This window comes from Staurois parvus, unplaced genomic scaffold (assembly GCF_062004578.1).
Source record: "Staurois parvus isolate SC_StPar_1 unplaced genomic scaffold, SC_StPar_1.0 ptg000235l, whole genome shotgun sequence".
NCBI lineage: Eukaryota > Metazoa > Chordata > Amphibia > Anura > Ranidae > Staurois > Staurois parvus.
In genome coordinates this window covers 15,804-87,892 of record NW_028318031.1, presented here as the reverse complement: position 1 = coordinate 87,892, position 72,089 = coordinate 15,804, and positions in this window count along the sequence as shown.

The window sequence follows — 72,089 nt, the reverse complement described above, 5'->3', positions numbered from 1 at the left end:
TTTTTTGGGAAGGGGGGGGGGGTGTTATGTGCTTGGGTGCAACTTTCTTTTTTTACAATTAAAATAAACTACTTTTTTCAATCACAGTGTCCCCTAGGTGATGATTTTTGGTGACAGGTTCTTTTTATTGAGGCATCCAAGGTCTAAAAGACCCTGCATGTCTTCCCTCTGCTCCCCTGAATTTAATGCAGTGCATATCGCATTCAATTGTCAATCTCTCAACGAGGACCCCGGAAGTGACATCATAACATCACTTCTAGGTCATGACAAGAAGGGGAGGGGAGTGGACGTGTCCGCTTTCCTCCTTCCCCTCTAGCTGCCGGGAGGGGGGGGGTTGGTGAGACTGGCACTGTGTGGGAGCATTCGGGTGCCTGAATGCTTCCACCTGACAGGTGAGCCCTGTTGCTTGCCCCACGCAGCAGGGCTGAAGGTAGAAAAAACACCTGCCCGGAACTGCCTGTTGTCGGGCGATAGGAATTAAACATCCCTGCGTTCACATCTCCATGTTTTTCAACCGGTGCGGTTTTGGAAAGGGTCGCTAGAAATTCTGAAAGGCCCTTTGCACACTGGTATATACCCTTTCAAGCAGACTATGCAATAAATAGGGATATTTAGTTCACACATATTGCAATACATGCTTAAGCTGGCCAACTGCGTCAAAGTAATCCCTCTATGGCCAGTCCTACTCTGCTCTGCCTACGCTACTGTGGACACAATGCTAGCATAGGGGAAAAGACACAATGGGGAGAGGTACAAGGTTCAGGTCTGGCTACTGACCCACAATACAACAAACAAGATCTACCTGTGCTGAAATCCCAATAGCTAGTACATGCATTTATCCATCAGGTGCTAAAGGTGTGTAATTAATATGTGGTTACATCCCTTTTAGCACCTGATGGATAAATGCATGTACTAGCTATTGGGATTTAAGCACAGGTATATATATTTTTGGAAAGGGTCAGGGACTTTTTTTAACACAAAGTTGAGTTTTCAGTTCTATAGTCTTCAATGGAGACAATGCAGAAAAGCATGTAGTGCATTTTTTTTAATGCATTTTTTTGTTTTAATCTGCCTAGCAACTAGAAAACTTGAGACACGGTAATGTGGCAGTCCCCCCCTCCCCCCCTCTTTCCTGACCTGCCAGGCTGCATGCTCGGATAAGGATGTGGTATGGATTTTGGGGGTGACCACATGCAGTTTTATTTTTTTTTTTTCATTTTGGCATGGAGCTATCCCTTAAGATCCATGCCAGACCCAAAGGGCTTGGTGTGGATGGGACCCCACGCCGTTTTTTTTTTTTTTCTTTACATTTTGGTGTGGAGTTGCCTCTTAAGATACATACCAGACCCAAAGGGCTTGGTGTGGATGGGAGGGGGGGAACCCATGCCGTTTTTTATTTATTATGGTGCTGGTTTTTAAATGTAATTCTCCCTTTTTTTTTTTTCTCTTCACTATAGCTCAGAAATTCACCTGTCACCTCCCCCAGCTAAAAGAGGAAGTTTTCTTGGAATTTATTTCCCTAAAGGAAACAATGTTTACTTTGAGTTTATTAAAAGATACAAAAGTTTTCTGTAACTTTGGGGAAAGTGACTTCTAAGCTTGTGAATAGAGATGAGCGAATCGAAGTAGGCAAAGTGGAATTCGTTTCGAATATTAGGAAAATTTCGATTCGCGTCGAATCCGAAAATAAGCAGACTTCGGATGCGCGAATCGAAATTTTTCCTAAAATGGCGGCGACATGTGCGGCGACGGAGCGGGGATGTCTGGGAAGGCGCGCAGACAAGGCGCGCTGACCCATAATGCATTCATTCATGACATGTGATCGCATTAGCCAATCAGCAGCCAGCCAGCCAGCACAGTGTAATGGTCGAGCTATAAATGGTGGCCATTTTAGAATTCTCCATTTGCCTCCAGTCATTCAACAGAGGCAGACCTGGCTGTATTCAGGGAGAGAGTTAGGGACAGAGAAACGTTACTTAGGGACACAGAAACGTTAGTTAGGGCCACAGAATCGTTACTTAGGGCCATAGAAACGTTACATAGGGCCACAGAAACGTTACTTAGGGCCACAGAATCGTTAGTTAGGGCCACAGAAACGTTACTTAGGAACACAGAATTGTTACTCAGGGACAGACAGAATTGTTACTGAGGGATACAGAATTGTTACTGAGGGCCACAGAATCGTTACTTAGGGCCACAGAATCGTTACTTAGGGCCACAGAATCGTTACTTAGGGCCACAGAATCGTTACTTAGGGCCACAGAATCGTTACTTAGGGCCACAGAATCGTTACTTAGGGCCACAGAATCGTTACTTAGGGCCACAGAATCGTTACTTAGGGCCACAGAATCGTTACTTAGGGCCACAGAATCGTTACTTAGGGCCACAGAAACGTTACTTAGGGCCACAGAATTGTTACTTAGGGACAGACACAGAATTGTTACTGAGGGACACAGATTTGTTACTGAGGGCCACAGAATCGTTACTTAGGGCCACAGAATCGTTACTTAGGGCCACAGAATCGTTACTTAGGGCCACAGAATCGTTACTTAAAGCCACAGAATCGTTACTTAAAGCCACAGAATCGTTACTTAGGGCCACAGAATCGTTACTTAGGGCCACAGAATTGTTACTGAGGGACAGACACAGATTTGTTACTGAGGGACACAGATTTGTTACTGAGGGCCACAGAATCGTTACTGAGGGCCACAGAATCGTTACTGAGGGCCACAGAATCGTTACTGAGGGCCACAGAATCGTTACTGAGGGCCACAGAATCGTTACTGAGGGCCACAGAATTGTTACTGAGGGACACAGAATTGTTACTGAGGGACACAGAATTGTTACTGAGGGACACAGAATTGTTACTTAGGGCCACAGAAACGTTACTTAGGGCCACAGAAACGTTACTTAGGGCCACAGAATCGTTACTTAGGGCCACAGAATCGTTACTTAGGGCCACAGAATCGTTACTTAGGGCCACAGAAACGTTACTTAGGGCCACAGAAACGTTACTTAGGGCCACAGAAACGTTACTTAGGGCCACAGAAACGTTACTTAGGGCCACAGAAACGTTACTTAGGGCCACAGAAACTTTACTTAGGGCCACAGAATTGTTACTTAGGGACAGACACAGAATTGTTACTGAGGGATACAGAATTGTTACTGAGGGACACAGAAACGTTACTTAGGGCCACAGAAACGTTACTTAGGGCCACAGAAACTTTACTTAGGGCCACAGAATTGTTACTTAGGGACACAGAATTGTTACTGAGGGATACAGAATTGTTACTGAGGGATACAGAATTGTTACTGAGGGCCACAGAACCGTTACTGAGGGACACAGAAACGTTACTTAGGGACACAGAAACGTTACTTAGGGACACAGAAACGTTACTTAGGGACACAGAAACGTTACTTAGGGACACAGAAACGTTACTTAGGGACACAGAATTGTTACTGAGGGACACAGAATTGTTACTGAGGGACACAGAACTGTTACTGAGGGCCACAGAACTGTTACTGAGGGCCACAGAACTGTTACTGAGGGCCACAGAACTGTTACTGAGGGCCACAGAACTGTTACTGAGGGCCACAGAACTGTTACTGAGGGCCACAGAACTGTTACTTAGGGCCACAGAACTGTTACTTAGGGCCACAGAACTGTTACTTAGGGCCACAGAATCGTTACTTAGGGCTACAGAATCGTTACTTAGGGCCACAGAATCGTTACTTAGGGCCACAGAATCGTTACTTAGGGCCACAGAATCGTTACTTAGGGCCACAGAAACGTTACTTAGGGCCACAGAAACGTTACTTAGGGACACAGAAACGTTACTTAGGGACACAGAATTGTTACTCAGGGACAGACACAGAATTGTTACTGAGGGACACAGATTTGTTACTGAGGGCCACAGAACCGTTACTTAGGGCCACAGAATTGTTACTCAGGGACACAGAATTGTTACTCAGGGACAGACACAGAATTGTTACTCAGGGACAGACACAGAATTGTTACTCAGGGACAGACACAGAATTGTTACTCAGGGACAGACACAGAATTGTTACTCAGGGACAGACACAGAATTGTTACTCAGGGACAGACACAGAATTGTTACTCAGGGACAGACACAGAATTGTTACTCAGGGACAGACACAGAATTGTTACTCAGGGACAGACACAGAATTGTTACTCAGGGACAGACACAGAATTGTTACTCAGGGACAGACACAGAATTGTTACTTAGGGCCAGAGAAACGTTACTCAGGGACACAGAATTGTTACTCAGGGACAGACACAGAATTGTTACTGAGGGACAGACACAGAATTGTTACTGAGGGACAGACACAGAATTGTTACTGAGGGACAGACACAGAATTGTTACTGAGGGACAGACACAGAATTGTTACTGAGGGACAGACACAGAATTGTTACTGAGGGACAGACACAGAATTGTTACTGAGGGACAGACACAGAATTGTTACTGAGGGACAGACACAGAATTGTTACTGAGGGACAGACACAGAATTGTTACTGAGGGACAGACACAGAATTGTTACTGAGGGACAGACACAGAATTGTTACTGAGGGACAGACACAGAATTGTTACTGAGGGACAGACACAGAATTGTTACTGAGGGACAGACACAGAATTGTTACTGAGGGACAGACACAGAATTGTTACTGAGGGACAGACACAGAATTGTTACTGAGGGACAGACACAGAATTGTTACTGAGGGACAGACACAGAATTGTTACTCAGGGACAGACACAGAATTGTTACTCAGGGACAGACACATAATTGTTACTGAGGGCCACAGAACTGTTACTTAGGGCCAGAGAAACGTTACTCAGGGACAGACACAGAATTGTTACTGAGGGACAGACACAGAATTGTTACTCAGGGACAGACACAGAATTGTTACTCAGGGACAGACACAGAATTGTTACTCAGGGACAGACACAGAATTGTTACTCAGGGACAGACACAGAATTGTTACTCAGGGACAGACACATAATTGTTACTGAGGGCCACAGAACTGTTACTTAGGGCCAGAGAAACGTTACTCAGGGACAGACACAGAATTGTTACTCAGGGACAGACACAGAATTGTTACTCAGGGACAGACACAGAATTGTTACTCAGGGACAGACACAGAATTGTTACTCAGGGACAGACACAGAATTGTTACTCAGGGACAGACACAGAATTGTTACTCAGGGACAGACACAGAATTGTTACTCAGGGACACAGAATCGTTTAATTAAAGAGTATGTCAGACAACATGCAGAGGAGTGGCAGAGGAGGCAATGTTTTAGGAGCGAGCAGACGTGGCAGCAGAGGAAGGGGTCGAGGCAGCACTATTCGCAGCCAGAGGCCAGTGCTCCCGGTGTCATCCAGCGGTCGTGTCTCCACCGACAACCCTGCCGTCATCGATTGGTTGGCTCGGTCGTCTTCCTCTTCCCAGGTCACCTCTGACACCTACAGCCAACGGTCGGTGGGTACGTCAGACACATCCGTTAGTTGGCATGGCCCGGGAGCAAGCCCACTGAAATCACGTGTCCTCTACCTGCCCCTGTCCTTTGGTGTTCCCTCACCAAGCGAAGTATCGCATGCTGTGGGCTCAGCCCCACTGTACAGTGAGGAAGAGCTAACAGAGGGCGGTCAGGAACGGGGGGAGACATCCGCCTCTTCAGCAGCCAGGCGAAGAAGTAGTGGCGAGGAGAGTGGCTCGGTAGCCGGTCTAGAGACAGGTCTGTCTCCTGACCCACACGCAGCCGAGGGGGCTAGTAGTGAGGCGGAGACCCTAATTGATGATGATGAGGCTGATCGCACTTGGCAGCCTCGTCGTCATCAGGCTATTGCTTCCGCATCATCAGGAGAAGAGGGTGGCAGCTTGGCAGCGAGCAAAACAGTCGGTGGGTTGCCCAGGAGGCAGCAGGGTCGCAGCAGTGTCAGTGGAGGCAAACGGCCACGGAGTACAGCACCAGCTCCACTGCAGCCTACCACCACGGCCAGTAGTGGTGCCGGTGTGCACGGAGGAAGCAGCAGTCAGCCAGTGAGGAGTATCGGGGGCAAAGTTTCCTACTCGGCGGTGTGGCAATTTTTTGTCAAGCCGCCTGAGGAAGTAAACGTAGCCGTATGTCGACTATGTGGCCAGAAAGTCAAGCGTGGCCAGGGGGCCCATGTTGGGACTACAGCGTTGCGGCAGCATATGCAGCGTCGCCATTTGGCGGCCTGGGAAAACCGTGATAAAGATACGGCGGTTCTGCCCGCCCCAGCCCCCGCTCCATCACCCGCTCCGTTACTTGCTCCGTCACCCGACGTCAATCGCCCTCTATCAGCCAGTCAAGGCTCCAACACCTCTGCTGAGGGGAGTTGTCGCTCGTTGGCATCTTCCGCTCGTTCAGATGCTCCTTCTCCTGCTACTCCTCTTCACGGATTCCGTCAGCAGTCTTTCTTGGAATCCGTTTCCAAGAGACAACAGTTTGCGAGCACGCACCCGACGGTGCAAAAGCTGAACGTCCTCCTGTCCAAGTTGCTGGTGCTGCAGTCCCTCCCTTTCCAAGTGGTGGACTCAGCACCTTTCCGAGAAATGATGGCTTGTGCCGCGCCGCGGTGGAGAGTGCCAAGCCGTCATTTCTTCGCCAAAAAGGCAGTGCCAGCCCTGCATTCACATGTAGAAGAGATGGTGGGCCAGTCTTTGAGCATGTCGGTCTCTGCCAAAGTGCACGGCAGCGCCGACGTGTGGAGCTGTAACTACGGTCAGGGACAGTACATGTCATTTACGGCCCACTGGGTGAACGTGGTGCCGTCACAGCCGCACCAGCAACTTGGACAGGTCACGCCGCTTTTGCCTCCACGTTTGCACGTCCTTGGTCCACAAAAGATGTCCGCCTCTACCACCTCTTCTTCCTTCGTGTCCTCAGCCGCCACCCCCGTGCCAAGTCCCATTACCCGACCGGCATATCACATGTGCAGGGCGCAACGGTGTCACGCTGTGCTGCACCTGGTATGCCTTGGCGAACGTAGTCACACAGGGGAGGAACTTCTCAGTGTAATGAACAGAGAAATCGACAGATGGCTGTCTCCGCGCAAACTCAAAATCGGAACCATGTTGACCGACAACGGAAAGAACATGGTGTCTGCTCTGCGTCAAGGAAGGTTGTGCCATGCGCCATGCATGGCTCACGTGTTCAATCTGGTTGTCAAGCGGTTCCTAAAATCCACCATCCCACTGCAAGACATCCTTAAAATGTCACGTAAACTTTGCATGCATTTCAGCCATTCCTACACCGCAAAGCACACCCTCCTTGAGCTGCAGCGGCAGAACGGAATTCCACAGCATCGCCTGATCTGCGACGTTGCAACAAGGTGGAATTCAACCCTACACATGTTAGACCGCCTTTACGAACAGCGAAAGGCCATCACCGATTTCCTGATGTTAAAAGCGGATAAAGGTACTCCCCTGTGTAACTTCGATGTCAGCCATTGGCAGCTCATGCGTGACACCTGCCGCTTGCTCAGGCCCTTTGAGGAGGCCACGCTATTCGTGAGTCGGCAGGACTATGGGATGAACGACGTCATTCCTCTGTTGCACGTCCTGGAACAAATGCTGTTAACAATGGCTGGTCGGTGCGGTAGACGTGGCGCACAGATCTCAACGCCACATGACCCCTGTGGGGGCAGGACAGGAAGAAGAGGAGGCGGTAGAGGAGGACATTTGTGCTCAGGAATTATTGAGTGAAATGGGTGGTTTTTCCACTCAGCGGACAGGAGTGGAGGAGCAGGAGCATCTGGTAGAGGAGGAGGAGGAGACAGAGGACCCAGACGCACCGTGGCAGTATGCTGTGGAGATGGAGGCAGGGAGTCCCTCGCATTCCTTGGCACAAATGGCCCATAGCATGCTCGCTTGCTTGCGTAGCGACAGCCGAATAATAACCATCAGACAGAGGGATGACTTTTGGCTGTCCACCTTGTTGGACCCTCGCTACCGTTCAAAAATGGTGGCCTTTTTCACACCTGCTGAGAGGGAGGCCAAAATAACGTACTATAAAAACCACCTATGTAGTCAGTTGGTCTCTGCCTTTGTGCTCCAACGTCCATCCTCAGACACTGTGGGCCCTGTGCGCTCGCGTTCCGCTGCCATGGCAGCAGGGGAGGGGTGGGGTGGTAGGAGCAGTGGTAGCTCCACCAGCAGCGGCTGCCTCAGTCTGCAGTCGATGATGAGTAGCTTTCTTCACCGGCGCAGTGAGGAAACTACTAACCAGCCGCAGCAGCAGCAGCATCAGGTGGACCTGGAGCAGGACCTCAAACAACAGGCTTGGGCCTACTTGGACAGCACCCTGCCAACCGAGGTAGACAATCCCCTTGACTACTGGGCAACAAAACTTGACCTTTGGCCCCAACTAGCTGAATTTGCCCTTGAAAGGCTGTCATGCCCGGCCAGTAGCGTGGCATCGGAGCGCGTGTTTAGTGCGGCAGGAGGTATTGTAACTCCGCGGAGGACACGACTGTCCACCCAAAGTGTGGAGAGACTCACGTTTGTGAAAATGAATCAGGCGTGGATTAGTCTGGATTTCAAACCACCAGTTCCTGACACAACTGACTAAATCCGCCATGAATCATGCCCCAAACATGTGCCACTTTCAGGTCTACTCACACTGCTGGTGTGTTCCATTTTTTGTCATAGGCTGCTGGCAGATTACGGGCCTCCCATAGCTGCTGCCAGGACCATAATCTGCCATGGGCCCCTGTACCGCCTCCTCATGCTGCTGCCAGGTCCACAGTGTCTCATGCCATGTGCCACTTTCAGGTCTCCTCACACTGCTGGTGTGTTCCATTTTTTGTCATAGGGTGCTGGCAGATTACGGGCCTCCTATAGCTGCTGCCACGCCCCTAATCTGCCATGGGCCCCTATACCGCCTCCTCATGCTGCTGCCAAGTCCAGAGTCTCTCATGGGTCCCTGTACGGCCTCCCATTGCTGCTGTCTCCATCGCCACACTCTGCCATGTGCCACTTTCAGGTCTCCTCACACACTGCTGGTGTGTTCAATTTTTTGAAATAGGGTGCTGGCAGATTACGGGCCTCCCATAGCTGCTGCCAGGCCCCTAATCTGCCATGGGCCCCTATACCGCCTCCTCATGCTGTTGCCAGGTCCACAGTGTCTCATGCCATGTGCCACTTTCAGGTCTCCTCACACCGCTGGTGTGTTCCATTTTTTGTCATAGGGTGCTGGCAGATTACGGGCCTCCTATAGCTGCTGCCAGGCCCCTAATCTGCCATGGGCCCCTATACCGCCTCCTCATGCTGCTGCCAGGTCCAGAGTCTCTCATGGGTCCCTGTACGGCCTCCCATTGCTGCTGTCTCCATCGCCACACTCTGCCATGTGCCACTTTCAGGTCTCCTCACACACTGCTGGTGTGTTCAATTTTTTGAAATAGGGTGCTGGCAGATTACGGGCCTCCCATAGCTGCTGCCAGGCCCCTAATCTGCCATGGGCCCCTATACCGCCTCCTCATGCTGCTGCCAGGTCCACAGTGTCTCATGCCATGTGCCACTTTCAGGTCTCCTCACACCGCTGGTGTGTTCCATTTTTTGTCATAGGGTGCTGGCAGATTACGGGCCTCCTATAGCTGCTGCCAGGCCCCTAATCTGCCATGGGCCCCTATACCGCCTCCTCATGCTGCTGCCAGGTCCAGAGTCTCTCATGGGTCCCTGTACGGCCTCCCATTGCTGCTGTCTCCATCGCCACACTCTGCCATGTGCCACTTTCAGGTCTCCTCACACACTGCTGGTGTGTTCAATTTTTTGACATAGGGTGCTGGCAGATTACGGGCCTCCCATAGCTGCTGCCAGGCCCCTAATCTGCCATGGGCCCCTATACCACCTCCTCATGCTGCTGCCAGGTCCAGAGTCTCTCATGGGTCCCTGTACGGCCTCCCATTGCTGCTGTCTCCATCGCCACACTCTTCCATGTGCCACTTTCAGGTCTCCTCACACACTGCTGGTATGTTCAATTTTTTGACATAGGGTGCTGGCAGATTACGGGCCTCCCATAGCTGCTGCCAGGCCCCTAATCTGCCATGGGCCCCTGTACCGCCTCCTCATGCTGCTGCCAGGTCCACAGTGTTTCATGCCATGTGCCACTTTCAGGTCTCCTCACACTGCTGGTGTGTTCAATTTTTTGACATAGGGTGCTGGCAGATTACGGGCCTCCCATAGCTGCTGCCAGGCCCCTAATCTGCCATGGGCCCCTATACCGCCTCCTCATGCTGCTGCCAAGTCCAGAGTCTCTCATGGGTCCCTGTACGGCGTCCCATTGCTGCTGTCTCCATCACCACACTCTGCCATGTGCCACTTTCAGATCTCCTCACACTGCTGGTGTGTTACATTTTTTGACATAGGGTGCTGGCAGATTACGGGCCTCCCATAGCTGCTGCCAGGCCCCTAATCTGCCATGGGCCCCTATACCGCCTCCTCATGCTGCTGCCAAGTCCAGAGTCTCTCATGGGTCCCTGTACGGCGTCCCATTGCTGCTGTCTCCATCACCACACTCTGCCATGTGCCACTTTCAGATCTCCTCACACTGCTGGTGTGTTACATTTTTTGTCATAGGGTGCTGGCAGATTACGGGCCTCCCATTGCTGCTGCCAGGCCCGTAATCTGCCATGGGCCCCCGTACCGACTCCTCATGCTGTGACGTTGCAACAAGGTGGAATTCAACCCTACATATTTTAGACCGCCTTTACGAACAGCGAAAGGCCATCACAGATTTCCTGATGTTAAAAGCGGATAAAGGTACTCCCTGTGTAACTTAGATGTCAGCCATTGGCAGCTCATGCATGACACCTGCGCTTGCTCAGGCCCTTTGAGGAGGCCACGCTATTCGTGAGTCGGCAGGACTATGGGATGAACGACGTCATTCCTCTGTTGCACGTCCTGGAACAAATGCTGTTAACAATGGCTGGTCAGGGTGCGGTAGACGTGGCGCACAGATCTCAACGCCACATGACCCCTGTGGGGGCAGGACAGGAAGAAGAGGAGGAGGTAGAGGAGGACATTGGTGCTCAGGAATTATTGAGTGAAATGGGTGGTTTTTCCACTCAGCGGACAGGAGTGGAGGAGCAGGAGCATCTGGTTTAGGAGGAGGAAGAGGAGACAGAGGACCCAGACGCACTGTGGCAGTATGCTGTGGAGATGGAGGCAGGGAGTCCCTCGCATTCCTTGGCACAAATGGCCCATAGCATGCTCGCTTGCTTGCGTAGCGACAGCCGAATAATAACCATCAGACAGAGGGATGACTTTTGGCTGTCCACCTTGTTGGACCCTCGCTACCGTTCAAAAATGGTGGCCTTTTTCACACCTGCTGAGAGGGAGGCCAAAATAACGTACTATAAAAACCACCTATGTAGTCAGTTGGTCTCTGCCTTTGTGCTCCAACGTCCATCCTCAGACACTGTGGGCCCTGTGCGCTCGCGTTCCGCTGCCATGGCAGCAGGGGAGGGGTGGGGTGGTAGGAGCAGTGGCAGCTCCACCAGCAGCGGCTGCCTCAGTCTGCAGTCGATGATGAGTAGCTTCCTTCACCGGCGCAGTGAGGAAACTACTAACCAGCCGCAGCAGCAGCAGCATCAGGTGGACCTGGAGCAGGACCTCAAACAACAGGCTTGGGCCTACTTGGACAGCACCCTGCCAACCGAGGTAGACAATCCCCTTGACTACTGGGCAACGAAACTTGACCTTTGGCCCCAACTAGCTGAATTTGCCCTTGAAAGGCTGTCATGCCCGGCCAGTAGCGTGGCATCGGAGCGCGTGTTTAGTGCGGCAGGAGGTATTGTAACTCCGCGGAGGACACGACTGTCCACCCAAAGTGTGGAGAGACTCATGTTTGTGAAAATGAATCAGGCGTGGATTAGTCTGGATTTCAAACCACCAGTTCCTGACACAACTGACTAAATCCGCCATGAATCATGCCCCAAACATGTTATTATTTTTAACATAGGCCTCTGTATGGCCTTCAATTTAAGCTGCTTACGCTTCGCCACTCTGCCATGGGCCCCTGTACCGCCTCCTCTTGCTGCTGCCAGGTCCAGAGTGTGTCATGGGTCCCTGTACGGCCTCCCATTGCTGCTGTCTCCATCGCCACACTCTGCCATGTGCCACTTTCAGGTCTCCTCACACTGCTGGTGGGTTCCATTTTGTCATAGGGTGCTGGCAGATTACGGGCCTCCCATTGCTGCTGCCAGGCCCGTAATCTGCCATGGGCCCCCGTACCGACTCCTCATGCTGCTGCCAGGCCCGTAATCTGTCATGGGCCCCTGTACCGCCTCCTCATGCTGCTGCCAGGTCCAGAGTGTGTCATGGGTCCCTGTACGGCCTCCCATTGCTGCTGTCTCCATCGCCACACTCTGCCATGTGCCACTTTCAGGTCTCCTCACACTGCTGGTGGGTTGCATTTTGTCATAGGGTGCTGGCAGATTACGGGCCTCCCATTGCTGCTGCCAGGCCCGTAATCTGCCATGGGCCCCCGTACCGACTCCTCATGCTGCTGCCAGGCCCGTAATCTGTCATGGGCCCCTGTACCGCCTCCTCATGCTGCTGCCAGGTCCAGAGTGTCTCATGGGTCCCTGTACGGCCTCCCATTGCTGCTGTCTCCATCGCCACACTCTGCCATGTGCCACTTTCAGGTCTCCTCACACTGCTGGTGGGTTCCATTTTGTCATAGGGTGCTGGCAGATTACGGGCCTCCCATTGCTGCTGCCAGGCCCGTAATCTGCCATGGGCCCCTGTACCGCCTCCTCATGCCGCTGCCAGGTCCGTAATCTGTCATGGGCCCCTATACCGCCTCCTCATGCTGCTGCCAGGTCCAGAGTGTGTCATGGGTCCCTGTACGGCCTCCCATTGCTGCTGTCTCCATCGCCACACTCTGCCATGTGCCACTTTCAGGCCTTCTCACACTGCTGGTGGGTTCCATTTTGTCATAGGGTGCTGTATGGCCTCCCATTGCTGCTGCCAGGCCCGTAATCTGCCATGGGCCCCCGTACCGACTCCTCATGCTGCTGCCAGGCCCGTAATCTGTCATGGGCCGCTGTACCGCCTCCTCATGCTGCTGCCAGGTCCAGAGTGTGTCATGGGTCCCTGTACGGCCTCCCATTGCTGCTGTCTCCATCGCCACACTCTGCCATGTGCCACTTTCAGGTCTCCTCACACTGCTGGTGGGTTCCATTTTGTCATAGGGTGCTGTATGGCCTCCCATTGCTGCTGCCTCCACCACCACACTGTGGCTCCACACTCTGGTTTTGGCCCCGTGACTGCCCAAATGAGTGAAGTGTGCGGTGATTCTAAGATCGACGGCACTCATCTGCATGTCATACTGACTGACAGTATTATTTCTCTTCCCCAGCAGACTCCAAGGGCATTTAAATTAAAGGTACAGTGTTCTGCACTAATATAAAGGCTCTCTGAAGCCTAGAAACACCCTTTTTTATACGTTAAATTCGCAGCGAATATATTCGCCTCGAATCAATTTTATTCCTCGAATTCGCCGAATCAGCCGAATCGAATTTTTGAATACTTCGCTCATCTCTAAGTAAGAGCTGATAGGATGTAGCCTCCTGCTGAGCTGAATTATAGGGCCTTTTGCAGGGCTGACATTGCAGGTGAGGTGGTACAGAACTTAGAAGGAACAGCTATAGTCCCTGACTCTTTATGGTCTGCTGCAGGTTGTCAGTGGGGTGCAATAGGCCTTTTTAGGTTAGGCCAGAGTCTTCTGATGTGAGTACTGGTGACACCTGGGGAGGGAGTGTGCTATCTGGGAGTGAGGATGGCTAGGCAGCGCTGTAGGAGGGACATTGGGAAAGACTAGTATACTAATAAGGGCACCTTGATTATACTCGGTGATGGAAGCTGAATGCTGTGGACTTAGTATACATGGGAGAAGTGGTCTCAACTCTATGGTGCTCCCAAGGAGAGGAGGTGCAAAAGGAAAATGGCTTACAAAATTATGTGCTGGTATTTTGCACCTAAATGACAACTAGAAAATGTCTACTCCTGTGTATGGCATTCCGCGCCAAAGAGTTCTGTTAGTATGTCAATGTGATGTCAGATGTCACAGAAATCTTGCAAAGTTATAGCAGCAAGTGGAATAGTAGTCCTATCCAAGAAGAAGGGTAGGGGTTGGCACAGTTTGGTGCCAATATCTAGCTAATCATGAGCCACCCTACAGGCTACTGCTGCAGACTAGGACTGACTGACTGCCAATGAAGCCAAAGAGGAGGCCGTCCATAGCAATAGGGCTAGGAGGACTCCAATTGGCCCCTTGCTGCAACCAAAGATAAGTCCACCCACCACTATTGAGAGATGGAGTAGTTTGGCTAGGATCCAGGAGCAGGGTGCCTAGGTGTGCAGAGTGTACCAAGGGCCTGGATAAGCCAGAGCAGGCTGAGTTGCCAAAGAGCCCCACATAGAAGGGACAGCTGAGATATTTTGTACCGGTGGCTGGGAGGAGAGCATTAGGGATGTGGTACTGCAGTGGTGTATTTAGGTTTTGTGCTGCCCTAGTCAACACAGAAATCAGATGCCCCTCTTCCCCGGCATGGAAAGCCTGACTCCAATCAACACCAAAACTCCTCTCCCCTACCATGGAGAAAGCCTGACAGTGACCAACAACACCCCTGACCCATCATTGCCCCTACCCAAGACAGCCTTCCGCTAACACCCACCCCCTGGCTACAGAGAGAAAGACACTCACCTTTACGGCTCTGGACATCCCCGGGAACGACAGTTGGGCTCTGCATACACCATCAAGCTACCTGCAGCCTCTCTTGGATCCCACCTGGTCCCTATACTGCATATGTTCCTTCTTCCAGGGGGCAGTGCTGTCCCCTAAAAAATGCTGCCCTAGGCAAATGCCTTGTGGTAAATACGCCCCTGTCGTACTGTACAGAGGGAAGAGAATGAGTAGGGCTGCCTACCGGACACTTTGCTACTGTACCAAAGACTGTATTACTGTTCCAGTGACTGTGCTGCTGTTCCATAGACTGTGCAACTGTTCTGGAGTCCCTTTTGTCCTAAAATCCCTATAGTCCCAGAGTCACTATTGTGTGATGTGTATTGCAGAGTGTTGTACAAAAGTTTTGTATTTTTGTGAAAATCTTTAATAAAAATTGTTACTCATAAAAAAAAAGAAAAGTTGACACTTTATATTTGGAAAGCCTCATAGCTTCCACTTTTTGGGGATAAAAAGTACTGTATATTCATTAAAAAGTATATCTAGAGCAGGGGTGGGCAAACTTTTTGACTTGAGGGCCGCAATGGGTTCATATATTGGACCCGGGGGCCGGACCAAGAGTAGATGAATGATGTGTATGTGTCATCCATAGTAAGTATAGTAATATTCCCCCATAGTAAGCATAGTAATTAATCCCCCATATAGTAATTCATCCCCCATAGTAATTCATCCCCCATATAGTAATTCATCCCCCATATAGTAATTCATCCCCCACATAGTAATTAATCCCCCATATAGTAATTCATCCCCCATATAGTAATTCATCCCCCATATAGTAATTCATCCCCCATAGTAATTCATCCCCCATATAGTAATTCATCCCCCATAGTAATTCATCCCCCATAGTAATTCATCCCCCATATAGTAATTCATCCCCCATATAGTAATTCATCCCCCATATAGTAATTCATCCCCCATATAGTAATTCATCCCCCATAGTAATTCATCCCCCATAGTAATTCATCCCCCATAGTAATTCATCCCCCCTATAGTAATTCATTCCCCATATTAATTCATCCCCCATATTAAGTCCCCAAGTCCCCCCTGTGTCAATTCACTTACCTTTGCTCCGCGCGTTCCTCTTGTTCCTCTTGTTCCCGCGCCGTTCGGTGTAGCATGAAAATCTGTCTCCTATGAGGATCTGTCCCCCTCGACGTATCTGCGCATGTGCCAGTTTCAGGCATTAGCAGCCGATCGGCGATCTCCGGCACATGCGCAGATACGTCGAGGGGGGACAGATCCTCATAGGAAACAGGGCGGACTGTGAGAGGAGCCTAGCGGGAGCCTAGCTCCGCGGGCCGGATTAAAAGGTCCGCCGGGCCGTATACGGCCCGCGGGCCGTAGTTTGCCCATTGCTGATCTAGAGTTAGTTACAGTATCTCTGTATCATTATGCTCACTGATCACCAGTGACCACTGGATGGCAGCAGTCACCCTGGTTACAGCAACTGAATAGCAGTCCAAACTGAATATTGTTCCTAGTCATTCAATTGTCCAATGTCCGAATTTCACTGGACAGTAGTGGCTGTGCCAGTTGATTGACGGGGGGAGATTTCCACCCATCAGTTCATCTTGAAGATGAGGCTAAAGACAAAGAACCGAAATATCAGCGCAAACAAATTCCCCAAGTCATAATGCCAAAGAACAATGTAAAAATATATAATAAAGTTCAATGTGTGTAAGTCCACATAGCACTAGGGCAAGCTCAAGGCTGTAGCAGGCTCTAGGTGAAGACACAAAGGAAGAAGAAAAGCGCCTCTAAGTGCAGTATAAAGGACATTTATTCAGAAACAATGAAAAAACATTCACATGATAAAAGTGTAAGAAGCTCATCGGTATAGTGGAGTGTCAAGATGATGTCCAAGTCCTCGCTGAGTATGCCGTGGGCAGCGCTAGGGGAGACTGTAGATGGCGAAAGCTGGCCAGTGTGTGTGTGTGTCTCGGAAGATAGGTGTTTCAGAGCATGCACGAGGCCAATAGAGGGCAGGCGCGCTCCCTTCTCAAGCATAGGCTGATGCAGTAATGGGAAGGATATGTGTATATATAGGGAACTATAATGAGCACTACCAATTGACAGATGGACAATAGAGCTTATAAATGAAGACATCTTGGATAAAAAAAATATAATGAAAGTTAATGAGGGAGGAAAATAAATGAAAAATAATAAACAATAATAATGAATTAAAATAATGATCCCTTTTTTCCAGTGTCGCCCTCTTATCTTCTGATAAGACATATTGTGTGGAGTCATTCTGCACATGCTCAACCTGTTGTGTATTGCTAGAGCATTTTTTTTTTTCTTGGGAGAGTGCATGTGATCAGCACAGTTCCAATCAGCACTGTCCAGACAGAGGTCAGGGGTCTAGCATCCTCTTAGAGAAGAATGCAAACTCCTCCTACAAGCTATACTGCTGATGCGACAAGCTATTTAACAGTTTATATTTACTCAAATAATTGCACTTCCATGCTCTGCATACTGTGGGAGACCAGATAGAGTGAATGCAGGGTCCTGGGTTTAGTGACACTTTAGAGTGTTACTAAACCCACAACAGTAAAATCAGTCTGTATATGCAGTAAATCATGCTAGTTATACTCACTGTGGAACCTAAGGGGTAAATCATCTGCATTGTGTAAAAAGGCTGTTTGATCCTGACTTCTCGGCCCCTCCTCTTGTTCAAATGTCAACGCTGATAAGACAGACTTAACCCATTGTCCTTCTGCAAGTGCTCAGTTTAGTGTGTATTGCTAGAGTTTTTCTTTTCTTGGGAGAGTGCATGTGATCAGCACAGGGCCAATCAGCACTGTCCAGACAGAGGTCAGGGGTCCTGTATCCTAGAGCAGAATTAAAACTCATCCTACAAGCTCTAACATGTGCTCTGTTGGACAATGATAGAAGTCACCAGACTGCTCTAACTGCTGATGAGAAAAGGTATTTAGCAGTTTATATTTCCAAAAATAATTGCATTTCCATGTTGTGTGTACTGTGTGAGACCAGATATAGTGAATGCAGGGTCCTGGGTTTAGTAAAACTTTAAGCTTTAAAAATGTAATATAAAAGCTGATTGGTAGCCATGCAGAGCTGCTCCAGCTTTGACAAATGTGCAGCCTTGTATGCTATAATTTCAAGTGCTATCTTGTACACAACCTGAAACTTAGCACAAGATAATAGTTTTCAAATAAAGGTAATTTGACTAATATGGTTGGATATGTCATACCTTTGCCACTACATGTTTTTTCTAGATAACCATTTATTCAGAAATGGGTAATGGATAGGCTGAGATGTGGCAGATGTCATATCAGGCAATGTTTAGATGAAATCATATCTCAATTGTATTTATAGGACAAATCTTACCAGAATTGAGTAGCCATGAAATTTGCTGTCCAGTGATGTAGTTCCCTATTTGAGCCAGTAGATGGCGGTGGCACACATAAAGTAAATAAATATATGTTACTTTTTGCATTCCACATCGGTATCTTTACATTCATGAGAAAATATATATATATTATCATATTACTGATTACTATCATGGGTCAAATCTTGGTGCTTGCCATCTTGTTCCTGTGGCCGCCAGCATCCCATTCTATGAATAAGACTTTTGTATGGGTTGAACTGGTGGCCTTGTCTGGTAAAGAACCTTCTCCTGTCTTACATAAAGACAAGGTAGTGTTGAGACCTAAAGCTTCTTTCCTTAAGGCTCAGAGTATACTGGAACATTTTTCTGCTGGCAGCAGAAAAACGCTAAACGCAGCACAAATACGTGCTTAACCATGTTTAGTGCTTGGACATTTATTCATTTCTTTGGCCAGAGTGCTTGCCATTGAAATGAATAAACGCCCCCTTGCTAAACATAGTTAGTTCTTAGGTGCATTTACTCGCGTTTTTGCCACGTTTAGCGGTTTTTGGCCAAAACGGTCCTCTCCTGAACCCCGATTTAGAAAAGAGACTTTTACTTCACCCTAAACTCTGCTTCTGTAAAACTCTGATAAAAGCCTGTGTGTGGACACATAGGCTTTTATTGAGTTGAGTTCAGGGACTTTGGCAAAAAATGCCAAAAGCTCTTGAACTCAAGTTTATGAGCAGCAGTGTGCATGAGGTCTAAGGTGGATTCAGCATTTTCCCTCGACCAGGACATTATACTTCCATCTCTCTGTCTGTCTCTCTGTGTTATACCAGGCTGGTCAGTGTTTTTTTTAGTGTCCAAAGTGTCCAAATCCCCCCTGTAGGCAGCTATATAACCCAGATATCTCTGGATCCTGTGTTTCTCAATAAATTCTATGAAAAAGATTTTACAGTGAGTACCAAAAAATCTTTATATTGTTATTACCACCAGTGGCCAAGTGAATAAGAGAGTCCTAAAACTTGCCAGTTTGTGTGAGCATAGGCACATTCCTCACTGCACAGCATTCTCAGTGAGAAATACAGTATGCCTTTGACAAGTCAGCTTTGGTTACTTAAAATGTTTGTAAAAGCTCTTTTTTCCCTTTAAAGTGTTACAAAACCCACAACCAGGGGCGGACTGACCATTTGGAAACTCGGGCACTGCCCGAGGGCCTGGGGTCAGTAGGGGGCCCCATGAGATGCCCCTGGTACCTTTTTCATAGGCTTTTTTGAGGCAAGGGCACAGGGGCCCCATGATACCCTATTGCCCGGGGGCCCCATAAGTTGTCAGTCTGCCCCTGCCCACAACAGTAAAATCAGTCTGTATATGCAGTAAAGCATGCTTGTTATACTCACTGTGGAACCTAAGGGGTTAATCCTCTGCATTGTGTAAAAAGGCTGTTTGGTCCTGTTTTCTCTGCTCCTCCTCTTGTTCAGATGTCCACCTGTTAAGACAGACTCAACCCGTAGCCACATGCACATGCTCAGTTTAGTGTGTATTGCTAGTGAGGTTTTTTTTTTTCTCTTGGGAGAATGCATGTGATCAGCACATGGCCAATCAGCACTGTCCAGACAGAGGTCAGGGGTTTTGCATCTTCCTATAGCAGAATGAAAACTCCTACAAGCTCTAACCAGTGCTCAACTGGACACTGATAGAAGTCACAAGACTGCTCTGACTGCTGATGAGAAAAGGTATTTAGCAGTTTATATTTACTAAAATAATTGCACTTCCATGTTGTGTGTACTGTGGGAGACCAGATATAGTGAATGCAGTTTCCTGGGTTTAGTAACACTTTAAATAATAAACAGAGCTGCTCTGATCCTCCTCTTATGGGGTCCCCTGCTGGAGCTCCTGGCTCCTCCTCTTCTCAGTGTGCAACCATAGTAAGCCACTTGCTATAGGGTGCACCTGCTGGCTCTCTCCTGAGCCACGCCATGTGTGTCTATAGACACACACACAGTGTGGCATGGCCCTGCCCCTACTCTCTGCTCACAGGAATGATTGGCAGCAGCAGGAGCCAATGGTTCCCACTGCTGCCTGTCTGTCCTGTGAGAAGAGAGAGAGAGACCAGTGATGGTGCAGATGGACACAGCGCAATGCGTGATGGGGCGATACTTCTAGAAGGACATTTTTCACATTAATACAGGGAAAGCATTAAGGTAAAAATGTTCTTCCTTTGTAGCCACTTTAATTCTTGCATAATTAGAGTTGGATGAAGAAGAATTAAGAATAATAAAGAAACCAGGAACAACCTTTACCCTGCATCAGATGCTAAAGAACATTGTTCTATCATTGCTCCTGTGCGTGATAAGAAACCTCTGGTGTCAGTGGGATCCACGCAATGACAATTCAGAAGATACAAAGATAAGTAATTGTAAACCTAATTCTTTCAAAGGACAAGTGTTTCAATCTCTGTGTCACGCAGTAGAAATTACAGAGTGAGCGAATTTTAGCCAAACATTAGGCGTATGCCCTGCAATTATCTGCTGCATGCAGAAGACTGAGATTATTGTCAGGGATGCTCCAGTGAACAAGGATAAGCTGCCTATTAACACAGAAGTGCAATGTAGATGAAAGGCAGGGACAAATCTCTTCTGTGCTGTAATGATCACCTAGACCTCTTCTTATTGCCCAAGGACTACGTGCACTTTTAATTCTCCTTTCAACAGACTTAGAGACAGCAGAATTCCCCCTCATCAAAAAGGGCTCAAAGTTCAAGTTGTGCTTTATGTTTTATGTTGTGTAAGCAGATTGTATGGCCATTTCCATGATTTTCAGCACACTACATGAAACTTCAATAAAATTAATTCAACTGAATTTTAGAGTGGAACCAACATTCTTATTTGCACCAGAATGCATGTGCATGTGTAATGCTCCCATTCAGGGGCGGACTGACCATTTGGAAACTTGGGCACTGCCCGAGGTCAGTAGGGGGCCCCATGAGATGCCCCTGGTACCTTTTCCATAGGCTTTTTTGAGTTTGGGCAAGGACACAGGGACCCCATGATCCCCTATTGCCTGGGGACCCCATGAGTTGTCAGTCCGCCCCTGCTCCCATTGTATACATTCCTGGAAAAGGGAAAGTGTAAGCAGGTGCTGTAGCAAAGTACATACTGTATCTCCACCAAGGGCCATTTAACTAAAGTCCATCGGATACTGACCTAGTGATGCTCTTTGTATCTTGATGCTAGGTGTATAATGTACAGACACATTGTAATTTCTGTACCCTAGTTAGCAGGGTTTTGTAAGAGTGTTTTACCCAATGGACTGAAATTTTACATGATCTTATGCTGGAATTCAAAGTGGAGTTCCACTCACCCTGACAAAAAATAAAAGTCACCAGCTACGAAAACTGTAGCTGCTGACTTTTAAAACACAGCCACTTACCTGTCCCTCAGTCCCGCTGTGTGTCCCCCCGCAGCCCGTTTCACCGACTGTCCTGTATTCCAGGAGTCCGGAATTTTCAGTGTGGGCACCAGGCTGTGACAGCTTGCGGCTACACAGCCGGGTACCCACTGCGTATGCGCAAGTAGCGCTGCGCTTCATGAATGGTCCTGTAGTCTTCTGGGACCTGTTACGTGTCCCAAAAGACTACAGGGAGGAAGGACACCTTCCGCTTCTGGTCTCCTAGGTGATCGGACTGGAAGTGGGAGCAGGTACCTGTCAAATTTGGGTACCCGCTCCCCCTCGCCCCTCAAAGGTGCCAATCCTTAATGGGGAGCAGGGGAGCAGTCCTTAAAGCAGAACTTCCCCTTTTGGGTGGAGCTCCGGTTTAAATGAGATTGTTATGTTGTATTGTAAGACTATTGACCGACACTTTTGATGCCTATTGAAAATGATAAAAAATTCACATGTTATATACTTTCAATAAAAATATATTGAAACAGAAATAAAGTCTAAGCACTTCTTCAGCGATGACATGAGGATGGAAAGGTGTGTGCCACATTAATAAACCAATACGCTTATTTGAGAGAATGGGCACCAAATTAAAGTGGAACTTTACTTCTCCTGCTCTCCCTTCCTCCCAATTTACAAAAAAAAATATTTAAAAAGTGAAAACTATTTTTTTTCTTAAATCCTGACAAGACTGAAGTCATACTTATTGGCACCCCCCCATCAATTGTGTAAGGCCAGTTCTGGTAGGCTTTCTATCACTGGCGCTGTACTTGAGCTTCAGTCTAAATGTAGAAATCTATGTGTGATACTTGATGCTAGTTTAACCTTTGATCCACATGTACAAAATGTTATCAGAACATCTTTTTTCCACTTGAGAAACATTGCTCGGCTGTGTCCTATCCTATCATACATTGTGGCTGAAAACTGATCCATATATTTGTGTTCTCCTGACTTGACTACTGCCATGCACTACTCGCTGATGTACCTAAATCCATTGTTAGTCAACTACAATGTGTACAAAATTCCTCAGCCAGAATCCTGACTAGGTCTAGTACCAGTGACCATGTTACCCCTATCATGGAGTCCTTGCACTGGCTGCCCATCAGGTTTCGTAGGCTTTAATGTCCTCTTGCTCACCTAGAAGGCTCTTCATGGCTTGGCACCCCCTTATCTCTCTGAACGTTTATCAACTTAATCCCCTTCTTGTAAGCTCCACTCCTCAAATTCTGATCTACTGTTTGTCCCCCCTACTCATCTATACTTGATGGGAGACAGAGCCTCCTTCTCCCACCTCAAATTCTGGTCTTCTGGGTGTCCCCCCTACTTACCTATACTCGATGGAAGACAGAGCCTCCTTCTCCCACCTCAAATTCTGGTCCTCTGTGTGTTCCTCCTACTCACCTATACTCGATGGAAGACAGAGCCTCCTTCTCCCTCTATGCGCCAAAAGTCTGGAATTCACTTCCAAGGAACATCAGAGAGTCATCTTCTCTAAACTCATTCAAATCAAATCTAAAAACTTTTTTCTTTAGACAAGCTTTCATTCAACTGTTCCTTTTTATTCTTTATTTTTTCCTGTGTATTTCCTGTGTTTTATTTTTAAAGCACTTTGAGAAGCTACCTTTAAAAGCACTATATAAAATAATGTTTATTATTATTACCCCCCAAACTGGCACCAGGGATGTGCGACGTAGCTTTCCAGAAGCCGTTTGAGAGATGTCCTGATGTGCAGACACGCCGCGTGGGTCTGCCAGAGTACTGCTAGAGATCCTGCAGTGCATCTTCACATGCGCATGGGGGTTCAGCGTATGCACAGACATGCATTAGTTCAGGTTTTCTGCCAGGTCCTATAGACGTGGCAGAGACTCGCAACGTGTTTGCGCATGCACCAGTAAAGATGGTGGCTTTTTTAAGAGGCGTTTGACAGGTGGTGAGGAGGCAATGTGTTTCAACCCCCTAAGTATCAAACCATTCCACGCAAGTGCAGGGTGGATGCAGCCCAGCCCCATTCACTTGAATGGGTTGCATATGATAGGCGGTAGTGCCTGCCGAACACAACAGGGGGTATCATTCTTAAACTGTCACGTTTGTAATTTTCCTTTTGAAAAAAAAACAAAGGATATAAATGTTCAATAAAGAAAAGCAATCTAAATTTCAAAATTAAAAATGAAAATTATGCAAGTGTAAACATTAGTACAGACTAAAATATATAAATATATATAATTTGGTTGGACAATTGTTGTTTTGAGATAACTGTTTAGGTTTTTTTCTTTTACCTGCTATTCTTCTCTCACAAATGGCCATATTTTTCGGAAGCATTTATATCTCAGACGTTTGTGATTAGCATTGAAAACTTGCAGTACATATACTAAATATATGCAATACTGATTACCAACCATATACTGTATTTTTGTCCACAAATAAAACATAAGGGTCTATGTGTAAAATGTTAATTGTGCTGATGTGATAAACATCTGCACATTTAGAAATAAAATTAAAGTATTTTCTCTAAAATATGTAATTACTATGTCGTCAATGCCACCTAATAGTCATAAAAGCAGCACAGTGGCTTAATGGTTAGCACTTCTACCTGGCAGTACTAGGGTTGCTGGTTCAAATCACAACCAAGGCACAAGCTGCCTGGAGTTTGCATGTCCTCCCTGTGCCTGCATGGGTTTCCTCCCTGTACTCCAGTTTCCTCCCACACTCCAAAGACATGCTGGTAGGTTAATTGGCTTTTGTCTAAATTGTCCCTAGTATGTGAATGTGAGTTAGGGACCTTAGATTGTTCACTCCATGAGGGTTAGGGACTGATGTGAATGTACAATATATGTATGTAAAGCACTGCGTAAATTGATGACGCGATATAAAAACCTAAATTAAATAATGCATTTTTCTCCATAAATTCCTGAATTAAAAAATGCTTTATGGCCACTAGGTGGTTCTGATGATATAAGGACAACATACATTATTTGTATGTATTTATTTAATTCAGGTACTTATATAGCGCTGTCAATTTATGCAGCTCTTTACATATATATTGTACATTCACATCAGTCCCTAACCCTCAAGGGGCGTACAATCTAAAATCCCTAACTCACATTCATACATCTACATACTAGAGCCAATTAAGACAAGAGCCAACTATCCTACCAGCATGTCTTTAGAATGGGGAAGGAAACAGGAGTTCCCGGAGGAAACTCACTCAGGCACAAAAAGAAAATGCAAACTCCAGGCAAGTAGTGTCAGTAAAGTAAATATGTTTCTTTTTATTCCAAATGCCTGCACCATTTTATATATATAGTATATTTACACATTTGTATAATTTTTTATAACATATCTATGTTTGTCCGAAGCAGGGGCGGACTGACAACTCATGGGGCCCCCGGGCAATAGGGGATCATGGGGCCTCTGTGTCCTTGCCCAAACTCAAAAAAGCCTATGAAAAAGGTACCAGGGGCATCTCATGGGGCCCCCTACTGACCCTGGGTCCACGGGCAGGGCCCGAGTTTCCAATTGGTCAGTCCACCCCTGCCACCTACCCTCACACTTTGCTTTTACTTTTGCTGATTGACTGATTGAATAAAGGAGCTTGATCACAATATGCTATTGCTTCCATCTGGTAATGCTGACAGTGAACTACATGTATTGAAAGGGTAATGTGGCAAGGTGATAATATTGTCACTGATATCTGTAACATGTTTCTTCCCCCCATCATGCCTGAGGATCTGTGATTATACAGCTTTTAGGAGTTTAGGATTTGGCTGTGTGTGGGTGGGGTTTAATACCCAATGTGGGGGCAAAGTGGAACTACCCTTGCTAATTGCCTAAACCTAGGCAGAGAGCTACGGTCATGTGAAATCAACATTAACATTTGTTTCCCAAACTTATAAGCCAGCACATTTGGGGATGGGTGGCAGATTCTTTGTGTTGCCCAGGACAGCATAAGTTCTAAATTCACTCCTAAAGTCAACCATTATCTGGTCTTTGATACACCATGCATTGCATACCTTTTGAGAGACACAGTGGTCACCAGTGGGAGAGGACAGGGTGGACAGTGGTATAGTGGTGTTTAGTGGGTAGAACAGGAGGGCAGTGGGGTGGACAAGTGAACAATGGGGCACAGGGGGCAGTGGGGTGAACAATGGGGCACAGGGGGCAGTGGGGTGGACAAGTGAACAGTGGAGGCAAAGGGGAGCAGTGGTGCTCAGTGAGGGGGACAGGGGAGCAGTGGTGCTCAGTGAGGAGGATAGGGGGACATGTGGTTGAACAGGGAGGCAACGGTGCAGATTGTGGTTGGGGAACAGTGGTTTTCACTGGTGAGGATGGAGAGGGGTCAGTAGTGCTGATTGATGAGGATTGGGGGTGGCAGTGGTTCTCGGTGGGAAGAATGGGAGAGAGGGGAAGCAGTGGGGTGGGTACAGGGGGGCAATGGAGGGGGGGTGCACAGCAGTGGTGTTCAGTTGGGTGGACATTGGGTGCACAGGGGTGCAGTAGGGTGGACAGAGGACTCAATACCTGGCTCATGCTGTCCTGCAGTGGCATCACTAGGGGGGTACAGGGGTGCAAGCTGCACCAGTTGATACCATCACAGGGGGTGACACCAAAATGAAAAGAAGAGCTGTCAGTGGCTGTCATTCATCCGAGTGGAGTGTCCCCCGACCTCTCCTCGGGTACCGGGACTCCTCATCCTTCCTGAAGCCCCAGGAACAGCCGAATCATGCGGGGGGTGAGCTGTCGGGTCCCGGCGGGGGGGAGGGGTTGGGTGTCTGATCCCTGGGATCACAGGTTGGCTCTGAGGAAGAGGTTGTGTCCTCGAAATGTGTTAGCCAGTTGGTCATCCAGGGTTCCATCGTATGGACTCGGATGTTGTTTGGATCATACATCTTGTTCAGTTTGACATGCCTGTGTTATTATTTTAAACGATAATGCACTAGGTCAGTGCGCCCTTTTTCTGTTTCTCCATTTGTACCCCGGGATCACAGCGCCTGCTGTAGGCCAATTCACATCCAGCCTGTTCCCCATACACCAAAGTGGAGCCCGCCCCCGCCCCCTGATTGGACAGCTCCTACTCTGCATGTCAGTCCATGAATGGTAATGACCCCACCCAGTGTGATGGATTTGGTAAAATGCCTATTCTGTTTTCTGTTTAAAATATACATTTTATACATATTTACTTTTATACTTTTTTATATTTCTAAATATATGTGTTGTGAGTATATATATATATATATATTGTCTGCTGGGCTTTGCAGTCCTCCTTAACTTGTTTTGCTCAGAGCGATGCTCTCAACCCCTCCCTTCGCACTGAGATGATTTCACTTAGACTTTGGGAATGTGAAGGGGAGTGAACAGAGATAACGGGATGAGAAGCAAGCATCAAGTTTCTACATTTCTCCTATATTTCAACCAAGCAAAATGTGCCTTTCAGAATGTGACTGTATATACGTAATAGTGACGTATACTCTATTGTTCTCTATGTATAAAAGGTTAAGCACCGCCCTGCAATAAACAGAGATGAGATGATGTGAAAGTGGTTGTACTGGACAGTTGTCCGTGTAATTATTTTCCGGCGTGCAAGCAATCCATACCTCAAAATTAGGAACAGCAGCAGAAATCCTACCCTGAGCCCGATTGTGGTTCTCCCAACCTTTTTAGCTGGCTGCCCAACGCGGGGCCCCAGGTTGTGACCGATGGAAGGCCGCGTGAGGGACTGAGCGGCTGGCTGGGACAGACCAAAAGGGATTTGCGCACCCCTGAGAGTACGGTAGGTACTTTTTATACTTACCACTGTACGATTTGTTTCTGTCCAGCCTTGGCGCCAGTTTTGTTGGCTTCCAGAGGTCATCAAGAGCGGCAGGTAATTTTTATTTCTCGCCTGGGGCTGTTTAACGAACCTGCCATTGGATCTCTGCTGACTGTGTATTTGTTCAATGTCTGTCGTTCTGTGCGACTGTGATAACTCAGTAGACTGAAAGATAAGTTGCAATGAGTGTCCTGACCAGGTGAGCTGTTGGCCCCTGGAAGACGGAACCTTGCAATATGTTGCAATGAGATTTCTGACCAGGTGAGCTGTTGGCCCCTGGAAGACAGAACCTTGCAACAAGCGTCTACGGACGGTGACTCGGGGTTGACGGTGTGAGACCCCTGAGGGTTTAGCTCAGCTGCTGAGGCTTCACGGAGCGAGGGGCGGCAGGTGTAATGTCCTGTTCTGAGTGTATTTGTGGATCACTGTTTGTTCTGAGATAAGACAGGAAGCAGCGGAATAGGGATATTAATTTAATAGTTGCCCTCGCTGCCTCTGAAACCGTTAGCTGAGACTACGGTGAAAGAACAGAACAGAGTTAGAAGTTGGGTGACCCAGAGAGAGGGGGGAAGATGGGTCAGAAGACATTCAAGCCACAGAAAGGATTATTAGTATGTGATATTGTAAAAAGGAGAGAAGGAAGTGAAGCAGTTAAAAAGTTATCTATAGTAGCAAAAGTTTGTAAGCTGAAAGTCAGGACTGGCATAAATTATTGCAGGATCAGAGAGGAATGTTATGTGATGAAGGTTTGCTGAACGTGACAGAAGTTTGGAACAGAACTGGAAAAGTGTTGCATAAAGAAGGATAGTTGGAAGAAATTCAAGAAAATGGCAACTGTATAATGTATTTGTATCACAAAATTGTAAATGGAAGTGTGTGCTAAAACCACCGCCCTATGTTGGAATGTGGGGTGGAAGAGGGGAGGGACAGCCCTGCCCTTCATCTAACGCCCACTTAATGCCCACCACCCCAGCCCTGCCCAGTGCACTTCCTGATGGCAGCCATCTTGCTGCTCCTGCTTTGTCCCTTCCTGCCCTGCCCAGTACACTTCCTGCTAGCAGCCATCTTGCTATACCTGTGTTGTCACTTCCTGCCCTACCCAGTACACTTCCTGCTAGCAGCCATCTTGCTACATCTGTATGGTCATTTCCTGTCCTGCCCAGTACACTTCCTGCTAGCAGCCATCTTGGTACACCCGGAAGGCCTAAATAAGGCATATACCCAGTTCTCCCTGTTCTAAACCAGGATGCTTCCTACCACACTCCCGTTTTCCCCAATATGGAAGTGTCACCTTCACAAGCCGGATACATGAATGACAATGTATTCGAGTCGGATGATCAACAACCGCAAGCAGGAAGGATGCCAATAGGTATGACTCCCAAACCCACGCACAGTGGAGTACAAACTAAACAGGAACAGTACACAAGACAACACCGACATTCAATATTACCGGAAGGGGCACCAGTAATGTATGTCGCTTTTACCCCATCACAAGCAGCGGCCTTAGTGACGAGTCTGCCTGACCCAGAGAAACAGCCAATACCCTTTTATCGCAGGGTAGTGCAGATACAAGAAACTTACTCAGCTGCTTGGAAAGACCTGCTCAGTCTACGCCAAATTAAAGCAGGACATGTTTTCTGGCCAGTTATGCAGACGGCCTTCAATGATGCCTGCCTGACAAGTGTTATTTCCTATTCTTCAGGCGTGGAGTTTTGTGCCCAGCTCCATGACTGGGCAAAGGAGAAATTGGCGGATCAGACTACCACGATTCAAGACATCACCCAAGTTAAAGGGGAGTCTGTGGAGAAGTATTATGCCAGACTCATACAGGCCTTTGATGATCTGGGCTTCTCTCAATATGAAAAGGCACACACACACATGCTCTCAACTGCTTTTGTCTCATGGCTCAAAGAGGATATTAGGAAAGGTCTGATGGTGGCCTGCCCTGAATACTGCTCTATGAAGATGTCTGACTTACTGTTGGCGGCCAGAGGCATAGAAAAAAAAAAAAAAAAAAAAAAAAACCAGCGCCCCTCATGGTGGTCAATGATGAAGATCCCACCTACACTCGTCCACCACCATTGCCAAATATCAGGGAAAGGATCACCTGTTATAACTGTGGGAAACGGGGACACTTTAGAAGAGAATGCAGAGCCCCAAGATATCCCAGACAAGACAGGGACCCCCGAGAAGGGCAGCGTGAATATCAACCACCACGCCCCAACTCTCGTTAGGAAATGGGCAAACCCGTGTCACTCCTTATGGCAGTATTTTCAAACAAGACTGGGGGACTGTGTAGCTGTAATCCAGGATATTCCTCAACTTAAAGCAGCTAAACAACTGCATGCCTTTCTTGGACTCATATCCTACTGCAGGACATGAATCCCTGATGCTCTCAAGTCTGTGCCATTTACTTTGTCAAGCGAGGCCCTGGACAATTTTATTCTGCTGAAGCTCCTGCCTTGGGACTTCCAGATTATGAGAAACCTTTCAAACTGTGTCAGAAAAGCAAGGCCACGCCACGGAGGTCCTAGCTCAAGAACATGGAGGGCAAACCAGACCCATTGGGTACTATTCTTGCCATTTGGACCCCGTAGCTAGGGGTGGTCCTTCATGTCTAAAGAGCCATCTTCGCTGCTCAAGCACTGTTGGACAAAACTTCAGATCTCGTTTTAGCACACCTCCTGCTTCTTCTAGCACCGTATGACATTGCTGCCATCTTGAATCAAGTACAACCCCGACACCAGTCCACGGCCAGACATCTACGGTTGCAAATCTTCCTCCTCATTCCTGACAATGTGACCCTCCAAAGGTGTCTCACCCTCAACCCAGCCACCCTTCTTCCATTTTTCTAGGGGGGAGAAGAAGGCGAAGAAGGAGACCCCTGCACTACTCTACATGACTGCCTTGAAATGATGCGCATGGAAACCACACATCTCCCTACAGTGAGTGAAATTCCTCTGGAAAACCCTGATTACACACTTTTTGTGGATGGCTCCATATATGCAGATGAAAGAGGAAAGTACCACACAGGTTATGCTGTGACCTCGGAATTTGAAATTCTACAAGCAGGAGCATTATCACCAACTTTCTCTGCCCAGGAAGCAGAGCTTCAAGCCCTCACTACAGCGTGTAAGATGGCAGAAGGTAAAAGAGCTAATATTTACACAGACTCAAGGTACGCCTTTGGAGTAGCTTATGACTTCGGTATCATCTGGAAAGCCAGAGACTGGAACACTGGTAAAACACGGCCCAGCCATCAAGGATTTAATGGATGCACTGCTCCTGCCTGACCAAGTGGCTGTCTTGAAGGTTAAAGCACATGGTAAACTGAATTCTCAAGAGGCCAGAGGGAACCACTTGGCGGATATAGCTGCCAAAGAAGCAACGAAAAACGTCTGAGGTGGCTGAAGAGGAGAGTGAGACCTCAGTACAGATACTTTTGGCAGTGCATGTGCCATCTGACAAGCAATACCTGATTTTTATGTAAATGGCCGCTTATACAGAAGAAAGGCTGGAATGGATTGATAAAGGAGCAGACTACGATGGAGAATTGTATTCGATGAAAGGAAAAACTTGTTTACCAAAACATATGTATCCAGCAATTGTCCAATGGACGCATGGACATGCACATCTCTCTAAGAACTTAATGAACTCACTGATCAGCAAGTATTACTGGGCTCCGCGGATAACCATTTTAACCAGAAATTACTGCGCCTCGTGTGTAGTATGTGCAAAATGCAACCCGGGGAGGACGGAAAAGACACCGCAGAAACATCTGGCAAAACGTCTGTATCCATTCCAGAGGATACAGATTGATCATATACAGATGCCAAAAAGTGGCCGATATGAATATGCTCTAGTGGTGGTGGACATGTTCTCTGGTTGGCCGGAAGCCTATGCTGTTACAAACATGACAGCCAAGACCACGGCTAAGAAACTACTGAGTGAGGTAGTCTGTAGATTTAGGATCCCAGAGGTGATAGAGAGTGATCAGGGTCCAGCCTTCACAGCAACCCTTATAAAAGAGATTTGGACAGCACTGGGGGTTGAGTTGGCCTTACACACCCCCTATCACCCTCAAAGCAGTGGGAAGGTAGAAAGGATGAATGGGACTCTAAAAAACAGGATGCTAAAAATGGCCCAAGAGACTGGTATGAGTTGGCCAGACAGTTTGCCCATTGCTCTGTTTAGTGTCAGACACACACCCCGGGGGAAACATGCCCTGTCCCCTTAAGAAATTTTGTTTAGCTCAGCCCCCCAGACTTGGCTGTTACTTTCCGCAACAGTTGCAATTACAATCTGATGTGTTAACTGATTATGTGACTGTATTATCATGTGAATTAACCCATATCTATGTCCAAGTGTTTTCTCCATTCCAGATTCTGAGTCAGATACAGGAACTCACAGCCTATTACCCGGAGATTGGGTATTAATAAAGACATTTATGAGGAAACATTCCCTTGAGCCAAGATATAATGGTCCATTCCAAGTTCTGCTGACCACAGCCACTTCTGTCAAGGTGGCCGGGAAGAACACTTGGATACACGCCTCCCACTGCAAGAATGTCCAACCCCTGAGGAAAAGGAGTCATCTACACCATGACAACTATGTTGTATATCCTTTTTCTTATAAGTCTGACAGAGGCTCAACAGGTGGATATCACCGAAATAGGCGACACCACTATATTTTGGTACAACTCATCCAACACTCATGTAGTTATTTTTACCTTTGATTTCTGTAGTATAGATCCCATGTGGTGCTATGACCATAATCTATATGATCTTAATACAACGAGCATGTTCCGATAGTAGTGACCAGGTATACATATGTGTCATGGATGATTACTGGGGACCAAAAGATTAGAACCAGATTGGAAGGGATTTGGACTGGTGAGTATGCTCTTGCAAAGGCCATTATGCCTCTCCACATCCTAGCAGAGAATACCCCTGACCCAACGCCTGGCCCTAGGAGGAAGCGAAAAGCTCCTTCTGGTAGTTTTGACCCACAAGTGTATATAGATGCCATTGGAGTCCCAAGGGGGGTGCCTAATAAATTCAAAGCAAGAGACAACCAACAGAGGTTTGTGAATTACACCAGAGATGCCCTCCAAGGAATCGTTGACCAGTTAGCCCCTACATCCTACATGACATTCCAGAATAGGATGGCTCTGGACATGATTTTAGCGGAAAAAGGAGGTGTTTGTAAAATGATAGAAGGAACTGGAACATGTTGTACATATATTCCTGACAATACTGGCCTGAATGGTAAGGTTACTCTGGCTATAAAAAAATTAGAAGATCTGTCAGTGGAGCTGAAGAAGAACTCAGGTATCTCAGACCTGTGGGATCAATATTTTAGCTGGATGAGTGGGTGGCAAAAAGTGCTCGCCCAAATAGGTGTAACGGTACTAATAATTCTAGTTCTTTTAGCTCTGATTGTATGTTGTATTCTATCATTTGTAAAGAAGTTAATAGGCAAGGTTGTAGACAACAGCACACCTACATTTCTCCATCAAGAAGAGGAGGACCCTTTTGTGATGGAAGAGGATAAACCTTTCACTCCTCTACAGTCCCTCCCCACCAACAGCAATCTCACAATTTTGTAGGGATAGCATCTGACTTCCTTATGTACAAAGTCTGTGGCAAGGGGGGTGATGAAATAGTCATCACCCGTCTAACGTACAGCATAAAAGAGTTCCAAGGTACATAAGGACAGATGAGCTAGGCTTTATAGGGACAGAGTAAAATAGTCATTTTAAGGGGGGACTGTGATGGATTTGGTAAAATGCCTATTCTGTTTTCTGTTTAAAATATACATTTTATACATATTTACTTTTATACTTTTTTATATTTCTAAATATATGTGTTGTGAGTATATATATATATATATATATTTTGTCTGCTGGGCTTTGCAGTCCTCCTTAACTTGTTTTGCTCAGAGCGATGCTCTCAACCCCTCCCTTCGCACTGAGATGATTTCACTTAGACTTTGGGAATGTGAAGGGGAGTGAACAGAGATAACGGGATGAGAAGCAAGCATCAAGTTTCTACATTTCTCCTATATTTCAACCAAGCAAAATGTGCCTTTCAGAATGTGACTGTATATACGTAATAGTGACGTATACTCTATTGTTCTCTATGTATAAAAGGTTAAGCACCGCCCTGCAATAAACAGAGATGAGATGATGTGAAAGTGGTTGTACTGGACAGTTGTCCGTGTAATTATTTTCCGGCGTGCACGCAATCCATATCTCAAAATTAGGAACAGCAGCAGAAATCCTACCCTGAGCCCGATTGTGGTTCTCCCAACCTTTTTACCAGAGCCCGCCCTTCTGCATCACACATCACTGGCCGGTCCCTGCACAGGACATCCTTGCATCTCCCAACATAGAGCCCGGGACTGGGATGACACCACGTGTTACCGCACTGGGTGACACCAACCCTAGTGACGCCTTTGCTGTCCTGTGCTTTAGGAAACTGAGGAACTTCATTTGCTATTCAGACTGTTGTGGCAGGGATCATTTCAGATATTCCTGTTTGGCTCCACTGAGTACTGCTGCTGGGCACAGCTATCTGAAGTTGTAGAATGTCCACTCAGCAGCATGAGAGATGCAGGGCAGCATCAGGAAGAAGAAATGAGTCCTTCTGCTGCTGGCTGTCCTGAAAGGTGCTTGCCACTTTTGAGTACTGACAGCCACCAAATCTGAGCTCTGAAGAGCAATGGACACACAAGTTGACAGTTGCAAACTGAAATGTGCAGGCAGTTTGTGATCCCAGGACCTCGGGCAGAGATCAGGGGTACAAATGTCAGTCACTAGGGATGCCTTGTCGGAACTGTTCTGGGCTCACAGAATGACACAGGAAGGCCTGAACTTATCATCTTTACATGGTCATGCTGGAAGCCATTTTGTTCTGTATATTCTATTTTCATGGTTTCTGAACATAGACTCTAAGAGCATTCCAAAGTCATTACAGCTTATGTTCCCAGGTTATAAATTTGGGGGGAGGTATGATGGTATCAGACAGCTACAAAAGAAAGACTAGACACTGGTCGCTTGATAAACTCCCATGGCTTTAAGTACCCTCTCCATGCTGATGACACCCAAATCTATCTTTCTACCCCTCACCCCTTCAGTCTCCTCAAGCATCACTAACCTACTAAGTGACATATCGGCATGGATGTCACTCCACTTCCTCGAATTTAATCTTTGCAAAACTGAGCTCTTAGTATTCCCCCCCAGCCCATGCCCCCTCCCCTGACTTCTCCATCAAGATCAACAACACAATCATCAGTCCCTCCCCTCATGCCAGGGTACTAGGTGTAATCCGAGACTCCCATCTGTCCTTTCAGTCCCAAATCCAATCACTATCCAAATCTTGTAGACTTCACCTCTGCAACATCTCCCAGATACGACCGTTCCTAATCTCGGAAACCACTAAGCAACTTATTCACTCCCTTGTTATATCTCGCCTTGACTATTGTAACTCCCTCCTCATTGGCCTACCTCATCGTGGGATATCCCCTCTTCAGTCTATCATAAATGCTGCTGCCAGAATCATCCACCTTACTAACCGTTCTGTATCTGCCATCCTTCTCTGCCAATCCCTCTACTGGCTTCCCGTGCTCAACAGATAAAATTCAAAACACTAACAACGTATAAAGCCATTTATAACTCTGCCCCAAATTACATCACCAATCTTGTCTCTAAATATCACCCAAACCGTACTCTCCGCTCCTCGCACAACCTCCTTCTCTCTAGCTTCCTTGTCTCCTCCTCCCATGCTTGTCTTCAGGACTTCTCCAGAGCTTCCCCCATCCTCTGGAACTCTCTACCCCAATCTATCAGACTATCGCCTACTCTGCTCACTTTTAGGCGATCTCTGAAAACCTATCTCTTCAGGGAAGCCTATCCTGCCCTCAGCTAATACTGGAATCTTCTACTCTTCCAACCAGTCCATCCCCCACAGTTACTATCTTTTGTACCACTAGCCCCTCCATCCTAGATTGTAAGCTCCAAGGAGCAGGGCCCTCAAATCCCTCTTGTATTGAACTGTATTGTTGCTGTATTGTCTCCCGTTATATTTTAAAGCGCAGAGCAAACTGTTGGCGCTATATAAATCCTGTATAATAATAATAATAATTATATCAAGTTGTAAAATAAATGGATGAGTCCATGTCTACATTGAACAAAGGATAAAAGAACTGTTCACAATAATTTTTTTTTTCTCCATGAATGTCTATAAAAGAGTGCATAATAAACTTTACATTGTATATGGTGTTATTATATTATTTGACAGGAATATTTTAACTAAAAATGTCAATTGTATTATTATTAGTATTGCATAAAGTGAATGCTTGCTTACTTGAGTAATTCAGGTTTTATATTACTATATTCAATTTCCACATACATATGTTTTTTTTAAATTAATTGGTTTTAACAATTAATACATATTGGTATAGTGTGGATACTATGTTTTAACATTATAAAGAATTAGTTTGAGTTCATTGTGTTACATTCAGGGGCGGACTGACAACTCATGGGGCCCCCGGGCAATAGGGGATCATGGGGCCCCTGTGTCCTTGCCCAAACTCAAAAAAGCCTATGAAAAAGGTACCAGGGGCATCTCATGGGGCCCCTACTGACCCTGGGCCCTCGGGCAGTGCTCTAGTTTCCAAATGGTCAGTCCGCCCTTGGTTACATTGTTATGTCATGAGATAATAAGAAGTCTCAGTAAAATGACCTCATCTTTTTGTAGGATATATAGGTAGATTTGTTCTTCTTCAGAATCTCTTAAAGTAATACATTATTTGCAGTGACATGGGTACTAGTCTGCCTGAAACCAAACCTATCAGAAAAGCAGTTATCTCTTAATTTTGTGATATTCCTACTAGCCAAGGTTAAAAGTCAACTTTTGACATGACCCAGAACGGGTGTCAGAAGAACCCAAAATCATTCCTAATCCTATACTACCCCCTTCAGGTAATTTAAATAAATTAGTAGAGAAAATGATACCTAGTCTGATGTAATTTTTAGGTTTTTTGGGGGAGATAAAAATAGGGGGACATATCACCAAAAAGACAGGATATCACAAGCCAAGACAGGAGACAAGAGACAACAGACGGACACAGACACACCCTGAGGGGAGCTGACTGAAAGCTGACATCACTGACACCATACAGTCCATATTGGTAACTATACCTTTTTTTTCTTCAGCTAACTTGTAGTCCCCTTATATCTTGGGCTAAACCATTTAGTCTGAAAGCAGTTATGGTTAGCACGGTAACTGATGTGAAGTAATTTTAACTGCAGTATAAAATTATTTTCATTCAAATTTTCTGAGGGACGATTTATTTTAAATATCCGCAAAGCTAATTTTAGCTTCTAGCCCAGGGGTGGGCAAACTTTTTGACTTGAGGGCCGCAGTGGGTTCATATATTGGACCCGGGGCCGGACCAAGAGTAGATGAATGATGTGTATGTGTCACCCATAGTAAGTATAGTAATATTCCCCCATAGTAATTAATCCCCCATATAGTAATTCATCCCCCATATAGTAATTCATCTCCCATATAGTAATTCATCTCCCATATAGTAATTCATCCCCCATAGTAATTCATCCCCCCTATAGTAATTCATCCCCTCTATAGTAATTCATCCCCCATATAGTAATTCATCCCCCATATAGTAATACATCCCCCATATAGTAATACATCCCCCATAGTAATTCATCCCCCCTATAGTAATTCATCCCCTCTATAGTAATTCATCCCCCATATAGTAATTCATCCCCTCTATAGTAATTCATCCCCCATATAGTAATTCATCCCCCATATAGTAATACATCCCCCATAGTAATTCATCCCCCATATAGTAATTCATCCCCCATAGTAATTCATCCCCCATAGTAATTCATCCCCCATGTAGTAATTCATGCCCCATAGTAATTCATCCCCCATATAGTAATTCATTCCCCATATTAATTCATCCCCCATATTAATTCATCCCTCATATAGTATTTCATCCCCCACAGTACTATTCCCCCCCAAGTAGTAAGCCAAGTCCCCCGTGTCAATTCACTTACCTTTTGCTCCGCGCGTTCCTCTCGCCGTGTTCCCGCGCCGTTCCGGTCTTCAGGGCGGACTGTGAGAGGAGCCTAGCTCCAAACCATTAATGAAAGGAGTTCTTACACTGATCAGCTTTTATTTATTTATGTAAAACATTCATCTAGAAGGAAAACAAACTGTTGCTCTAACTGCTTATAAAGTGTTAGGTAGAGTTCAATACTGCTGTCCAAAGGTGTCTGCTTTGTATAGTTATATAGTTAGTCTGGTTAAACAAAAGATGCAAGTCAATCTATTTCAACCAATAAAAGGGAAACATTTATACAATCCTATATACACAATTCTATACCCACAGTTGATGCAGAGAAAGGCCAAAAAAACCAGGAAAGCATGATCCAATTTGCTCCAGCAGAAGAAAAAACTCCTTCCTAATCCTTCAAGAGGCAATATGTTATTCCCTGGATTAACTTTACCAATAAGTTACTACTTCATCAAGAATGCAGACACCCTAACACAGGAAATGTGTTACTCCTTGGGTCAGCTGATAGCTTCCCATGGTTTCCAATTCCATTTCTATGCTGATGACACACAAATCTATCTCTCTACTCCTCAACTCACCCCATCAGTTTCCTCACGTATCACCGATTTACTAACAAACATATCAGACTAGATGTCACATCACTTCCTAAAACTCAATCTATCCAAAACTGAGCTCATAATATTTCCTCTCCAACGTGCCTCTTTCCCTGATTTCTCAGTCAGGATCAATAGCACCACTATCAACCCGTCCCTGCATGCCAGGGTGCTAGGTGTAACCGTAGATTCTGAACTATCCTTTCAGGCCCACATCCAATCCCTGTCCAAATCATGCCGCCTCAACCTCCGCAACATCTCCAGAATACTCCCCTTTTTAACCAATGATACCACAAAGCTCCTAAATCACTCCCTGGTCATCTCTCATCTCGACTACTGCAACTCCCTCCTCATTGGCTTACCCTTACATAGGCTATCCCCCCCTCCAATCCATCATGAATACTGCTGCCAGGCTCATCCACCTCACCAACCGTTCAGTGTCTGCTACCCTCTCTGCCAATCCCTCTACTGGCCTCAACTCGCTCAACGAATAAAATTCAAAATACTAACAACAACTTACAAAGCCATCCACAACTCTGCCCCCAGCTACATCACCAACCTGGTCTCAAAATATCAACCAAACCTCTCTCTTTGATCCTCCCAAGACCTTCTGCTCTCTAGTTCCCATGTCACCTCCTCCCATGCTTGCCTCCAGGACTTCTCCCGAGCTTCTCCCACCCTATGGAACTCCTACCCCAATCTGTCTGGCTGTCTCCTAATCTATCCACCTTTAGACGATCCCTGAAAACCTTTCTCTTTAATGAAGTCTATCCTGCTTCTACCTAGTAAACTGCCATTTACTTCCTCCATCAGCTCATCCCCCACAGCTATTACCTTTTGTATAACTCAACCCTTCTTCCTAGATTGTAAACGCTAACGAGCAGGGCCCTCTGTTTCCTCTTGTACCAAATTGTATTGTAACTGTAATGTCTACCTTCTTTTTGTAAAGTGCTGCTCAAACTGTTGGTGCTATATAAATCCTGTATTATAATAATAATAGTAAACTGGCCAGATCACCAGTTGAAAACTGAAACTGGCCATAGACAGTTTGAATCTCTGCCGGTTCAGCAGGAACCGGCCGAGATTTGAATCATGTATGGGCAGACTGAATGTACCCAATTTGTTCAATTAATCAACTTGGGTACAACCCGCCTGCTGGATTTTAAATGTAATTATTGCTAGGGGCTGTTATAGCCGCTAGAAAAAATTATTGTGTTCTACTGGCAGGGACGGCTTCCCCTGCCCCCCTGCCAGGAGAATAGCTCCGTGGGAGGGATTCCCCCATCAAGACTGAGTGTGTCGATGGGGGAATCGAAAGATTTTTTTTTCTGCAACCTATGGTTACAGCAAAGAAAATCACTCGGTTTTTGTTTTTGGGGATTAATACCACATTAAGTCCTATTTTTCTCTCCTGAGGGCTCAAAACATATTAGACTGATATCAGTTTAATTAGAGCCTGACTGCCTTATCGTGCAAAACTTTCCAAACTTCACAGCTGGTGACAGTCTAAAAAATTGTGAAAAAAACTATTTTTTGAAAATTTCTTAGTTTTACAAAAAATTGTGACAAAAAAATTACAGCTTCTTCAAAAAACTCATCATGCCTCTTTATAAATACCTTGGACTGCCTACTTTTTAAAAAGGGTCATTTGGGAAATATTTGTATTGTCCTGGTATTTTCGGGTCTCAAAAAATTAGTCAGTACATCAGGATTGATCAATTTTCAGATATACTCTATATACCATAGTTTGTGGACTCTATAACTTTCCTATAGACTAAAATACGGTAATATACACTGATATGGGTTGTTTATACAGTAAAAATTGTACCAGAATACATTTTGGCCTAAATGCATGAAGAAAGATTATTACACGAAGTATCAGGCCCCGACCATTACAACCTTGGCAGACTGACGACACCCGAAATCTTAAGTGACATAGTCGTGCGCTGGAGTGATTGTGGCGTAAAACAAAATCACACCAAGCTTTCACCCTATATAAATCTGCTTTCTTAACATACAATTCCTCCCTCCAGGCTGCCAAACAAGCCTACTTTGTCACTCTCATCAATAGCTTGTCATCCAGTCCTTATCGTCGTTTCTCTACTTTTAACTCTCTACTTTCTCTACCTCCACCCAGTACCTCACTCACTGCTTACGAGATTGCAACTCATTTCAAAAACAAGATTGATGCAATTCGTAGGGGCATCTCCACTGCACAGACATCCATCCCACTTAGCATACCTTATACTAAACCTCCCTCAACACTTTTCTCTTTTGACTTTGCTAATACCAAAGAGGTCACTAAGGTTTTCTCAGAAGCCTGTCTCACCACCTGCCCCCTGGATCCTGTCCCCTCTCAACTACTACGATCACCCTCTTCTTCCATCCTATGCTCCCTTACTCACATCTTCAATCTCTCCCTCTCTAACGGTGCCTTCCCCTTCCCTCCAAAGCATGCACACATCACTCCCATACTTAAAAAGCCCTCCCTGGACCCCACCAACCTGAACAACTTAAGACCCATCTCCCTGCTCCCGTTTACCTCTAAACAATCTCATGAGCTCCTACCTCACTGACAACAACCTTCTTGACCCTTTACAGTCTGGCTTTCACTCACTACACTCCACTGAAAGTGCCCTACTAAAACTCACTAATGATCTACTAACTGCTAAAACCAATGGCCACTACTCTGTATTCTTACTACTTGACCTCTCTGCGGTATTTGATACTGTTGACCATCTGCTCCTCCTCAAAAAACTCCACTCTCTTGGCCTCCGAGACTCTGCTCTCTCCTGGTTCTCCTACTACCTATCGCAGCGCTCCTTCAGCGTTACGTATAACTCTGGCTCCTCCTCTCCACTCCCTCTTTCTGTAGGGGTCCCTCAAGGTTCTGTCCTTGGACCCCTACTCTTCTCCATCTACACCTCCTCGCTTGGTCACTTGATAAACTCCCATGGTTTTAAGTACCATCTCTATGCTGATGGCACACAAATCTATCTTTCTACTCCTCACCTCACCCCTTCAGTCTCCTCTCGCATTACTAACCTACTAAGTGACATATCAGCATGGATGTCACTCCACTTCTTCAAACTCAATCTTTCCAAAACTGAGCTCTTAGTATTCCTTCCAGCCCGTGCTCCTTCCCCTGACTTCTCCATCAAGATCAATAACACAACCATCAGTCCCTTCCCTCATGCCAGGGTGCTAGGTGTAATCCTAGACTCCCATCTGTCCTTTCAGACCCAAATCCAATCACTGTCCAAATCTTGTAGACTTCACCTCCATAACATCTCCAAGATACGCTCATTCTTAACCTCTGAAACCACTAAGTAACTTTTTTTTTTTCCCAAAAATACTTTATTAATATAAGAAGAAATGAAATAGAAACAAAATAGCATATAGAGCATATACAGCTATAGATCACAGTCAGAACATAAACATGACATGTTGCCTCCCATTTCGCAGACAGGACATATTGTAGACTGTAATACAAGTCAAAATGGGGTAGAACATTACGTCAGGCATACAATGTAAACTAGTGGATATTCAGAGGAAAGAGGATCGATGTATGTATATGTTGTCACTTCTTGAATATCAGCAATTTTTAATGATGAGGTGATATGAAGATTAGGGTAGGGAAAGCATTGGATGCTGTGAAAGTCATGAACTGAAACCACTAAGTATCTTATTCACTCCCTTGTCGACTCTCGCCTTGACTATTGTAACTCCCTCCTTATTGGCCTACCTCATCGCAGGCTATCCCCTCTTCAGTCTATCATGAATGCTACTGCCAGACTCATCCACCTTACTAACTGTTCCGTATCTGCCACCCCTCTCTGCCAGCCCCTCCACTGGCTTCCCATTGCCCAATGGATAAAATTCAAAACATTAACAATAACATATAAAGCCATTTATAACTCTGCCCCAAATTATATCACCAATCTTTTCTCCAAATATCACCCAAACCGTACTCTCTGCTCCTCGCACAACCTCCTGCTCTCTAGCTCCCTTGTCTTCTCCTCCCATGCTCGTCTCCAGGACTTCTCTAGAGCCTCCCCCATCCTCTGGAACTCTCTACCCCAATTCATCAGACTATCGCCTACTCTGCTTACTTTTAGCCAATCTCTGAAAACCTATCTCTTCAGGGAAGCCTATCCTGCCTTCAGCTAATAATGGAATCTTCTACTCCCCCTACTAGTCCATCCCCCCACAGTTACTACTTTTTGCACCACTAGCCCCTCCCTCTTAGATTGTAAGCTCCAAGGAGCAGGGCCCTCCTAACCCTCTTGTATTGAACTGTATTGTTGCTGTATTGTCTCCTGTTATATTGTAAAGTGCTGAGCAAACTGTTGATGCTATATAAATCCTGTATAATAATAATAATAATAATATTTATTTGCAAAATGTTATAACAGAAACAAAGTAAAACACTTTTTTTTCAAAATTGTCAGTCTTTTTTAGTTAATTTAGCGAAAGATAAAAAACCTAATGGTGATTAAATACCTTCTAAAGAAAGCTCTATTTGTGTGAACAAAATTTAAAAAATGTAATACGGGTACAGTATTGCATGACCATGCAATTGTCACTTAAACTGTGACAATGCAGAGAGCTGAAAAATGGCCTGGGCAGGGAAGGGGTGAAAGTGTCCAGTATTGAAGTGGTTAGGCAGCGTCAGCACCCAATATCTGAAAAGTGAGTTCATCTGATAAGATGCAGTTGCTGTTCAGCTGACAATTTTCCACAATTCTCTTCTAATTTTTCAAGTTTGCTGAGCTAGGTGGTGATAACGGTTTTGTCTGGTTTAATAGAAATTGGTCGAATTTTGAGGCATGTCCAACTACAGCTGAACCCTGACAAACATTTAGACCCTAGCAGGGAGGTGGGGGAGTCATGCCGCACACATCAGGGGAATAATAGCATTGAGTGCAAAAAATGTTTTCAACCTGCCTGATCATTACTTCCCCTGATAAACCCCTGCCTGTGTCATCTTGGACCCTGTTAAGCAAATTGGGCAAAACAGTAGAATGGGCAAAGCAGAAAATCAAAAGATTCTGGCATCTTTTTTAAAATAAAAGGCAGTTCTAGTTGCAAGCTAACCTTTTTTCAGCACTGTGCCCAACAAACTCACCAACTGGGCAACGCTGCATTGCTTCCTGACAAAGTCGTTACTGCGCTGATCTTCTGTCAAACCCTCAGGCTGGTAATGCAGGGAGTAAAGGGAAAGTTATTACAACTCTTCAGTGTCTCCACAGGGTGGCGGAGATAGATTTGGATAACAAAACAAAAAGACACTGTGCGCCAACCGCCCTAGTGTAACTCCATTTTTTAATAGTTAAAATCATAAAACCAATTGCACTCACATGGTACAGGTATAAAGAGGCATTTCTGACATAATAATCCTCCTCAGCTCCTTTCCAGCATTAGTGGCATAACCCATATGATGAGTTGGTTGGTAAGCAGCTCCCCTCAGTCCTGAGCAGCCTGGCAACTACGCATGTGCCTGTGCCAGCCGGCACACGCTCAGTGTTTACGTCTCTGCTCCGGTTAGGATGGGAGGAGGGAATGTCAGGCATGGTTGCTGTGACAATGCATTTCAGAGACGTGACCTCCTTTGTCAAGTCATGCCCATCTGCAACACTCGAAGCCTTATATATGGTCTATAGAAGGCTTTGGGTGTTGCAGGTGGGCGTGACTTGACAAAGGAGGCCACGACTCTGAAATGCGTCATCACAGCAACCACGCCTGTTAGGCCACTTTTGCTGGAAAGGAGCCGAGGAGGATTACTATATCAGAAGTGCCTCTTTATAACTGTACCATGTGAGTGCAATTGGTTTTATGATTTTAACTGTTAAAAAATGGAGGTACACTAGGGCGGTTGCGCGCTCTCTGTCTTTTTGTTTTGTTATCGCTTCCTGACAGCCTAGGGAGTCACAGGCCCATTCTCATGGCACTTTCTGCAGCATTCAGAATCCACCCACAACTGGAGAAAGAATAGCGTATAGAGGGCCTGTGACATTACACATATGGTCTAAAAGTATTTGAAAAAAAGGTATGTAAATGGTATGTTTGGTTTAAATTTTAAAGGGTGTGGGGGTGCTCTCATGGAGGAAGGGGCAACTGAAGGCAGATCCTGGAGTCTGGAGTTGGGCTTTATATCCCCTCCTTTTTATGCTTTGGTAAATATTTACACTCCTATTACATAAGGTTCACTGATCCAAACTCAACCACCTTGCTAATGTCTGCCATTGTGATGCTGTGGTCGTTTTTATAACACCAGTTAGAACCCATATAACCAGGATCACCACTCAACCTGTAATAATATATATCTACATTTTGGAAATGAGCAATTTGAATACATATTATTTGTAGGTATATACTTTATGTTCATCTTTTCGAGGGTGGATGCTTGATGGATATAATAATGTGGAATAACTCCCATTCATGTTATTTTGTGTATACAGTATATAATCTTAGTTTGATATTATGGCAGAAGCAGCCTGCTTGAAATGTTATCTGTTTGACAATCACTTTATAGTATATAACTATGATCATCTATCACAGTCATCCTGAAGAAGTAGAGGAAATCTGTGAAACATGTCAACTTATGATTATCATATGTTTTAATTGTAACGCTACCCTTCAGGAGCCACTGGTATATTTGCGTCCTCTGCTCTTGTCCAGCCCTATGTGAGCCCTCAACCTCACTGACAGCATCAGTATAGCTTTCTGTAAACCTCAGCAAGCACACAAGAATTAGATTCTCAAATCTATAAAAGAATAACAGACTGTATTATAGGTTAAGGTCATAAAGTATTACAAAGTATATTGGCACGTTGAAGGCAACCAACATGAGCACAATAAGGAATGTACAATTAGCTTCAATGAGTCCCATAAAGGGGCTTCCGATTTCAGCGTATACTGTGACCTGAAGGGCATAAACAGTAGTTTTCTGTATGGGATGAATCTCCCCAAGTGACCAACAAACTAACAACATGAATCAACTCTGCCACTTAAGAGCTCTCAAACAACTCAAACAAAGGGGATAGGTTTAGGCCTGAGAGATATTGATTTCAAAATAAACACAGATCTGCCCTCAGGATAAAGTGATCTGAATATAATCTTTGAGGTTAATCCTCTGCCGTCTACTTTGGGGCCCTTTGGAGTCATTGGTGCGCAGGAAAAAAAGGGTATGTCTATAGACTGGGTGTTAAGGTGTTGCACCTGAGAAGTTCAGTTAGCAAGGAAGGGAGATATTTAAATGTAGGTATGTACTTTAGACAGAAGCAGACCCAGTTAGAGCAGTGAGTTGTCAGGGTGTGCATAGTTGCAGTAGTAAGATGTTACAGTGTGCACAGTTAAAGCAGTAAACTGTTAGAGTGTACACAGCTCCAGCTCTCTGGGAAGAAGAACCAGTAATTTGACTGAGTTGGGACTTGCATAGCAACAGAATGAACAGTTAGCTCAACCCTGCTCAATGGGTGCAGGGTGTATACCTACAACTTTCTGCAAATGAGAACTGACAGCATCATCAATGATTCAGCTTAACAATGGGTCAATGACCCACTCACCACTCTCTCTCTATATAATTATCCTGTGACAGTTGTCTGGATAAACTGATGGGGGTCCCCTTTCTTGTAGTTGACCATCACTGATGGCAGGTGAGATGGCGAGTACTTTGGCAGTTCACTCTTGCGATTTCCCAGTGGGCCTGGGTGGTGGTGGTGGCCTGGATCACAGACTGCCCCTCCAGAGTAAGCACCGGAGCAGCCGATGGCACAGCGGCCCCAGTTCAGTCAAACAAGCTGATTTGGGGTACAGCAGCATCCAGCAAAACTCAGCACAGCACAGTTCAGCACAGCAGAACACATCTTCTCCGTGGGCCTGGCTCCTTCCTGGGCATTTCCTTTTATCAGACCCCTCCTGCTTTCAGGCATCACTGGGTAGTTGGTTTCCCAGTGATGCCCATCGCTCAGATCCTTTTCCAGACTACATCTCCCAGAGTGCCACAGCCTAAAGTAAGTCACAAGTTAAATTGCTACTGCTATCTTGTGAAAGAGAGAGTTCTGCAGCCAGTAGCATTACGTCTGTTACGTAATAATTGTCATACTCATTCCACTCACACTTTTTACACATATATATATATATTTTTTTTTTTTTTCCTCAAAGAATAGGTGTAGGCACTTCCCTCTTCCAAGTCACCACTTGTCTCCACCCCTTACCCACCTTCAAGCACTGTTCCTTGGTTCCACCCAATACACACCTCCAAACACCGTTCCTTGGTTCCACTCCCTACCCACCTCCAGGCAACGTTCCTTGGTTCCACCCTATACCAACCTCCAAGCACCGTTCCTTGGTTCCACTCCCTACCCACCTCCCAATACTGCCCCTTACTCCCAGCAACAGTACTAAATATCATTTTGTGGTGCCAAGTAGTTTGTATGGAATTTGTTAATGATAATAAGAAAAGCTGTAAAATATATCCCCTGCAGTCAGCAATGAAAGCCTTTCCAATTAACAATAGAACCCCCGCAACAAAATACTCCCCCATGCCCCAGTAGCAACAGGTCCCCCCAGGCACAACAGACCCCCTGCAACAATATACCCCCTAGCAACAACAGATCCACTGCAAGAACAATAGACCCCTACCATCAATAATAGATCTCTCAGCAGCCAGCATTAATAGATCATCCAGCAGCCAGCAAAAATAGACCCTTCCCTCAACAGTAGACCCTCCCAGCAACATAAGACCGCCCAGTAACAATGTGCCCCTCCCTTAACAAGAGTTTCCCCCAGCAACAATAGATCCACAGCAGCCAGCATCAATGGACCCTCCAGCACACCCAGCACCCCTTACCATTACATACATACCGGAAATACTGAAACTGTGTTCCCACGTGGTCCCGCTGAAAAAAAGCCATATATATATATATATATATATACATACACACACACACACTATATTGCCAAAAGTATTGGGACACCCCTCCAAATCATTGGATTCAGGTGTTCCAATCACCTCCATAGCCACAGGGGTATAAAATCAAGCACTTGGGCATGCAGACTGCTTCTACAAATATTTGTGAAAGAATGGGTCGCTTTCAGGAGCTCAGTGAATTTAGCCGTGGTACCGTGATAGGTTGCCACCTCTGTATATTAAGTCCATCCCCTAAAATTTCCTTGCTACTAAATATTCCACGGTCAATTGTTAGTGTTATTATTACAAAGTGGAAGCAACTGGGAACCAACAGCAACTCGTAAAATGACAGCGGGGTCAGAGCATGCTGAAGCGCACAATGTGCAGAAGTCACCAACTGTCTGCAGAGTCAATAGCTAAAGACCTCCAAACTTTGTGTGGCCTTTAGATTAGCACAACAACAGTGCGTAGAGAGCTTCATGGAATGGGTTTCCATAGCTGAGCAACCGTTACATCACCAAGTGCAATGCAAAGCGTTGGATGCAGTAGTTTAAAGCACGCCGTCACTGGACTCTAGAGTGGAGACATGTTCTCTGGAGTGACGAATCACACTTCTCTGTCTGGCAATCCGATGGACGTGTATGGATTTGGTGGTTGTCAGGAGAACTGTACTTGCCTGACTGCATTGTGCCAAGTGTAAAGTTTGGTGGCGGGGGGATAATGGTGAGGGGTTGTTTTTTAGGGGTTGGGCTTGGCCCCTTAGTTCCAGTGAAGGGAACTATTAAGGTGTCCGCATACCAAGACATTTTGGACAATTTCATGCTCCCAACTTTGTGGGAACAGTTTAGGGATGGCCCTTTCCTGTTCCAAAATGACTGCGCACCAGTGCACAAAGCAAGGTCCATAAAGACATGGATGAGTGAGTAATTGGGTGGAGGAACTTGACTGACCTGCACAGAGTCCTGACCTTTGGGATGAATTAGAGCGGAGACTGCGAGCCAGGCCTTCTCGTCCGACATCAGTGCCTGACCTCACAAAAGAATGATCAAACATAGACACACTCCTAACCTTGTGGACAGCCTTCCCAAAAGAGTTGAAGCTGTTAAGTGAGCCAACTCAATATTTAACCCTACCAACTAAGACTGGGATACCATTAAAGTTCATGTGCGTGGAAAGACAGGCATCCTAATACTTTTGTCAACATAGTGTATATATTGTCACTCAGGCACAATTAATGCACAATTGCCACTGCAATAATTATGCAGATGAAAAAGAATTAGACTTTAACTGAACTAGCATAAGCAAAAGCCTTCCTACTAAATGTACTGTCCCATACAGCAAGGAATTTGTAATATTCACAGCTACACCGTCTGTGAGCAATGATGGCAGGAGAGCTAGCTCTAGGCCTTTTTAAAATAATAACAGCAGTATACAACAGCAGTATACAATCAGCTAAAGTGGATGAATGAACTATACACAGTCCTCAGTGCTGGCTATATTGGGGCCCCTAAAAAGAGGACTCAATTCACTAATGAATATCGTATGAGATAATTGAATCATGTGACACTTTTTTTCCAATTATCTCATGAGCTAATGAAAATGTCATTCACGATCACTTTGAGAGTTATTTACCTCACAAACCAAAAATGTTCCGTAAATACCTATTAAAACAGTGTTAAAGTCAATTCACTAAAGGAAATAAATAAATGCAAGTCATGTTCCAGACATGTAAGGAATGTAAAAAATATAAAGAGTAAAATAGTGAAGCGCTTAAATTATATAAAAGTGAAAATACACTTAAAGTGGTGCTAAAATATTTACCATTTCCAAATGTGATAACTTAATATCATGTATATTACTACCACCCCCCCAGTGGGGGAAGGTGGAATAGTGTAACCAAATATATATACAATTAGTGAATGGACACACACAATGTGAAACCTACTTACAGTGCATATATTCCACAAATCAAAATAAAGAATAAATGAAACTAACCAGTGAATAAAAATCACATGTGATATATTAATTTGTTCACTTTCATTAGTGCTCTATATCAATAAACCATATCTACATCATTAGTGAAAAAATCCATGCATGTGACTCTGTGCTTCAAAACCACACGTGTTCTCCACTTCTAAGTGAAAACTTGGATCCTCCAAATGGCAGCAATGCCTGCTCACCTCCCTTCCTTGACCCACACAGGGCCACACAGCTTTTTCCACCTCAGTGGTATATCCTTTCTGGCAAACTCCTTATTGCATCTCCTTCATCGTTTCTCCACTCCAACTCATGAAAATAGATACAAACTTTCCATAGTGTAGTATTTCCATTTATTAAAGGTATAATCAATAAAGTAATACACTCACATTGTCATCCTTTAAAAATGAGCTTTTTACCACATCCTATGGGTAGGACTGCATCGTACTGGGGAATCCAATATGGCCGCAGCGTCCAGACATACGTCACCAGAAATGACAAACCACATGTTGCGTCATGTGCGTCGTGACTTCATCAGGGTTACCTGAACATTTTCACTTAATGTAAAAATATAATAGACAATTTGGAGTGGATTCTACCTTTTTGGATCAGTTCTCTCAACAGTAATGCATAGAAATCTAAATATGGAAAAACACAGAATCATTGGGGCTGATTTACTTAACCACTTCCCGTCTGGCCCATGTACATAAATGGCCGGACAGGAGCAGTGCAGGAGTGGGTGGCTGTTTATAAACAGCCCCCGCATTCACTGCCTGTGCGCGCTCCCTGGGATTGCTGTACAGGACCTCTGTGAGGTCCGGATTCATGTGATCACTGATTGGCCAATCAGTGATCACATGAATAGTAGTAAGCAAGATCTCACTTGGTACAAGGCTATTCACAACAGCCTTGTACCATGTGGCAAGCTGTGTTCAATCACAGCTCTCACAGTATTTCTCAATGGCTGCAAGAATGCAGCAAGAGAGAAGGAAAAATGATTGCGTTTACAGCCTTTATGAGTGTAAAAGCAATCAGTGTAAAAAAAGAAAAAAAAATCTTCATTACCCCCCACAAGTAGTACAGTGTCACTATGGTGACACTGTACTGCTAGGGTGACAGTATGTTAAAAAAACATAATTAATCATATTTAAAAAAAAAAAATGTAAAAAATATTTTTGAAAAATTATAATTTTTGGTTATAAACTAATTTGTGTTATTTTTTCAAAATGTTTGGACTTCATTTATATAGCAAAAAAATAAAAATCCCAGTGGTGAATAAATACCACCAAAATAAAGTTTTATCTGTCTCAACAAAATGCTAAAAAATTAAAATGGCACAGTGTTGCATGACTGCGCAATTGTCATTCAAAGTGTGATAGCACTGAAAGCTGAAAATTGACCTGGACAGGAAGGGGGTGAAAGTGTCCGGACTTGAAGTGTTTAAAGTATAACTAAAGGCAAACTGACCAAACAGAAGAAAACCTCTGTGCTAACCCAAATGTGTATCAGAAAATAATGTGAAAGAATCACATGGCCCTGCCTCCTGACTACTATGCGCTGCACTTTTTGATATAGACAACTAAAGGCAAAACCTTTTTTTTAAGTTTTGAAGTGGAGATGGATTAGACCCCCTGACAGGTTTTTATTGCTGGCTGTGCCCCTGAGGGAGATTCACCCTCTCTATTTACCATTATCATTGAAAGTGAAAGTAAAAGAAAATCCCAAATTTTGGGCTGTCCCTTAGAAAAGTAATAGAGGGGAAATCTTCCAATGGGGACATTGGTTCTGGTGACCTGGGGGTCCCCTAGGAATTCCCTTAATTTGTAGGGATTTCCTCTCACTTTGAACTATGGTACAGGAAGTGAAGGAAAATCTCCCCAATGACAATGTTGTCTTTGTTATTGGTAGAAGGAGGGTATTTATATACTATATGTGTGTGTTTGTTTTTTTTTATACTATTTTCATTCAATATTTCACATTAATAAATATATTTTGTATTTACTTAATTTAACTTAGTGTGTCATGTGAGAGCAGCTTCCCTTTACCTGGTATTCCAGTCACCTTTTTTTTCTTTTGTATTAATATATATGCTGCAGGGACCACACTGACTTAGTGAGGTGGCAGATTTCTACGGTTTTAACCATTTTATCTCCTTATTAGTAATAAAAACTGACAGGGGTTCTAATCCTTCTCCACTGTATCCATCCCACTTGATATCACGTCATCAGATAAAATGCCGACCAGTTTCATGAGTAAAATACCTGAAGTGAAAATCAGCCAGCCGGCCAGGCAGGACAAAGCTTTAGTTGATAAATTCAGACAGAGCTGTGGGAAATGTGAATATAGCTCAGCTTTGTTCACAATATGTCTTGTGTTAGTAACAGAACAATGACCTGCTCACCAGCTCCCTGCCCACTCTATCAGTGCTGGGGTCACATTAGCTCAGTGATGGATAGAAGAGAAACACTGGAATACTAGTCAGTATCAGTGTGCAAAAGTGTATTTGCTTTGGAAGAATAAATCGCTTCTAATGTTGGGTGTCCTACATGTGTGGATGTTGCTGCATTATATAAAACTACTAGAATAGTTTTTCACATTTTAGAATGGGGTGCCCTTTTAAAATCATGGACCGTCTTGAAGCACCCCATTTTAGAATGGGGTGCCGCAAGACTGTCCATAATGTTAAAGAGTGTCGCGGGACTGTCCATAACTTTAAAGTGTGCCTTGACTGAAAAAAGGTCGAGAAACACTGCTCTAGAATGCAGGGGGAAGTAATCAGAGCAACAGTCCATGAGACACTAAGCACACCAGAACAATCAACCCCTGCTCCACTGATTACAGAGGTGCTAACTACATTTGCCTAGCAACCTACACTACTCTATGAGAGTGCTACAAATGAATATCCAGAAGAAACTGGTAGACTAAGCTTCTAGCCATATTCTCTTTAGTAAATAACCTCCAACCCTCATACTCACTCTCTGCCTTTATAGATGCATGATTAGGTATCTGAAAACTGAAAATCTGCAACAAAACCAAGGTTCAAGTTTTTTTACCTTCATGCATTCGGAGCATGAAGATAAAAAAACCTTCTGTGTGCAGCATCTCCCCCAGTCTCCTCAATACTTACCTGAGCCTCATCACGATTCAGCGATGTGCACGGCAGCCTCCAATGAGGAAACAGAGCGGGCGAGTCCAAGTAAATGGACAGATGGAGTAGCGGCTCAGGAACATGCCTGCTGGGGTGCCCCCATAGCAAGCTGCTTGCTATGGGGGCACCCGACAGGAAGGAGGAGCCAGTAGCATTGGCAAGGGACCCAAGAAGAGAAGGATAACCACTGCACACAGCAGGTAAGTACAACATGTTTGTTATTTTACAAAAAAAAAAAAAACCTTTAGTATTGCTTTAAGAATACCTAATATACTACATACAAAAAAAAACACATTGCTTTTGCAATGATTACTCAGCCTGGTTACTCACATGATTTAATAGTTTTTTTTCTGAATGATCAGGTTTTTAAGTTTTCTGAGCAATGACTTGGATTAAGATAATGCCCCGCATAGAGTATGCTCCTTCAAGCAAGCTGAGTATTGCTACAGCAAAAGATAACTTCATGTGACGTGTACACCAGTTCATCATGAGAATGGCACGCAGTTAATTAAAGAACTATTAGGAGCTAATTGACCATACCAAATTTGAACTCGTGGCATATACAAAGTCCTGGCCAAATGTGACCAGTGCGGATGTGCAGTGCCTGAGGGTTATTGTGACACATGACTAGCTGCAGATCAACATTATTCACTTGATTGAGTCTCATGGTTGCACTTGCTTTTCTTTTTATTGTGTTAGCTCTAAAAGGATTTAATTTACTTATCAGGTCTAAATCATCTGCACAAAATGTCTGCCTTCTGTAAGGTTATTGTTTGTGTATTTTTTCCAACTTCTATGATTGGTAAAATATTTCAGTCAATATTTTAATTACATGGCTGTCACGGTCATTCTTGTTTGCCTTGTTTTACAATGCCAGTGTAGCCAGCTTTCTCTATTAGTGCCATAATCATTTTAATTCTTGTCCAGAGGCCAGTTATTGGGTGCGTGTGGAATTTCTCTAGGTAAAGTGTCACCTCCGCTGATTAAACTGTCCATTCTACTGAGCAAATAATGACAGCAAACAACCAAGTCCTGCCTCACCCTGCTCGGTGCCATTATTCTTCCACACTGCTAATGTATGTGTGATACCCCAACCCATATTGATCAGTCTCTACAATAAGTACAGGATGACTGGAAAGTCACTGGACATTTAACTAGCCCATTTCCACATTTATTTGTTACCAGGAATAACTATCTTTCTGATAGCCAAATCTGTGTACAGATTTCCTGGCCATAAATGTTATTCTTTTTTAAAATTTCCTAAAAAAAAAATCTATAATGAAGCAATATATCTGTGTATGGAATATGCAGTTTTCAAAAGCACATTACATATGCTAGTTCAGGGGCAGTTTAGCTCAGCCAATTAGCTTCACAAAATGTGTCTTTGCTACATTGAACCTAATATTCAGCCCAACAAGGACATTGCTAGACTTTGGCACCTAGGGCCAGGGCCAGATTCAAAGAAAGTTTTTTTAATACCAATTAGCTTCACAAAATGTGTCTTTGCTACACTAAACCTAATATTCAGCCAAACAGGGGCATTGCTAGACTCTGGCACCTAGGGCCAGAGCCAGATCCAAAGAAAGTTTTTTTTTTAATAGCAATGTGAATTAAATGGGTATTGAGAAACCATGATATCCACTTTTTGTCATGTTATACTACAAACCCTAGAACATTCTAGCCTATGTGCCTGGGGGGATCCAGTACCTGCAACTCTCCTGCAACCCTATAGATTTCAGGTGAATTACAGATTATTTCTAAGGATTTTCACATTGGTATTTTGATTTTACAGCTGATTAAGTTTACTAAAGATAGAGCATTAAAATGTATCTAAACCCTAAAGCAAATGTTATATATTGCAGTGCTTAGGTCTGGTGGATGCGTTGGTTTCCAGTTTTCCAGGCTCTTTATCAACTGACACTTCTGCCAGTAATACCCTTCCTGTCCTTGGATGACAACACTCACTCGCTGCATGGTATCTAAGAAGGAACGTTATCATCCCAGAAAAGGAAATGTGTTAGGATTACAGAACAGCTTCCCCCACTCCTTATCCCATAGAAAAAGAAAAGGGGGAACTAATAACCCCCCCCCCTTTTGTTATGGAACTGTGGCAGGGGAAATAAGGTTTCAAGTGCACATTCTAGAAGGTCACAAGGATTTTTAGTCCCCCCCCCACTGCGTGAGGAGGAAAAAAAAGTTAAAGTTTCAAGTTCCCCCATGATATACTTATATAATGGTGAAGCATCTAGAAAATATGAGTTTTAAGCCCCCCACTATACCTGGACAGTGTTAAGCCACCCCCAGGGTATATTATATGATGGGGAACATTCTAGAAATTAGTAGTTTTTAGCCCCCCACTACACCTGGACATTCCTGGAAGAAACAAGTGACCAATAGGGAGAAGAATTGGAAAGAGGAGAGCGCTATAAAAGGGGGGTCTGTTAACGGAAAAAAAGAATCTTGGGAGGCATCTCTGTGGTGCTCCCTCCCAATCGCCCTTTTTGTTGTGGCCAATTATTATTGGTAAATATATTTAATGATGGTAAAATACGTAAGTATGTAAATTGAAAAAAGTTGTATGGTTAATGAGTATGGTTGATAAGTGTTGTGTTCATAAGTACAGCTTGAGTCGTAGTGACTTAGATGGGGGTATTTGAGTAAGATTAACTTAAGTAAAAATGTTTTACAATTATTAGTAAGCTAATATGTAAAAATAAAGTGTTATTGTAAAGAATGATATTTAAACCACTAAGAAAATAAAGCCAAGTTAGCACCAAAGCAATAAGAGTTGTGGTCTTATATTGTATAGAGTAAAGAATACTGCCTACAGTCCCATAACACAGGGAGAGGTGTTCTGGAATCCACATAGAGAGCTGGAAACAATGTTAACTGAGAATGGTGGCACATAGGCACAGGGAGTTATCTGATCATTCGGTTTCTTGCAGGATCACAATACATTTTTGGAGGACTTATCCAATAGATATACCAAAATGCTTTCAATGGTATATAGTATTTAACTAACCAAAAGGGTGCAAACATAAGATAATTTCAGGTTCATACATGCTTTAAAGTAGTTCTAAAGACAGAAGATTTTTTTGTACCTTTTAAGGAATTCTATTCATTAAAGTTAAAAAAAAAAAACTTCTGCATGCAGCTCCCCTCCAACCCCCTAAATACTTACCTGAACTTGATCTTGATCCAGCAATGTGCATGAGAGCATAGAGCTCTTTTGGCTCTCTCCCTCACTGGACAGAGAGGCAGCAGTGGGAACCATTGGCTCCTGCTGCACAGCCAGTGGGAAGAGGATGAGGGCGGGGCTGAGCCACACTGTATGTGTCAATGGACACACAGATCCAGCTTGGGAGCAAGCACGCACAAGTTTCCCCATGCCAAATCAGCTTGTTGTGGGGGCACTCGGAAGGGAGTCAGGAGCTCCAGCAGGGGATCCGAGAAGCGGAGGATCAAGGCTGCTCTGTGCAAAACCATTGCATGAAAATGAAAAGTCATGTAGAAGAATATTACTAATCTCATCGCTGTCTTTGCAAGTGTTATCATAGTTCCGGAGTTTTAACCTAAAAGGCCATTATCTAGTTAGCATGAAAATCCTACTTATATAACATGTTCGTCAGAGTGCCAAAACTAATATCTTGTTATGTTATAAAAGTGAACCTGTGGCTAGGCTATAGGCATTCATGTATTGATATATTCCTAGTAATCAATAAATTACCTTTAAATTGAGCCTTTACTTACCTCTGAGCAGCTAAGCTCATTTACACTATTACGTTACCGCCTTCAGACATTTGTGAATGCAGCCAATAACTGCACAGGTATCAGGGTTTCAATGACTATGTCATCTGTTAACCAGCATCTCATCTTAGCCCAGGAAGTAGATATTGATACTGGATGAAAATCCCTGCCTACTGTGATTTGGGCATCAGATAAGGACTGTACCTGAGCTTCCAGCCACATAGAACCAGAAAGAGACAGATCTGAGCACACCAATGTAATTATATGATCTAGATGGCTTAGAGGCCCCTAGGAAGAGCTTCATTCTGTGCCAGCAATGGAAAGTAAAACCAGGGCCAGTGCTAGACTACTTTGCACCCTAGGAAAGATCAGCTATTTGCATCACCCCAAAAAAAAATAACTGACTAGGGAGCTGAGAGGAAGTGATGTTCTACAAGAAGCAAGAAAAAGTGTGCCACGGCAGAAAGTAAACTGGTTTAAATTACGTGAAATATTTGGTGTGTGTAGAGTCTTAGATGACTTACATAGTGCAGAATGTGGTGTGCAGGATGGAGATGACAGAATGGAGATTACTTTGTGTGTAGGATAGAGATGACATGGAGATGACTGTGTGCAGAATAGAGATGACACAGTAGATGACTGTGTGCAGGATGGAGATGACATGGTAGATGACTGCAGGACTGTGTGCAGGATGGAGATGAAATAGAGATGATTGTGTGCAGGATGGAGATGACATGGTAGATGACTGCAGAACTGAGATGGCATGGAGATGACTGTCTGCAGGATGGAGATAACATGGAGATGACTTTGTGCAGGATGGAGATGACTATGTGCAGGATGGAGATGGCATGGTAGATGACAGCCGCAACCACACTTCACAATCCAGACAGTGTGGTCCTTGTGACGAGTCCACGGTTTAAACAACAAAACTGCACCCTCCTTTACCCCTCCACGTGATCCTGCAACTGATCAGCTCAAGGTATGCTGACATTCCTCGGGTAGCCATACCCCCTCACTCAGCACTGACCAATCAGCAAACAGGCAGGCAGCACCTAACTTCCTAGAAGTGGAGGACACAGAAAGAGGGATCTCTCTGACTGTGTGTGTCTCTGTTTTGATTCTTACGGGCGCCACAAACATTTTCATTTTCACCAGAATGTCTGAGTTGTCCGTGAGTCACGGACGTAACCGTGCCCTAGGCTGCAGTGCGCCCTAAGCAGCTGCCTAGTTCACCAAATGGTAGCATCGGCCCTGAGTAAAACCTGTTCAACAAGCTGGTCATGAGATTTCAAAAGGTTCTCATGTTGTAAAAGAAAACAGATGTACATTATAGGATATTATAGGGTAAATGACACCTCCTCCAATCTGTTTGTGATCAGACAGTTCAAGCTGTACCGCCTTTCCTCTGCCTTCATTTTCCTAATTTATCAGCAAGATATTTTAAAATGTTATGATGTCTTCGCTTAGATAACAGCTATAAATCACCTTGTTGTGAGAGACTTGTAAAAGTTTATATTGGAGAAACAGGTGGACAAATACAAGTCTATATATGGATGAATCCATGGATTTCTGATGTGTAATTCATCATATATATATATATATATATATATATATATATCCCAACCATGGCACCACCTACCTGCAGTTTGCATGCTCCCTGTGCCTGCGTGGGTTTCCTCTGGGTACTCCAGTTTCCACCCATACTCCAAAGACATGCTGGTAGGTTAATTGGATCCTGTCTAAATTGGCCCTAGTTTGTGTATACGTGAATGTACGTTAGAGACCTTAGATTGTTCACCCCTTGAGGATTAGGGATTGATGTGAATGAACAATATATATGTAAAGTACTACATAAATTGACAGCACCATACAAGTACCTGAAATAAATACATAAATATATCTCCATACCCTGTCACTAGTCCAAATCCTACCATAAGATTATATGTAAATGTAACACATTTTATGCATGTTGTTGCCTGTAAAAACCTCCTTTTTGTAGACATCCAAAAACCCTAGACTTGCTTGACTCCACCATCTTGGAATGTCAGCAGCCCAAGCACAGTTAGAGCTGTCACTCAATTGATACTCTTTAGTTTACCCCTTCACTCCGCTGACAGCTGTACCGTATAACAGGTTATGTATGTTATGTTAGGTTAGGTTTCCTGAACAAACTTCGCAATATGTACAAATTACCACCAAATACACTTCTGATGACTATGAATGTTGATCTCTGCATATCAACATGGGATTGTCACATGCCACAGATTCCTATCATCCTCCAAAAAACGCTGAGAATGTTACACAGCACTTCGAATTCATTCTCACACACAACTATTTCCCTTTTGATAACTACATTTATCTTTGGTGCATAGGTATTGCTATGGGGAGTAAGATGGCACCACAATATGCAAATTTATTTAGACACATTCCTTAACCCCCCTGGCAGTATTCCCGAGTGTAGCTCGAGGTAAAGTTTTAGCACCAAAAGCGGTAACCCCGGGCTACACTTGGGAATACCTTGCAGCATTGCTCGGGCATCCCTTCTGCACTTACCTTGTCCTGCGCTCCCGCGATGTCCCTCCTGCAGCGTCCCCGGCAAAGTCCTCCGGCCGATGCCAGCATCCGTCTTCTGGGTTCCGTTCCCTGCGAGCGTCGGGACGTACGGGGGATGGAACTGGTGGGAAATTTTAAAATGTCAAAAAATGACATTCACTAAATACGCTAAAATCACATAGTAAAACATTACTGTACCAAACCATTTCACATACATCTTGTCCCTAATGCTTTGTCCTGTGCCCTGCCTGCATTTTTACTGTTCTTTCTGCCTGCAAACTGAGAAATGTCCATGGTGTCCAAAAAGCGTCCCTTTAGGTCAAAAGTGATTTTAGACCAGCTAGAGAACAGCGATAGTAAATTAGAACTACTTGCAGAATTGATTGATAATGATTCGTGGGGAAATTCGTCATCAGACGCTGAAAACGATTTTGTGACTTTGCTCAGTGATGTGGGAACTTGGCGCTCTATTTCAAATTTCAGTGTTTTTGGTTTGATTATATTATTGAATTAAATTTATTATTATTAAATTATTATTTTTTATGATTATTTATTAAATTATAATTTATGATTTCGTGTTTCAAATTTTAACATACCTGGGATGTTTACTAGACTCTTGTTCGAACAGATTTCAGTGAGTTATTCCTAAAAATTACAGACCTACCATAAAAAATGACATATTTCCATGCAAAAAAATGTACCGCTTTGAGCACAGAAATACTGACATAATCTGACCACGAGGGAGGTTAACAGAGTACAATAAAAGCCATATGTACTATCACAATATTGATGATATTAATATTGTATGGACAGAAGGTGAAATATATGAAAAAATATCACATTACTTTATGCTTTCCCCCTTCAATCAAACTAAAAATGGACTATTCAAGCACATCTATGAGCTTAGCCACCACAGTAGTCCTTAGGGGTGACAACCTGCGTACCTCATGTACTAGAATCCCAAAGGCTCATGTAACAAGTTCCACAGTGCCCTCCCAACACACCAAACAAGCAAGCATATGTATTTGTACCAGCCAGACTGAAAATGTAGCACTTATCTTAAACTTTGAAAATTCATTGTGTTTGATAAAGATTTATTTTCATATGTTTGACATAGCCAACCCACTATTCCTTTTTTCTCTGTATACAATTACAAAATAAATGTAGACTTGGCATGTTAATGTATTCTTGTACAATATTTAAAGTGGACCTTTCCCAACTTTCACTATATTCACAGTGTGATAGATATAGTAAAATGCCTATTTGGTTTCTTCTTTATACATTTTATACATATCTACTTTTATACTTTTATATTTCTAAATGTTTAGTATGTAAATGTATGTCTACATGCTTGTGTTAAAATTCCTACTCAAAAATGGCTGCTCAGCAACCCCTCCCATCGAGTGAAAGCTTAACAACAAAGATAATATCTCCTTCCGGACAACACCTAGAAGAAGATCACGCCTATATCCTGAAGGAGGATTACTTTTGTGTGAAAATGACCAATCAAAGACTAACATAGTTTAATAATGCTAATGCTGCGCTCACATGACCCTTGCATCATCTTGCATATATAAACTCATTTCCTCATTCCAATAAAGCAGAGGTTTCATAAGACTGAATGAGTGTGTCAGTGTAATTTCTTCAGGTGCGCGCATCACAGTACCAGATGATTAATTAGGACAGGGGCAGATAATCTTCGGACACTTAGTCCGAACCAAAACAGCACCATACAGCTCTGCATGCTGATATGAAATCATGTTACATTCACTAGTATATCTTTTTTGCTTTTACTTACAATTAATATTTTTTCACTCCCTGGTTTCTTACAGTGAAACTTTAGGTATGAATAAAAAATGTCGAACAGGCAATCATTTTAATGTAGAAGAGACATGCTTTTTCTCTTCTGCATTAAAATTACTTACCTGCCTTTGTACGCCCTGTACAAATTCAGCAATGCTGAATCTGAGTGAGCTCCCACACGGATGCAGGAGTGACATCATCCCCATCTGGCCAATGACAGTGGCTGGCAATCAAGACCCAGAAACCGGCTACTGTCAGCGACTGAGCGGGGAGATCTGGGGCGGCACATCACTGGATCCATGGTGAGTATAGTTCTGCTTCAAGGCACTGGTGATATAACCACGGCCTCCCAGCTGCATCCTGGAACTAGTTGTCACATGGTCCAGGAGGCAGACAGATGTCCAAGAAATAATGGGAGATGGATTCATCTGTTTTTAGTAGAAATGGCCACAGTGAGAGGAATGGGGAAGAAAAATGAAGGTGCCTTTGTTATAATTTTAATGATAGCGGTGACTTTCCTCTTTAACCAAGACATCAGCTGTCAATTTGTAAATACATTAGTGAAGAAACACCAGATCCTGAACTGCTTTCCCAGTAATTGGAGATACTTGTTTCACTCTGTTGCACAACAGATCGAAACCAGGAGTTGCCTTTACAGAACAAAAGGAAATTTACTATCAGTGTTGCGCAGGACACTGTATGAGATCCAAATACCAAAGCTTTTGTCAATGCAAACTTATATTTCCCAAGAATGACTATGACTGTGTTGTATATTGTTTACCTTTGGTGTGGTTTGCATGTGATAATTATGTATTCTGTTTGCAAGAACTGATATCTGTATTTGTAACAGTTACAGTTAGAAATGCTTAACTAAGACATATTTTCACTGTAGTGTGTAAATAAACAACCATAGGTTCCTGTGGATGTGGAGGATCAAACAACCTTCTGGATTCCAACGGTCACTGGATCAACAAGGTCATCCATTGGCCATGCTGTCAGAGCCTACTACAAGGGACTGCAGACCGGGTCCATAACCCACAAAGTATTAGAAGCAAATGCATAAATACAGACTCCCATCTAAATGCTGTACTTACTTGCTGACCAGGACATATATACACATTACAAATCAAACTGATTAAAAACATCACATTATGTGTAATCAACTAAATTTGCTAAGTCGTAAGGAAGTATAACTTAAGGATTTTCTATCCACAGGCGTATTAATGCCTAGGTGTTTGCTCAGGGTGGGTGGGGGGCGGCGTTGCCAACCAGAAGAAGGGACACATGCAGTATCGGGACTAGGTGGGATCCGTGACAGGCTGCGGGCTACTTGACTGTGTATGCAGAGCCCGACTCTCGTTCCCGGGGATGTCCAGAACTGTGAAGGGGTGTGTCCCTCTCCCTCTAGCCGGGTAGGGGAGGGGGTGGTGGCGGGTGTATCGGGGCGGTGGAAGGCTCTCTCAGCCAGGGGGGGGGGGAGGGGCAGGGGGTTAAGTGTTGGTCATTGTCAGGCTCTCTCTGCGGGGGAAGTAAAGCCCGCCATACATGGCCAATTCCAAAAGAATTTCCTTTAGAAAATCTTTTCTAAGAATTTTCGTTCAAATTTCACACCATTAGTGGGTCACAGTAACAGCAAATTTTAATGTGACCATCGAATATGAGTGATCGGGCATGTTGGAAATGTTTTGAAAAACAAACAAATTTTGAATCAATGATGGGAGAATCATGCAAGAAATATAAAGCTGTGACCTGGAAAGAAAAGAATATTCTTGGCCATGAAAATTCTTTTCTGTAGCAACACAAGGTGAAATTGAAGGCTTGGTTGGTTGAATTTCGAAATCAATGGTGGCACCATCCGATTACAAAACGCCTGAAATTTCCGATTTTCTAAAGAAAATTTGTTCGGAATGCGACCCATGTATGGCCTGCATAAGGGTTGTGCGGGGTGATGTGGTGTTGGTTGGTGTCAGGCTCTCTCCGCGGAGGGGCAGCACAAAGCCTAAATACACCACATCACCCCGCACAACCCTTATGCAGGCCATACATGGGTCGCATTCCGAAATTTTTTCTTTAGAAAATCGGAACTTTCATGTAAGTGGGAGTTGTCAGCCTTAGACAGTAAGTGTGTTACTGGCAGAATCACCAGGTGAAAATATGACTGAATAAAAAGAAAAATCCACCCACCACATTGCAATATGATAAATTATTTTACAAGGATTTAAATGTGCTTTAACACAGAGAGAACATTTTTTGTAGAATACATCCTATAATTTATTGGAATGTCATATGCATATATATTATGCAGTTTCTCCTAAATATACATTTGTAGGTGCCTGTAGCTTGTTTCTGTAATTTTGAATCTAGTTCTCATACAAAAACAGTAATGCCTGTGAAGATATGAGAATATCCATCAAATAACAAAATATAGTATGACAGCACCAGAATTTAGACATTTTTGTATATTCCTTCTTCTAGAACAGGGGTAAGCAACCTTTTGAGCACATTGTGCTGAAAAATGTTTTAAAAGAAATTGAGAGTGCCGGTTTTATAAATAAAATGTCATCTTCACCCTCTTAATCTTGAAAAGGAATATTTATAAAGTAAATGCTGTAAACTACTTGACTAATAGTTACATAGTTAGGCTGGCTGAAAAAAGCCAAAAGTCCATCCAGTTCAACCATAAAAAAAAAAAAAGCTATAATCCTACACCCACAGTTGATCCAACGGAAGGCAAAAAAACCCAGCAAAGCATGATCCAATTTGCTCCTGCTGGGAAAAAATTCCTTTCTAATCCCCCGAGAGGCAATAACCCCTGGATGAACTTTACCTATAAATGTTAGTATCCAGTTATATTCTGTGTATTTAAGAAAGAATACAGGCCTTTTTCGAAGCAATCCACTGAGATGGCCAGAACCAACTCTTGAGGGAGTCTATTCCACATTTTCACAGCTCTCACTGTGAAGAAACCTTTCTGTGTTTGGAGATTAAATTTCTTTTCCTCCAGACGTAAAGATTGCCTCCCTTATCCTCTGTGATGGCCTCAGGGTGAATAGCTCTACACCGAGTTCACTATATGAACCACTGATGTATTTATACATGTTGATCATATCCCCCCTTAATCTCCTCTTCTCAAGAGAGAATAAATTCAGTTCCTCTAATCTTTCCTCATAGCTGAGCTCTTCCATGCCTCTTATCAGTTTGGTTGCCCTTCTCTGTACTTTCTCCAGTTCCCCAATGTTCTTTTTGTGAATTGGTGCCCAAAACTGAACTGCATATTCCAGATGAGGTGTTACTAATGATTTGTACAGGGGTAATATGATATCTCTCTCTCTGGAGTCTATACCTCTTTTAATACAAGAGAGGATTTTGCTTGCTTTAAAAGCTGCAGCTTGGCATTGCATGCCATTATTAAGCCTGTGATCTACCAGAACCCCCAGATCCTTCTCCACCATTGATTCCCCCAGTTGTACTCCCCCTAGTATGTATGATGCATGCATATTCTTAGCCCCCAAGTGCATAACCTTACATTTATCAACATTAAACCCCATTTGCCACATAGTTGCCCAATAATTGGTTTCTATGAACTGTACCATAAAATTGTCCTGTAGTAGGTTTAAAAATGTTTGCACTTTAACTGTTCCTGCAGTACCATTACTCCAGTCAGTTTCTGAGTAGTTAAAATCCCCCATTATTATCACTGTCCAAGCCCTTTCAATCTGTGCAAGGAACTGAGTTTCCACCTCCTCATTAACACTGGGAAGTCTATAACTCCAATGATTTCCTTTGTAGTATGCACCCCCATGTGCAGTTCCACCCATAATACTTCAGCCTCATCACACTCTCCATCAACTAGGTCCTCTTTCACACTCGCTCTGAGATCACTTCTCACATAGAGACAGTCACCACCTCCTTTCCTATTTACCCTGTCTCTCCAAAAGAGAACATAGCCAGGAATATTAATGACCCAGTCATGCGAAGAATGAAGCCAAGATTCAGCAATAGCAATTAAATCATAGTTCTCTTCATGCAGCAAAGCTTCCAACTCACCTATTTTGCTTGGCGGACTTCTGGCATTGGTGAACAGTTTAATCCATTGACACCTTGTTCACATGTATTTTGCATATTTTTTATTTTCATACAAATGGTACCAATTCCACTGGTTGTTGTAACCTTCTTATCATCTGCCATAGCCTTCCCCCCATCTTTCCCCATTCCACCCACCAATAAGTACTGACCCCTGTCTGATCTGTCTATAATCAAATTCTCCCTCGCCCCTCGATCCTAGTTTAAATACTCCTCCAGCCTTCCCATAAACCTCTCCACTAGCACAGCAGACCTCTTTCCATTTAGGTGCAAACCATCTCTAGCATATAGGTTGCACCCCAATGAAAAGTCAGCCCAGTGCTCTAGAAACCCAAATCCTTCCCTCTTACACCAGGTCTTCAGCCATGCATTGAATTCTCTAATCTCCCCGTCTTTCCTGAGTTACGCATGGCACAGGTAATATTTCAGAGAATATCACCTTGGAGGTCCTTCCCTTCAACTTGCATCCTAGTTCTTAAAATTGATTCTTATGGAGCCTCCACCTTCCATGTATTCTGCCATTGGTTCCAACATGAACCAAGACAGCTGGGTCATGCCCAGCCCCTCCCAGTAATTTATCAACCCGGTCCACCACATGCCAAACCCTGGCATCAGGAAGACAGCAAACCATTCGGTTGAGGCGATCCTGGCAACAAATTATTCTAACAGTCCTTCTGATTATAGAATCCCCTACTACCACCAGCTGTCTAGGACTTCCTGCACTACCCTCACCACCCCTTCCAAATGGTCTGCCCTCCTGGCTGTTAGGATAGCAGTGACATCCAGGGCTGCCAACCCCATATCTTCACCCAACTTGGCAAAACTGTTTGTTTGCTCAAACCCAGGGCCAGCCTTCCTTTTCTGTGAGCCCCCACCACTTCCTCTCGTTACAGTAACCCATCTTCCTACCTGATAATCCTAATTAGCCCCTCTGCCCTCCACATCAATCCCATTAGCTACCTTCTCAGAGAGTAGAAGACCCCTTTCAAGATTGTCGATTTCTGATTCTGCTCAGTGTTGCAACTTGCTCCTCCAGATCTCTAACGTGAGTTTCCAGCAGGGCAAGCCGCTCACATCTGACAGCGGTATCCATCCTGGAGCTGTTGCTCCATTGCTGCAGACATGTGGCACACTGTGCACTGCACAAAACCTTCAACCCTGCTAGCACACGTTATTCCAGTTACAATATTAACAGGAAATATCAGTTGTCACTTACAGTTTAGTAGACTCCTGTTATAATCTCCTGTTTCCAACTTCAGTTTTCTTAACTCTACTTATCAAATGTCCACTTGGTCAAAGGTCCGGCAAGCAAAATACAGGCAAGCTCAGAATGAGCTCTACAGCAAGTTATATACGACCTGTATCACCTGTGACCAATTACCCCCTCCCCTTAATTAATAGTGAGAAATAAACATCCTGCACTTTTACGCCTCAGATCAGCCCCAATTCCTGTACCTCCAGTCCTCAGATCAGCCCCAATTCCTGCACCTCCAGTCCACAGATCAGCCCCAATTCTCAACCCAACCCTCTTTCCCATCTGCCCCACCACTGTACCTCCCTGCACATTTCCCCTACCACTGTACCTCCCTGATCTTCTGTTTCACTGCTGACCCCCTGATCCTCTGTCCCACCACTGTAATCCCTTGCTTATCTGCCCCACCACTGCAAATCCTGTACATCTGTCCCACCTCTGTACCCCCCTACTCTTCTGTCTCACCACTGTAACCTTCTGCTTAGCTCTCCCACCAATGTACCTCCTTTCTCATCTGCCCCACCACTGTACCACACTGCACATCTACCCCACACTGTACCACCCTGCACATGCTCTTCTGCCTCAACACTGAACACCCTGCTCATCTGTTCCGCCACTATAACCCCCTGCTCATCTGCCCCACCACTGTACCCCCCTAGTCTCCTGTCCCACTGCTGACCCCCCTTCTTATCTCTGCCACCACTCCCTGATCACCTGCCCCACCACTGTACCTCCCTACTTTTCTGTCCCACTGCTGACCCCCCTTCTCATCTCTGCCTCCACTCCCTGCTCATCTGCCCCACCTCTGTACCCCCTACACGTCTGCCCCACCACTGTTCACCCCTGCACATCTGCCCCACTAACTGTACCCCCCCCCCCGCTCTTCTGTCCCACCACTGTACCCCCTTTTTATCTGTCTCAACACTACTCATCTGCCCCACCGCTGTACCCTCTTCTCATCTGTGATATGCGCAATATGAAGAGCGGTGCAGGGAAGCAGAGATGAGACATAGCTACCTGTCCTGACACACTCATCTCCTCTGATCCGCTTCTCACATCCAGCCCAGGTGTTTGTGTGTGATGTCATATACAAGTATCTGGATTGGACGCACAGCGATGAGCTCAGATCAGGGGCATTTTCTGAAAGCAGTGGGCTTGTGTGCAAGATCATAAATTGGGCCTTCCCAGCTGAGAAAAAGTGTGGTGCGGTGCGAGCCGCAGCAAAAATTGGGTGTGATTTTCATTGCACTGTATACTGTCTGTGGCTCAAAGGGACGCAGAGTGCAGGGGTTAAGTAGTAAGAGGCATAAAGGTTCAGAAGTAAGTGAGGCAGAATCCAGGGGATGGGAGTAGGTGACGCAGAGCTGAGGGGTCAGTAGTAAATGACACATACACACATAATTATGTACAGTATACATATATACACACCCTGAGCACATCCCTTTCAATGCATACTCATACATAGCTACCATGTTTCCCCAAAAATAAAACATCCTCTGAAAATAAGACCTACTTACAGGTTTCCTTCTGGGTGAAATATAAGGCATCCCCCCGAAAACAAGGCATCCCCCCGAAAACAAGGCCACCCTAGGCTCTGTCTCGGAATGAAAATTAATTTACCGTAAACTGGTTGCTAGGGCCGCCCCGACTGGCGTCTAGCAACCAGTGACGTTATATGGAGTCCTGACGTCACTGCTGTGTGGCGGCGGAGCGGCGGTCGGAGTGAGCGGTGAACGCGGGGCGGGAGAGAGGAGGAGACTTTCGCAGATGCGTGTAGAAGAACAGGAGGATCAGAGCGGACGGGATGCGGCGAAGGTGGTGAGTGCTGGTCTGTCTCTGGTGACACTGCCTGTTATGATGATTGTTATGATGGTGTTCCAGAAGATGATGACATGATTGTCATTGAATAAATGAGTTAATTCTTGATACTGTAGGATTCACAGTTTGTCTGATTTGTGTTGACAACTACCGTACTACCGTACCGTATACAGGTAATACATTTCCTTTATTTTCATTTAACAATAAATGTGTACTGTATTCTTCTTCATGGAAAAATAAGACATCCCCTGAAAATAAGACCTAGTGTGTTTTTTTGAGCCAAAAAATATATGACAGTGTCTTATTTTCGGGGAAACACGGTATTTAATATATAAAAAAGATCAAGGGGGACAGGGTTTGTAAACAAATATGAGATATGACAAACAATTAGTCTGATAGACACAGAGGCTTACCACCTGTTCTGTGCATCCAAAATTAAAATGGCCTGCAAGGTAGGAGAGCAGCAGCAAATGAAAACAGGTAGCTAACTATTTCAACAAAGTCCCCTGAAGCTCAACAGTAATTTCACAAACTGCCACCTGATTGTGGTTTTCTCAATCACAGTGAAATCCTTTCTTTCTGAGATTGGAAGTGGTAACCACGCAAGTCATCGTCCTCTAGGTGGTGGTGGTGGTGGGGCTAGCATGACTGTGATTGGCCACTACTAAAGCCAATCCCAGTCCTGCTAGAAACAGGGAGCACCCCCCTAGCAGAACTGCACCCAATCTCTTCCCATCACGAAAGCTCAGGCTGAGCATGATGATCGCAGCTACAGCAAAGGTATAGAACCAAACAATGTTTCCCATCTTGTACAGTATAATGTGTTGGTGCACAGTGCCTCCCCCTCAGTGTGGTTGAGGCACAGGGAATTATGAGATCAGACTGCATTAGTGCCACAGCAGCTGCGTCTCACACTTCCCGACTCTGCTCTCATGATGGGAAGGGAGCCTTGTGCCGTCAAAAGAAGCTTCACATGCCACTCGTGGCACCCGTGCCGGAGGTTGACTACCCCTGTTCTGGATTGTGTAATTGCTTGGCATGTTTTTAACTGGTATTTAGTTGCGAACACACCTAAGTAATAAAAGAGAATTTGCTAACCTCCAAAGAATGTACAATATTAGTTATAAAACATCCTCTGGAGGTTTGACTTATACACCATTCAGCAATCTATTACTCAGAAAGAAATTGTGGGTCGCATAACTTAAGCTGACAATCAACATAGCACCGTGCAAATAAGTGATCATACTGCTGTCCAAAAAAATATGAACAGAAAGGTTTTTTAGCCTTGGTTCTCACCAATGTGATTTCTGATGCTTTCCAGAATTAATTATAGGTACATATATAGTGCCCTCAATTTTTACGCAGTGCTTTACACATATATTGTACATTCACATCAGTCATTGCCTCAAGTTGCTTACAATCTAAGGTCCCTAACACACATTCATACATACACATACTAGGGCTAATTTAGACAGGAACCTATTAACCTATCAGCGAGTTTTTGGAGTGTGGGAGAAAACCCAAGCAGGCACAGGGAGAAAATGAAAACCGCAGGCAGGTAGTGCTGTGGTTGGGATTCAAACCAATGACCATAGTGCTGCCAGGCAGAAGTGCTAATCACTTAGCCACTATGCTGCCAAATCACATGACAAGTGAATGAACATGAGTTTTTATGGATTCAGCTCGCACCACATCAGTGTGAACCTAGATTTAATGCAGAAGAGATATTTATCATTCTGGTTGTATTCATTGTGTTCATAAATCAGTCACACTGTTCAACACATGTATTAGGCAAAGGATTTTTATATTCTTGAATTAGTCACAAATAGATACTGTTACAGTCTGCATGTACAGTTGCAAGAAAAAGCACGTGAACCCCTTGGGATTACGTGGAGTTTTGCATGAATTGGGCATAAAATGTGTTCTGAACGTCATCTAAGTCACAACAATAGAAGAACACAGTCTGCTGAACATAATACTACACAAACATTAGATGTTGCCATGGTTTAATTGCACATAACATGTAAACATTCACTGTGCAGGGAGGAAAAAGTATATGAGGCCCTAGCTTAATGACATCCCCCAGAGCTAATTGGAGCCAGGAGTGAGCCAACCTTGACTCCAATCAGTGTGATGATATTGGATGTGTTGCTGACAGCTGCTCTGCCCTTAAAAAACACACACCTGTTTTGGGTTTACTGGTTTCAAGAAGCACTGTCTGATTTGAACCATGCCTTGCAGAAAAGAGCTCTCAGAAGACCTACGATCAAGAATTGTTGACTTGCATGAAGCTGGAAAGGGTTACAAAAGTATCTCCAAAAGCCTTGATGTTCATGTGTCCACGGTAAGACAGACTGTCTACAAATGGAGAAAGTTTAGCACTGTTGCTACTCTCCCTAGGCGTGGTTGTTCTGTAAAAATGACTGCAAGAGCACAGCGCAGAATGCTGCAAGAGGTAAAGAAGAATCCCAGAGTGTCAGCTAAAGACCTACAGAAATCTCTGGCACATGCTAACATTTTTGTTGACACATCTACAATAAGGAAAACATTAAACAAGAATGGAGTACATGGGAGGACACCACAGAGGAAGCCATTGCTGTCCAAAAAGAATATTGCAGCATGTTTGAAGTTTGCAAAAGAGCACCTGGATGTGCCACAGCACTACTGGCAAAATATACTGTGGACAGATGAAACCAAGATTGAGTTGTTTGGGAAGAACACACAACACTATGTGTGGAGAAAAAAAAGCACAGCACACCAACATCAAAACCTCATCCCCACTGTAAAACATGGCGGAGGGAGCATCATAGTTTGGGGCTGCTTTGCTGCCTCAGGGCCTGGACGGATTGTTGTCATTGATGGGAAAATGAATTCCAGAGTTTATCAAGACATTTTGCAGGAAAACGTACCACCATCTGTCCACCAACTGAAGCTCCGCAGAGGATGGGTGATGCAACAGGACAATGACCCAAAGCATACAAGTAATTCAACAAAACAATGGCTGCAACAGCACAGAATACTCCTTCTGGAGTGGCCCAGTCAGAGTCCTGACCTCAACCCGATTGAAATGCTGTGGCATGACCTTAAGAGAGCGATTCACACCACACATCCCAAGAATATTGCTACACTGAAACAGTTTTGTGAAGAGGAGTGGTCCAAAATTACTCCAGATCATTGTGCAGGTCTGATCTGCAACTACAGGAAACGTTTGGTTGAGGTTATTGCTGCCAAAGGAGGGTCAACCAGTTATTAAGTCCAAAGGTTCACATACTTTTTCCTCCCTGCACTGTGAATGTTTACATGTTATGTGCAATTAAACCATGGCAACATCTAATGTTTGTGTAGTATTATGTTCAGCAGACTGTGTTCTTCTATTGTTGTGACTTAGATGACGTTCAGAGCCCATTTTATGCCCAATTCATGCAAAACTCCACGTAATCCCAAGGGGTTCACATACTTTTTCTTGCAACTGTAAATATGCAGCAGCTTATATGACTGTACTATTCCAGTGCACATGAACCTTTTCAGCAGTCCCAGTCCAGAGCCATAGCCCTGATCAGCAGTCCAGAGCCCCAGTCTTGAACCATCGTAGGAGCCAGTTCCATAGTCCAACCAGGAGATATAAGGCATTTCACCTGAAGGCATTTTGCAAATCCTCAGCAGAAGACAGGAGCTTTACCAGGAGACATGTAGAAGCCTGACAAAGGGACAGTCTAGGAACCCATCCAGGGACTACTGCCCAGAGGTCCACCTAGAGGACACAGCAGGATTCCGAGCAGGAAGCTGAGTTCCTAACATGGATACCAACTGGTTAAAAAAACAGTGCTAGGAAGATTTGCCAATGTGACCAAATGGCACATGAATTTCATATGTGAGCACTTTAAAAAAGACACAAATGCCTTAATTAATGCCCTCTATGTCTCTTCTGAATTAAAATTTCATACCTGTCTGTTTGTACTGTACACTGCGCATCCGGTTTTGGCATCTGTCTGAGTTAACTCCCACACACATGGAAGAATGGCATCAACTCGGTCTGGCCAATCAAGATGCCTGAACTCAGAAGAAGACCAGCCGAAGACGTCAGTGATCGGTGAGTGAGCTTCAGGACCCCACATGACTGGACTGGAGGTGGGTAGAGCTCTGTTTTAACAAACTGTTTGCATAGGAAGTATATGCCTTCTTAAGTTATAGCTACAGGTAGAACTTTTTTTTTGCATTAAAAACCTGCCCATTCGCATTATTTGTTTGTTTTTATTAAGATTATGCAACCCAGAAGGTGTATAAGTCAAACCTACACAGGATGTTCTGTAACTAATTAGGTACATTCTTTTGGACTTTCATTGCTGTTTGTGCTTGCGTTAAGGTAATTCGCCCCATTTGTCCTGTTTACCAATTGTCAAGGAGCGTAAAAGTGAAAGAAAATCACAAATTTAGAATGACCATCAGAACAATAATTGAAGGGAAATCTTCCAATGGGGTGGCTAACAGGGATTTCCTCAATGTTGGCTTCCTTTTTGGCTATTGGACAGGAAGGGAGATCTTCCTAATGGGACACAGATGGCCAAAAAACCATTTTGTGGCCCCAATGTTGTGCAAAAAATGTGTTTGTAGGTTAAGAGAGTGGGCAGTATGCGCAGGAGAGCGGCGCAGAGGGTATGACAGTGGGCAGTATGCACAGGAGAGCGGCGCAGAGGGTATGACAGTGGGCAATATGCACAGGAGAT